This window comes from Humulus lupulus, chromosome 2, assembly GCF_963169125.1.
Source record: "Humulus lupulus chromosome 2, drHumLupu1.1, whole genome shotgun sequence".
In the NCBI taxonomy this organism is placed as follows: Eukaryota; Viridiplantae; Streptophyta; class Magnoliopsida; order Rosales; family Cannabaceae; genus Humulus; species Humulus lupulus.
In genome coordinates this window covers 273640971-273713059 of record NC_084794.1, presented here as the reverse complement: position 1 = coordinate 273713059, position 72089 = coordinate 273640971, and the positions used below count along the sequence as shown (strand labels likewise).

Genomic DNA, 72089 nt, shown 5'->3' with positions numbered 1-72089 from the left:
TATGATTTTCAGTGAATGGAATTATTTTCAAAGTTTATGACCCTGTTTATGGTTTAATTACATGTTTGTCTTCAAACCTCGATTAGCGAGTTAAATGAACGTTTTTAAATTCACCTAGTAATGGCTATAAGGAGGTAGGGTGTTACAAATTGGTATCAGAGCGAGCCAAGGTTTATGGTTTCTAGAGATTGACCGAACATGTACGCTTGGTGTCAGTGACAAGCTCGACTCAGGGTTGGTTGGTATGATTGACTAATATGCTTGAATATGTGCTTGAATGCTCTGTTTGCCTGGTTATTTCATATAGAGCATAATGAATGAGTTAACATATGCATGATGCCAGGGCATGGCCCGTTGTGTGATATATGCTATTTTTATGTTATGTGGATTATTTTTTATGGGTTGGCTGACGTGAATTGGGAGGTGGTTTTGGATGTTGTTATCATGCTTGATGAGCAGCGTCGTTGATTGCAGGCATATTTGTTGAGATGCCTCGACAATCATCTAGACTCCGCGACAGTAGGGCCGAGGATGATAACCAGGGTCAGGACCCTCCACCTGCCCCACAGAATTAGCAAGAGATGTTTGCCGAAATGGAAGCAAGACTGCAATGAACAGAGGAGGAACTTCGACAGTTGAGGCAGCAGGCCCCTCCACAGGTCACTGGGTTGCCAGTTCAGCACGTTGTGGCGCCAGTGCCGGTTCAACCTCTTATGAAGAACAGGTGGGAACCTTTATATGAGAGGTTCAGGAAACAACATCCTCCCACCTTTGAGGGTGGATCAGACCCACTGCGGGCAGAGAAGTGGATGAATATGATTTCTTCAATTCTGGATTTTATGAGGGTTGAGGGGAATGAGAGGGTAGCTTGTGCTAGCTACATGTTCAGAGAGGATGCCCGCATCTGGTGGGATGTGGTAGTTCAGCGAAGGAATATGTCTGTTATGACTTGGGAAGAGTTCAGAAATATTTTCAACGAGAAATACTACAGTGTAGCAGTCTGAGCTACGAAGGTTGACGAGTTCATCAACCTGACTCAAAACCGGTTGATAGTTACTGAGTATGCTCTGAGATTTGATCGATTGGCGAAGTTTGCACCAAATTTTGTGCCGACAGATGCGGCAAGAAGAGACAGATTTATACGGGGATTGAACGTTATGATCGCCCGTGATGTACATATCACTTTGGATCTAGAGAATACTACATATGCTCGGGTTCTGGACAAGGCCCTTACGGCTGAGGGGGCCGAAGATCAGATTTGGAAGGAAAGCGTTGTTAGGCACGATGCTAGGAGGACAATGTCTCCTTTTATTGGATCCAGTCGGGGTAGTGGCTCCAGTGAGCAGAAGAGGAAGGCCCCAAATTCCTTTGTTCCTCCCAATTCAGATAGGAGGGCACGGGGTGGTTCTAGTGGTCGTTAGGAAGGAAGTGAAAACTGGAGGAGTTTTCCAGTGTGTCCTTGGTGCAGACGACGACACCAGGGTGAGTGCAGGATTGGGGCCTGCTTTTTTTGTGGGAGTGCCAACCATCTGAAGAGGGACTGCCCACAAGTCAGGAAAGAGGAGCCGAAGCAGAGCGATAGTCTCGCTCCTGCCAGAGTATTTGCTTTGACTTAGACTGAGGCAGAGGCTAGCCCCTCAGTTGTGATAGGTCAGATTTCTAGTGCTGGTTCTTCTTATACTGCATTGTTTGATTTAGGAGCTACTTATTCCTTTGTGTCTGCTAGAGTGATAGATCAGCTGTGTAGACCTAGTGTTTTGTATGCTAGGGGTTTTCAGACTTTGTTGCCGACTGGGGAACTAGTAGTCTCTCGGAGGTGGATTAGAGCTTTACCAGTAGAGGTAGATGGTAGGGAATTGTTTGTTGATCTGATTGAGCTTGCAATGGATGACTTCGATATGATCCTAGGGCTGGACTGGTTATCGAAGTATGGGGCGACGATTGATTGCAAGTGCAGGATGGTGACTTTTGAACCAGAAGGGGAGGTAGCCTTTGTATTTGTGGGAACAGTTAGTGGATCGCGGGTACCTATGATTTCAGCACTGAAGGCTAGAGACCTGATGCAGGAAGGTTGCATGGGATTCCTAGCGAATGTTGTGGATACCTCTAGGGTTGTGTCAGTGGGACCGGGTGAGACTAGATTGGTGTGTGAGTATATTTATTTCCAACAGATCTGCTAGGGTTGCCGCCACAGCGGGAGATTGATTTTGTTATAGAGTTGGCACCAGGGGCAGAGCCAGTATCTAGGACACCCTATAGAATGGCTCTAGCAGAATTAAAAGAGTTGAAGATTCAGTTGCATGAGTTACTTGATTTGGGTTCATCAGATCGAGTTTCTCGCCATGGGGTGCTCCTGTGTTATTCGTCAAGAAGAAGGATGGATCTCTTAGGATGTGTATTGGCTACAGGGAGCTGAATAAGTTAACCATTAAGAACAAGTATCCACTACCTAGGATTGACGATTTATTTGATCAGTTATAGGGAAGAACAGTGTTTTCCAAGATAGACCTCTGATCAGGTTACCATCAGTTAAGGATCAAAGAGGAGGACATACCAAAGACCGCTTTCTGCACGAGGTATGGACACTACGAATTCCTGGTTATGTCATTTGGATTAACCAATGCCCCAGTAGATTTTATGGACATGATGAACAGGGTCTTCAAGGATAATTTATAGAAGTTCATAATTGTGTTCATCAATGACATTCTGGTGTACTCTCAGTCGGAGATAGAGCATGAGCAGCATCTACGTTTAGTATTGCAGTGGTTAAGAGAGCATAAGTTATATGCAAAGTTCAGCAAGTGCGAGTTCTGGTTACCACAAGTTACATTTCGGGGCCATATCGTCAGTAAGGAGGGGATTCTAGTTGACCCAAGTAAGATAGAGGCAGTGAGAGATTGGCCTAGACTGAGCAATGTTCTGAAGTGAGGAGTTTTCTGGGTTTGGCAGGGTATTATCGGCAGTTTGTTGAGGAGTTCTCCAGGATAGCTACGTCGTTGACAGAATTGACAAAGAAGAAGACAAGGTATGTTTAGATAGACAGATGTGAGAACAGTTTTAAAGAGTTGAAGTGGAGACTGATCACCGCGCCAGTATTGAGTTTGTCGACAGAGAATGAGAAGTTTGTTATTTATTGTGATGTTTCCAGACAGGGTATGGGGTGTGTGTTGATGCAAGCTGGTAAAGTGATAGCCTATGCATCAAGACAGTTAAAGGAGTATGAGCAGAGATATCCCACGCATGATCTGGAGTTGGCAGCGGTGGTACGCATTTAAGATTTGGAGACATTATCTTTATGGTGAGAAGTGCGAGATATACATTGAACATAAGAGCTTGAAGTACTTCTTTACTCAGAAGGGTCTGAATATGCACTAGAGACGGTGGCTGGAGTTGGTTTAGGATTACGATTGTGATATCCTATACCATCCTGGGAAGGCTAATATAGTGGCTGCTGCATTAAGTCGGGAAAACCCAGGATAGTTGTTTAGTTCAAGACATATATCTGATAAGCTAGCTGAGGAGATGACTAGAGCGGGTATAGAGTTGGTGGTTGGCTGGTTAGCCAACATCACTCTTCAGTATACACTCCTTGAAAGGATCAAGGAGGCGCAGGGGAAATGTTCCCAGTTGAGAGGTCACAGAGAACGTCTTAGTCGGAGCGGCTAAGGACTTTTCTATTTCAAAGATGGGGTTACTAAAGTACAATGGTCGGATCTGCATTCTGATGGATTCTGATATCTAGCAGGAGATCTTAGATGAATCACATACCACTCCCTATTCCTTGCATCCGGGTACGACGAAGATGTACTAGGATTTGAGAGTTTTGTATTGGTGGTCGGGCATGAAGAGGGATGTGGTGGATTATGTGGTCAAGTGCTTAACTTGTCAGCAGGTCAAGGCTGAACATCAGAGGCCAGCAGGGTTGCTGCAGCCTTTGGGGATTCCAGAATGGAAGTGGGAAGATATCACCATGGACTTCGTGATTAGTTTGTCGATGACTGTGGGACAGCATGACTTGGTGTGGGTGATTGTGGATAGGTATACCAAGTCCGCCCACTTTTTACCTGTCAGGACGACTTATACCGTGGAGCAGTATGCTAAGTTATATGTGAAGGAAATTGTTCGACTTCATGGGGCTCCGAGGTCGATAGTATCCGACAGGGACCCCACCTTCACTTCCAAGTTTTGGGAGAGTCTGCAGAAGACGATTCAGACAGATGGACAGTCTGAGAGGACGATTCAGATATTGGAGGATATGTTGCGAGCCTGTTTGCTGGATTTTGGGGGATCTTGGAGTAAGTATCTCCCTTTGATTGAGTTCTCGTACAACAACAGTTATCAGGCGACTATCGGAGTGGCTCCGTATGAGATGCTTTATGGAAGGAAGTGTAGATCACCTATCCATTGGGACGAGATGGGTGAGAGAAGTTATTTGGGTCCTGAGATGGTTCAGAGGACCAATGAGGCGATTGAGAAGATTAGAGCGCGAATGCTCGCCTCCTAGAGTCGCCAGAAGAGTTATTCAGACCTGAAACGCAGGAGCGTGGAATTTCAGGTTGGTGACCATGTGTTTCTTAGAGTTTCACCTTTGAGGGGAGTGAAACGGTTTGGTGTTCAGGGCAAGCTGAGCCCTAGGTTTGTTGGCCCCTTCGATATTTTGGAACGAGTTGGAGAGGTAGCTTACAGACTGGCGATGCCTCCAGCTTTGTTAGGAGTTCATGATGTCTTTCATGTGTCCATGCTCCGGAAGTATGTATCAGATTCGACGCACGTTTTGAGTTATGAGAATTTGGAGCTGGACCAGGATTTTTCTTATGAGGAGAAGTTGGTTCAGATTCTTGACTTAAAGGATAAAGTCTTGCGGAGCAAGACCATCGCCTTGGTGAAAGTGCTATGGAGGAACAACAAGATTGAGGAGGCGACGTGGGAAATTGAATCAGAGGTGCGGGAGCAGTATCCCGAGTTGTTCAGGTAATTTCGAGGATGAAATTTCTGTAAGGAGGGGATAGTTGTAATGACCCAAATTTGCTAATAAGGCTTAGGGCCTTGATTAGCGTGCCTGGAGGGCAATAAGTGAATTATTGTTAAAATATGTGAATTTATGTGAATATGTGATTATTGATGCATGTTTAGTTGAATTAAATATGCATGTGGGCCCCGTTTGGATATTAGGGGCATGTTTGTAATTTTAGCTCGTTGAGGGCATAAATGTGATAAGTGAGATAAATGCGATATACTTGTGATATATCTGTGTAGCATGATCGGAGACAGTCCTTGGGAGCTGTTAGCCAGAAAGTCACAACGGGGTTGAGAATCCGACTCGGGGCGAGTCGAAGGGTATTTCGGGTATTAGATGTTTTATGGGGTTATCTGGTTATGGAAATAAATATTTGGAGATATATTTGAGGTTAGAATGTTTAGGAGGGAATATTGGGGAAATTTACTATTTTTCCCTCGGGGACGTTTTTGGCACCCCGAGCCTTGACGTAATCTTAAAGACCTAAGTTAAATAAAACAGAAATTAGGAAACACTTAGAAACTTGGAGAAACTGACCCAAACCTCTTCCTTCTCTCTTTCTTTCTCTAAACCATATTAAGGGGAACTTTGAGGAGATTAAGCTAGGAAAACTCAAAATTCAAGGCTGGAGCTTTGGGGAATTGAAGCTTGGAACTTAGAGGATTAGCTCAGGATTTAATTAAGCAAAGGTAAGACTTTATCTTGATGAACTATATTGATTTTCTGCTGATATTTCCAGAGTTTTCATGTGAGTAAAATGGTGAATTTCTCTTGATTGTTTGGGTAAGTTTTGTGGTTAGTTTTGTTGGGTGTTGCTGCTAGGATTGCTCTGGAAATGTTGTGATGATTGAGTGGGATTGTTGGGTTGATTTTGGGATAAATTGGCTGGGTTTTCGTGGCATTAATGGAGGATTTTTCTGGGTTAGAAGGGTCGGGCCGCGGCATTGTTCCTGCTGAGCCTCAGCCCTCTAAAGCATGTTGGTGGCCTGGAAGAGGGGCGGACTGCGGCGCGCCTGGCTTGATTTGGGGTTGCTCTCTGTTTTGGGGGCGGGCCGCGGCATGGCCTTATGGGGCTGCGGCTCTTAGTGCAATTTTGAGCTTTAAAGTGTGTTTAGAATTGGGAACTCAAAGGTTAAGGCTCGGGATGGATTTAATCACCCGAATTGATAGAAATCAAGGTCCCGAAGATTAGAATTATGGCTCGAAGTTATTAAAGGGAATCGAACTTGATGGATGAATATTGTTAATGTGTTGTGACTAGGGTTTCGGTGAGGCTTGGATTAGGGGACTGTGCTTGGGACATCAATGCTTGAAAAGCTTAGGACACAGGTAAGAAAATTGTTGTTCCCATAGAGCTTGTATGTAGGGCAGGGTCCTATATGATGGTGTTGTAGGGCGTAGCCCTTTGATTGAGTTTATTCATCTTTATTATTTGCTTTATTATGCTATGTATGCATATGTGTAAATGTTCGGCAAGAGTCGGGAACGGCGCAGGCCGAGATCGGCAAGGCCGGGAACGGGAAGGGGTCGGGAATGGCATTAAGCACGTGGAGTGCAAGGCCGAGTGCGGCAAGGGGCTGAGAGTAGCGTTTAGCACACAGAGTGTGAGTTGCGAGAGCGAGACCCTAAATGATACCTGGGATATCCATACGGTGTGGACCGCGAACCCAGGGCCTGGTAAAGCGCCTGAGACGGCATGGCCGTATGTGTATAGCCTATTGATGGCATGTGTTATATGTTAAGTCTTTGATATGCATATGTTATCTACTGGTGAGAGTTTTCTTGCTGGGCTTCGGCTCATGGGTGCTCAGTGGTGCAGGTAAGGGCAAGGGAAAAGTCGACCAACCATGAGTACGGAGAGTGTGAAGCGGCGCATACATGTTTGGCCTTCTTGGCTGCCACGACCAAGGGTATTTTGGGAGATGATTGTATTAAACTTAGATTTCATCATCTAGTCGACTCTGCTTGTATTTATGTGTTGTAAACATTTCTAAACAGTGTTTTGGGATCCCAAATGTTAAACACTTTATGATTTTCAGTGAATGGTATTATTTTCAAAGTTTATGACCTTGTTTATGGTTTAATTACATGTTTGTCTTAAAACCTTGATTAGCGAGTTAAATGCACGTTTTTAAACTCACTTAGTAATGGCTCTAAGGAGGTAGGGTGTTGCATTCGCCGTTCTCGGCCATCGCCGTTCATTCACTTATATGAACACATAATATAACTAGACATATACTTAAACACATATAAACTCAATCTAAGGGCCACGCCCTGCAACACAGTCATATAGGGCCAAGCCCTGCAATTCAAGCTCTATGGGAATAGTAGTTTTCTTACCTATGTCCCAAGCTTTCCAAGCCCCGATGTCCCGAGCACATTCCCCTAGTCTGAGCCTTGCCAAAACCCTAGTCACAACGCATTAACAAATTCCACCCATCAAGTTCTAATCCATTAAATAGCTTTGGGTCATAATTCTAGTTTCTGGGACCTTGGATTTTATCAATCCGGGTTATAAAATCCATCGCGAGCCCTAAAAATTAGGTCCCCAAGTCAAATCCCACTAGACACCCTGCATTTTGAACTAGGGCTGCGGCCCAACCCCTTAAGGGCCACGACTTGCCTCAAAACAGAGGCTAAACACCTCCTTGGAAACACACTTGGGCCGCAGCATGCTTGCCCAAGCGCCGTGGCGCGCCCCATGGTCAGTGGCCTCCCCAGGCCTTGCGTGTACACGGGCCGCGGCATGCCCCTCCTAGGGTCGCGGCCCTCACCTCCAAACCCAGAAAACCTCCATTTTCCTTGCATTTCCTTTAAGCCAATCCTTCCAAAATCATCCCAACTCAATTCCCAAACCCAAAATTATGCTTGAGCCTCCCTACCACATCATCTAAGCTCCACAAAAAATCCAACACAGTCTTATAAACTCAACCCACGACAAAACTTAACTTATGATTCTAGTTCACATGCAACTTACAACTCTAGCTATAATTCAACTGAAACTCAGGGGATTTTAGAGTTAGACTCCTTACCTCAGCTGATTAATCCAAGCTTTCACTAGCTCTTCAACCTCCAAAGCTCACCTCTTCCAAGTTCCAAGCCTCAAGCTCCCGAAATCCCAGCCCCAATTCCTTAGTTTTTGACTAGTTTCCTCCAAGATGTCACCAAGTCTCCAAGTGTAGAAGAGAAACCGAGTGAGGGAGATAGAATGGGCCGGTTTAGAGAGTTCCAAATGATTCTATGTTTTGTCTTATTTAACTTAAGTCTATAAGATTACCTCAAGGCTCGGGGTACCAAAAAAACGTCCCCGAGGGCAATATGGTAAATTTCCCCAATATTCCCCCCTAGGCATACTATCCTCAAATATATCTCCAAATATTTATTTCCATAACCCGATAACCCCATAAGATGTCTAATATCTGAAATGCCCATCGACTCGTCCCGCGTCAGATTTTCGACCCCATTGTGACTTTCCAGCTAACTGCTTCCTAAGACTGTCTCGGATCGTGCAACATAGTTATTTCACAAATATATCACAATTATTCACATTTATGCTCTCTGCGAGCTAAAATTACAATCATGCCCCTAATAACCAGATGGGGTCCACATGCATATTTAATTCACCTAAACATGCATCTCTAATCACATATTCACACAAATTCACATATTATAACAATAAATCACTTATTGCCCTCCAGGCACGATAATCAATGCCCTAAGTCCTATTAGCAAATTTTGGTCATTACAGTTTACGTTAGTGGGCCACTGACGCTGTTAACAAGACCGTTTGCGTCAGTGGCCCACTCACAGTAACGGCCTGTTTGCGTTAGTCGGGCACTGACGCAAATGCTAAAGTAAAATGTGCGTTTTACTTTGGCATTTGCACTGACGCAAACGGGCCGTTACCGTCAGTGGGCCACTGACGCAAATGGCTTGTTAAGTGAATTAAGCCCCCTTTCGTCTCCGAGACAGTCATTACAAACCTAAGTTTCAAAAAAAAAAAAGACTGAAGAAAACCAGCGGCGCCCCTTGGCGTTTTCCCTCATTTTGGTAAGTTTATATCTTTTTTTTTTCTTTTCAATTTTAATGTAAAAATGACGATATGTATATATATGTTTATGAATCTTATATGTATATATATCTATTAAGATTATTATTTGAAAACCCATCAACTTTCTTAGTTTTGGGGGGTTTTCTACTTCAAGAACCCTTATTGCTCAATTACCACAAGTAAGTGCAATTTTATTAATTTTTATGATTTAAATTTAATTTTGTGATTCTTTTTTATAAATTGACTATATTTCGGATTTTTTAATTTTTGGATAGTTTTATATTAATGATTATGTAATTGTTTTAGGTTTAAACTTTGCATTTTATTATTTTATTTTTTTAGAATTTTTTTATTATAATTTCTTTATTTTTTGTTAGCTTTTTCAATTTTTTTAAAATTTAATTTAATTTTGGATTTATTTATGTATATGAGTATATATATTAATGTATAGATTTTGTATAAGTTCCAATTTAGTAATTATTTAGTTTGTATATTTTGAGTAAATTTTTGTTTATATTTTGTAACTTTTTAAATTTTAGGTTTAATTGTTTAAATATGTATATATTAAATTGTTTGTTTTCTTTAAGTTATATTTTATTAATGATTTAGTTATAATATTTATAGTCGATTTTTCTTTATGTGATTTGTTAACTTTTTTGAAAAAAATATATTTTATTTCGGATCTATTTAGATGAGTACATATAACAAATTATTTGTTTTCTTTAATCACTTTGTTGTTTATTTAGTTACAATATAGCTTTAATATATTTTTCTTTATATTTTGTCAACTTTTTTATTATTTTTTTGTTTATTGTTATATTTGAGTAGGTATTTTGTTGACAACTTTGTTGGTGAGATCAAGCTTTGGAGGATTTTATATTAGAGGTAATATTTTAAACCTTAATGTATAATTAAGATATTGAACTTAGTGGAATGTATGAATTATAAAATAGTGGAGATAGGTTCCGGGACTGTGTGTTGCGGTGATATAAGGATGTAATTATGAATGTTTGATTGATTAATTGGTTTGTTGTGTGTATGTGATGAATATATGTTTATTTAAATTTTGGGAAATATGATAGAAATAGGGGAAATGCTGCCCAATTTTTTTAAAGATTTAGTAATATGAGAATTATGCATGTTTGATTGATTTGTTGAATATTTTTGTGTACATCATGTGTTGTATACATGCACGTTTTAAATTTGAGAAATGTGATAGAAATAGGGGAAATGCTGCCCAATTTTTTTGGACATAGTGTTTCCTTTATTTACTTGTCAATTAGGTGATCCACGAACCAAATTGTTAATGTTTGTTGCTTTGTTTGTTTTTTTTTTCTTGTGTGAAGTTTGACAATGGATAGAGATTGGATATCAATAGATAGATTATTTGTGAAATATAGGAATAGAGTTGAGTTTTTCTTGCAATTTTGTGCAAGAAATACTCAATCTCCTAATAGTATTCCTTGTCATTGTGTTCAGTGTGGTAACGTTGTCAGGATGCCAATTTTTTAAATAAAAGATCACTTATTTAGGAATGCAATAGACAAAAGTTATAAAGTATGGTTTTTGCACGGAGAAAGAATGAAAGTCACTGATGAGGGACCATCTAAGAATAATAAGTATTTTGATGTGGATTATGAAGTTGATGATCTTGCAGAAATGATTGATGATGCACAATATGAATCACATGTGGATCCAATTAAATTTCAGTCAATCTTAGAAGATGTTGAGAAACCTATTTTCCCTAATTATACAAGGTTCACTAAATTATCAGCACTACTTAGGTTGTATAACTTGAAAGCCAAACATGGGTGAAGTGATAAGGGAATGATAGAGTTGTTAACATTTTTAGGAGAATTATTACCCCAAGGTAATGAAATGTCGTCTTCATTTTACCGAAAAATAAACTAGTTTATCAAAAAAACTAACCGATTAATTGTAATGTAACAGATTAATTGTAAGTTGTGTCTTGGTTCGACACAAAATATAGTTATTGAGGGGAAACTTTTAAGTACCTGTTGCACAGAAATACATAGCGTTCAACTGCCTCCTGGAAATTATCGTGTGAGAGTTAAGGTGACCATTCAAGAGAACGCTAGTTTACCATATCCACTTACAATGGAAGGTTATACATTGGTTGGACAAGCAGTCGGGTATGATATTGGATGGCCACAACATTGGGTCCTTACTAATCAACAAATGAAAGAGCCACTTGCGCCCTCTACTCAACAACCAAGACAATCAAAGAAAAGAATAGAGGCATTGACACAGGAGCCTACAGAAGTGCCTATGACAAGAATGTTGAAGTGTTTAGTGAAGTTTATTGATAAATGGAAAGCTGACCGCGTGGTAGAAATTCCAATTTTTGAAAGGGTATTTGGATTCCAAACTATCACTATGTTAGGGAAAGATAATATCCTCCACTTTTGCAACTATGAGATGATTGGACAGACTGAGCTAACATTATATATGAGGTACAATGGTGTTTATAATCTTTTAGTTTATTTATTTTAGCTTGAAATTTAATAGTTTATTGAATTTTTTAATTATATGTAGATTTCTTGATGATTTAGTGCAAACGAAGGGGTTGAACCACATATACACTTTCATGCATCCTGCTTTAGTGTCCACTAATGCAGGAACCAATGAAATATGTGCTAAAAATCTCTTTGATCGGTTTCTACAGGTGGAGCTAGAGACACAATTTCTAATTTGTCCTTGGAACAACAAGTAAGTCATTGGATGTTAGTATTAATTCAGCCACAAAGTCATTCGGTAGCTTTTTTGGATCCTGTAAACTCACATTTTTGTCTGAAAATCAAGGAGATAATTATCATGTAAGTTATACATAATAATTAATTAATTTATGATTTCATTTAAAACTCATATATGGGTAAATATTAATATTGTGTGCAGGACATTGGATTAATATGATACACACCGAAGACAAAAAGAGTCAATCAATCTAAAAGATTGTGTTCCTAAGGTAAGTAAATTATATTATTATCGTATTAAAGTTTTTGACATATTTTTATTATAATAACTTGTTAAATATAATACTTAAATTTGGATAACTATGTTGTAATAGTGTCGAAACCAAACTGGGCCAACCGAGTGTGGCTTTTACGTTATGAAGTTTGCTACAGAGTTGATTTCACAGCCTAGACCAAGACCTACTTGAAAAATGAGGTATTGTTTTACCTTTTAATTTTGATTTAAACTATTGTTCATGATTTTATTTAGATGAATTCTAACTTATTATTTTAAGTATTTTCTAATTAGTTTACGAATACAACACCATATTCGGCTCATGAAATCAACGAGATACGGGATGAGTGGACTGAATCAATTATGGTGTATCTCAGTTAGCAAATGAGCAAGTTGGTGATGAAATTTTACTTTAAGTAGGTTTAATACTTAGAAATTTAGAACACAAGAGTACTTATATACATAGATTAACTGTGAAATCTGAATTACTTTTGTAGTTTTGATCACAAATGTTAACTTTAGATATAAATGTTTAAATAATTTATACTGTTGTTTTTCTGTTTATACTGTTGTTTTTCTGTTTCTGATGTTGTTTTTCTGTTTCTGCTGCTTTTTATTTTTTTTTATCAAAATAGGCCAGGGAAATTGGCATAAACATTTGCAATTTCCCTGGTTAATACTTTATGTGACAGTTCCCAACTGACGCGAAAAAAACTCGTTTTTAACATTTGTGGCAGTGCTTCATTGACGCAAACCAGGCTGTCATTTGCATTAGTGGGGCATTGTCACAAATGCAAGATTTATGACAGTGCCTCACTGACGCAAATGCCAGCCTGGTTTGTGTCATGAGATTCCATGTCACGTATAAAACTAACGCAAAAATTCAATTGTAGCAGTTATAAACTGACGCAAATGACCTTTATTGTTGTAGTGGTAGAAAGTTCATTTCCACTTCGTTTATTTGATAAAAACTAAAGTAGAAATTTGACTATTAACTTCGGTTATTTGGTAAAAACCTAAATTGAAAGTCTACTTTCCACTTCAATTTTTTAACATTTCTAATTTCACCTGGATAGACTACGTTTGTTATTTATGCATGAACTGAAGTCTATCTCTAAAGCCCCTCCTTCTAGTAGTGTGACTCACAATTGAATTTGATCATATATTTAAATATCTAGCGTGAATTTATTTATTTAAAAATTATTATGTGAATTGTTTAATTTAGTCACATTTACACAATGCATATTTTGATTATAGCTAAAAAAATTATTTGTATGTTTTATTTGGATAATCTAGTCATTTGAAGTGAAAAATAAGAAAAAGTAACGTTTTGGGAGAGTTTAAAATACTACATTTTTAAATAGGAAAAGAAGAAAAAAAATCTAACATTAATCACGTAGAACAATTGATGCATGTGTAACGTTTGCTCTCAATATCAATCAAAGTCTTCAATAATTATAATATTCTTTTGAAAACACGTGAAGAAAGGAAACCCAAAGAAAGACAACATTTTTTTTCTTCAATACCAATAATAGTGAAATATAAAATTTGAATTGTTTATGAATATACAAGCAAAATACACACAAATTCATAGTAATATTAAACGAGTTTCATTAGAAGAAAATATAAACTATTTTCGTGTCTTTAAATCATCATCCATTGAATAATTAATTTTATATTAACATATATATATATTAATTTATTAACTATGTTTTTGTAAGGATTGATAGTTGATGAGTCGATAACAGAATTTATTTAATATATATAGAAAAGAAAAATCACACATAATTTAGTAAAATCAACCAAGTATACTAAATCCACACAAATTCTAAAATCATAGGACAAAATATTTATTAGAAATAAATATAAATATTATTATTAACATATAGAATGAGATCATCCACTTTTGAATCTTCAAAATATATTTTTATTTAAGATGAACTATTCCATTTCAATTTAGTCCCTTGAAATTCATTTTGACCATAAATAATATTGAATTAATTTTGTTTAATTACCAAAATATTAGTCTAATTTCGTCCAATCAAGTTTCCTCCACGTCCTCAACAAGTCTTACGTCTTAGACCTAAAAGTGTACAATTTTGTTTTAAGGGATTTTCTAACTATTCTATTTTGATTTAGTCCCTTTGAATTTATTTTGATGAGACAGTTAATATAATTTTTTTAATGCTATATTATTTTATATAATATAATGTTGGAAAATTCATGAGAATACCTAAGATTTAAAAAAAAATTACTAAAACTACCAAATCTAGAAAAAATTACAAAAATATTGAGTGACATAATCGTAAATACAAATTTTTTTTAAAAAGACAAAGTTTACAAATTTGTAACATTACTGTTTTTTAACCAAAATTTATAAATTTGTAACTAAAATTTACAAGTTTATAACCATATGTTATAATTTTGTAAACAATATTTACAGACACAATAGAAAGTTGTAACAGGCAGTTACAAAACTTTTACAAACTATTATCCGTATTTTTATAATATTTGTAAAATTCCGCATTTTTCAATTTTTTTTTAAATTTATAGTGCTATGTGTAATTTTTCCTATAATGTTTTAGATTAAATAATGTAACAAAGTTTTTGTCACATATTGTAACATAATAATACTTTAGAGTTACAAATTGGATAGTGTATATATCTAAGTGTAACATATTTTGGAGTTACAAAATTAGCTACAAATTTGTAACTTCCAAATATCACTCAATAATGTGAAGAATGAGAGTTACACATTTTATTTGAATTTCACAAAGCTATAATGTGATACGATTGATGAAGATGTGATTTTAACTGTCATAATGTGTATGGATGTTACAAAATCAAGTGGGGAAGAATTTGAGACGTTTTGGAAAAAACTAAAAAATTGGGAGGCTGAAACAGGCCACTGGCCGCAGCCACTAGCATCTCGGGTCGCGGCCTTGGAGTCAAGGACCAGCAGTCGTGAATGTCCCTGGTCGCGGCCTTGAGTGCTAACTACCAAATCTCATTTTTCCAATTTCAAATTTGAACGGTTTTAACATCCTAAGTAACTCTTAAATCTTCATTTTAATTCCATCAACATCCAATTAAACATTGGTAACAGCCAAGGGGTTTGGTGAAATTTGAAATTCAAAATGTGTTCAAAACTCTATAAATAGGAGTTCAATGCTCACTTGCAAGACACACCATTTCTATCCACTAGAGCATTTGGCTAGAAATTCACCAAAGGCTTGATTATTCCAGAGAGCTATTTCTTGGTAGATCCCTTAGTGCTTGAGAATAGGGGAAATAAGCATTTGGGCAAAGGTCTTGAACCTTGTTCAAGTTGGTAATCCCCACTACTCTTCACTTTGGTTATATGAGTGAGAGAGTCTTTCTATTTTTCTTTTGTTCTTTATCTTGTTCCTCTACTTCTTTTGTTTCTTCTTATTATTTCTCCTTTATATATTTATTTGTATCATTTTCTATGGAGTTGTATTTTTTATCTACTTATTTTATCCTATATCCCTTAAATTTATTTGTATATTTTGCTATAGAGTTGTATTTTCTACTTCATCTTACATCTTTCTAGTTTATTTGTATCTATTGCAATAGAGTTGTAACTTTTATTTAATAAATCATCTTGTCAATTGTATTTTTGCATAGAGTTGTAAACTTGTTTTTCATCTTTTCCATTGAGACAATATTATATTATCTAAGAGTCAAAATCTTACCCTTTGTGTGTTTCAATGGAAGGAGGGACCATCAAGATCGTGAAGTAAGACCTAGTGAGGTTGGATAGGTTTAATGGTCCAATTTCACTAGGTGGCAAGACTAGGTGAAATTCCTCTTGACCACACTCAAGATTTCCTACATCCTTGAGTCTACCCTAGAACCTCTCTTGGCGCCAACCGACAAGGACACACCCGATATGAAATACTAGAACCAAGAGGGAGGAGGACAATCTCCTATGTAGGGTTCATATCTTCAATTCCCTATCTGATAGGCTCTATGACCTCTATACCAAAACCAAGTCGACAAATGAGATATGGGATGCCCTTATGACCAAGTTCAAGGAGAAAGAGGAAAGTACCACAAAGTTTTTGATTTCTCAATACATTGATTTCAAAAATTTTCATGATAAACCAATTCTTCCTCAAATTCATGAGCTTCAAATAATTGTTAACAAATTGAAAGTGCTAAAGATTGAGCTTCCTGGGGCCTTTCAAGTTTATGAAATAGTGGCAAAATTACCTCCAACTTGGAGGAGATAGGAAAAGAATATTTCATAAAAATGAGGATTATTCTTTGGAGGATATCCAAAAGCATTTTCGAATCGAAGAGGAATCGATATGTAGAGACAAACTTATGGAGGGGTCTAATGGAGAGACTTCCAAAGCAAATGCGGTGTCCCAACTAATACATCCCAAAAAGAAAGGGAAAGGTAAAAAGGGCGTGGAGAATCATTTTGGTCCAAAAACCAAGCCAAACAAGTTCAAGGGCGAGAAAAGTCATTGCTTTGTGTGTGGGAAAAAAAGTCGCTCTGCTAGAGAGTGTATGTAACGTCCTACTAATCCAGGATTGTTACACCATGTGTTTGAAATAGTGTTTGTCTTGATAAGCAAGTCATTTTGGACTCAAAAGTTTAATTAAAACTAAACGATGGTTTAGGTAATACAAATTTTGGTTAATAAAATTAAACTTTTCATTAAAAGTTTATAAAAAAAGATAGTTATATCAAACATTACAAAAATAGCCAACCTAAGCGGCAAAACGTTCTAAGTTCCTCAAAATAACTTGACTGTGATGGTCAAGCAGGCTGAATATGTACGTGTCGCTCCAAAGCCCTCCAACTCATGGCTTGTCCAGTTGTAGCTTGCTCTTACCTACACCGTAGAGCACCGTGAGCCAAGGCCAAGCAAGAAAATCCCACATGGCATAATAATAAAACTATTTATAAGCAATAAACACATGCTTCACAGATACAAACTACATTTATTCCAATCGTATAAATCATTTAAACGGCCCAAGAAACAGCCTTGTCGAACAACCTAACCGAGCGAGGTGCGTACTCGAGTGCCAAGCCTACGGTCCATGCCGGACAAGTGGGGATTGTACCCTCAAATTGAACTCTCCTTCACGACCCATGTTACACACAATGGCCAACCGGCCCACGTTACACATGATGGCCAAATATCAAGTGCATCAATTCACAGATAATTACATACATATATGAACCACAAATACAATACAATCAGACATAGCCCAAAGATGTTCACATTTAAGCAGATATACAAAGCATGGTTATAACCACGTTCGATAACCGGGGCCAATGCCCTAATCTTGGTGCAAGTGCTGGTTCTCTTACCTCGAGTCTTGAGCAAATAGTGATACGACCCCTAGTACGATCCCTGTCTCGAGCCTTGCAAAAACCTTAGTCACAACCTAAATGAAGCACTCATTAAGGATTAAACTCAAATCCCGAGTACCAAGCTAAACTCTACCCTTGGAACCACTAACACTAGTTAACGGGGTCCTAAAAACGTCCCTTGAGCCCCTAAGTGGGCCCCCCAAGACAAACCCAAGGAACCCCGAGCCTTATTCCCAAAACTCAGAAACTCCCTGTCTCGAGGCACCTGGCGCGGTCTCAACCACATATATTTTAGGGTTTCTAAGGCACTGGAGCAATCACACCCTACCCCAGCGGGGTCACACCACTAACTCTGAAACCTAAAATTGAATTAAAATTTCCTAGTTTTCGAGACACTAGCACGGTTGCACTAGGTCACCAAAAACCCAAAACGAGCCCAGAATTTTGGTGTTCTTCCCCAAATTAAATGCTACAACTTTCCCCTGCATCCCAGACCCAAAAACTCGAATCAAACAAGGTTTCCCAATAATTTTCAACCACAGATTTCCTCTAATAGCTTAGGAAATCAACCATCAACAACAAAATACCTTGTTAACACACTAAACACATTATAATCACACTTGGCCATAGTTGAGTTTCAAACTCGACTTTTATCTCTCAATTTCGAAAATCACCTTACAAAATTTGAATCCCAGCAGGAACAAAATATCAAAACAAGCCTAAGCCTAATTCTATACCCATTAGTCCCACTTAACCAACCAAAAACATGTAAAGCTCAAAATTCAAACCAAAACTTCAAAGAAATTCAAGAACACTCTCAATAACATGAAACTACAGAAAGTGAGAATTAGCTTACTGAATTTTGAAATCTTAAGAGTAGTTTTGAAGTCCTCAATAGCTTCTAATCCTCCTAGAATTCTCTAATCTCCTTCAAACTCGTTAAAAATCAAGGCTTGATCTTTCCCTTGAACTTGTTTTCTTTTAGAATGCTCTTTCAAAGTGGTCAAGTGAAAGATAAAGGGTGTCTTGAACGTGTAAGGGGCATAGCCATAAGCACTTAGCCATTTCATATACTTTATGGTCAAAAGACCATTATACCCTTCCCCTATAACCTTCTCCTTAAAGCCCCATAAGGGAAAAATGGTCATTTAATACCAATTCCCACTAATCCTCAATTACAATTAAAATTCCCAACTAAAATGACTAATATTCCAAATACTAGTATTTTCACCAATTCTATCTCACATTCCATTATTTTCCAAAATACGCAAAATTATTGTTGGACCGAAAATTGGTAAGTTTTAAAATATTTACTCGCAAGTGCATGAAATGTGTATATAGTATAGTGTTTGTGTAAGCAAGGATGTCGAACCCAAGGGAATTTACTAAAATAAAAAAGACACTATTTTAAATAAAAATTAAATAAACTCTAACCTAGCTCCAAATATTGATAAGATTTAATGTCAATAAAATAAAATAAAATGAAAGAAAAAAAATAAAGATATTTAAGATAAGAAAAATAAACAAATTATTATTTTGTTGACACCATTTTTCGTCAACTTAATTGTGTAGAGCAACAAACAATTAATTAGGAAGAAAAGAAAAGACAATTTTTTAACGTGGTTCAATAGTTTATAATCTGCCTACAACCACGAGTCACTGTTATTATGAACTCTGTACGAAAGCTTCAAGCAATTTGGCAGAGTCTTTCACAGTACAAAATTGTCCATCGTTACAAATTACCAGATCCAGGCTAGTTAGAGACCTGGTTACAAGAATATCTTTCAATAATTTAGGGAAATTACAACATATATTCAAATTCAAACCAATATTTTAATCCTCATAACAATACGACTTAAATGCATCATTTAAATAAAGATCCCATAAAATTAGAGATTTTACACACGGTCTTAACTAATCTTAAAGAAATAAGGATATCCTAACAACTTTTCCGTATGGTAAACGCGTCATCAAGCTTGAACATTGCCTCAACACGTTTTCGAGATCACTCATAGCCTCGAGCTCATCATTCCATTTGTTGCTTCCTCCTCCCTCGCTATGTCTGTTGAGCTCATCCCTTGGAGAAGGTTAATGCCTTCGAGCCTGCAACTCATGCTCGAACGCTGATGCCAGATCTAGGACCAGGTGGCTATGACATTACATGATAATTTACACAAGTGTAATGTGGAAATTCATTATTTAAAGCCTATGATTTTACGAGACTACATTTCAAGGTTGTTTACTTAATCTCGAAATTTGGATGTAACATTTTGCCCCCTCAAAAGTGTTGGTTCGAGTCCAACAAGAAAAAAACTTTTCATCTTCACTTTCGGGAAACGTGCCCACCTTCCACACTCGAGTATGGACACGTGTCATCTTGGGATTGCCTGTCAAGAATACTCAACTGCTCATGACTTTTCACATTCTTCTTTTTGATGCCATTTTTCGAAAGCAAATATGGCCTGTTGGAACATACCTGTTTCAAAGGCTCAAATTAACTTCCCAACGCAACCTTTTTGCCTATTTAAACTTCCATTCGCCTCTTCATTCTAAGTTACACACCTTTAATTTTCAGAAAAGAAAACTTTGAACCAAAGCCCAAATTCTTGCATGCTATCTGAGAAAAAATGAAATGAATTTTCAAAAATCTCCCAATTCCCTACTCATTCTCCTTTTGAAAATGAGTTTCCGAGGTTCTCCTTGCACCGATACTACCAGTCAGCCCTCCGATTTCCTCATCAGCTTCCTACATGTAAGTTCTCTTATCTTTTCTTCGTGTTTTTTATAAAATCTTTAACTAGTTCTTGGTTAGGTTCTTGAAAATTTATAGGAAAATAAGGTGTTTTGATCCATTAATTTAACATAAAAATGGTAAAAATAGTTTTTTAGGTAAACTTTTAGGAAAAATGGTACATCTTTTTTGGGTTTTGAAAGGGTTACGTGAAGGTTTCATATAGGGTAAGGAACAAGGATTATGTAACGCCCTACTACCCTAGAGTTGTTACCATGTGATTTGAAAATGTTCCAATAGCTCGCTAATCGAGGTTTTCGAATAAAAAGTGTGATTAAATTGGAATAAAAGCTCATTTAATGAAAATTAAGTATAAAAGGTTTGGACATTCATTAAATTTCTAAAAGATATACATTGGGATCCAAAATACTGTTTCAAAATGTATTTACAATCCAGAAGTTAAGGTATAGTCGACCTAAGTGACAGAATGAAATGTCTACAACATGTCCCTAAAAAAAACCATGGTCATGGTGGCCACATAGGTCGAACATGTATGCGCCGCCCCATGCCCTCCAATTCATGCTTGGTCGGCCTTTCCTTTGCCCTTACTAGCACCACAGAGCATCCGTGAGCCAAGGCCTAACTAGAAAACTCCACACATAGCCTATGACAATTCAATCCAGTAAATGCACAACTTTAAACGGATAACAGATTATTTGCATAATGGCCTCTGCCGACCCAGGTGGTTTACCAGGAACTGGGTTCACGAACTTCACTGAATGGGTGAGCACAACACCCTAGATGGCCATGCCATGGCGGCCTGCATTCAACTTGCTTATCGTCATTCCTGCCCTACTCCAACCATGGACTTCGTCGATCAATCATAATCATGCAAACATATCATAACAACTACAAATATTCACACACAACATTAAACACAAATAATCGGGCCATGCCCTGCTCTACGGGCACAAACAGTTTTCTTACCTGTGTCCCGAGCTGATTGACTAGTGCGATCCCGGGCACGATCCCCTAAACTCGAGCCTTGGCGGTAAAAACACAATAATAATAAACATCCATCAAGCCCTAAACAAATTAAGAACTTCATAATAATATTCTAGCTTCTGGGATCTCGAATCCTACTAAACCTAGAACCCTTCCCGAGCTTTTAAATTTGGGTTCCCAAGCTTAAAACCCTAGATTGGCCATTTCCCTTAATTTGAGTCGTGGCCCACCCTCTAGGGCCACAACCCGCTATAAGTCAGAGAGCCTTGGGGCTCTATTCTAGAGGACATGGAAAGCGGTGCGCCCTGCCTGCACCACACCACCTGGGCAACATCAAAGGCTCCCAAGCCTACTTTCACACACGGGCTGTTGCGCCTGAAGAATAGGGTCGCAACTCAAGCCAAAAACCCAGAAATTGTCATGCATATTTACGAGCCAAATTCACTAAAATATACCCAAATCAAATCTTAAATCCCAAAGTCAGTCTAGAGTTCATATTAAAGAAACATAACCATTATAGATAATCCAAAACTATCTCATAATTCAACTGAAATCCACAAACCAGCTCAAGGGTTAAACCTGAAAAAAACCTCTAGATCATAACAGAACAACCCAACAATTCAGTATAAAATCCTTACCTTAACTAGGGAATTGGATCCTGAGCTAAACCCACTCACTCCAAGCTTTAAGATTCCTCAATTCTGAGCTAATTTCTCCAAAGATTTCATCAAAGTTCAAAGCCCAACGAAAGAGAATGAGCATAGAGAGAGATAGAGAGAGAGAGAGAGAGAAATGCTGAGAGAGATTTTTTTTTTCTGATTAGTTCTAGAATCCTAACCAAAGTCTAAGTCTATCCTCAGTTGTAAAATGTCCAAAATGCCCCTAGGTTAACCCTTAGCCACTTAATGCTTCCAAGGGCAATCCCGTCATTTTCCACCTCCTGCTAATTCCTCGAGTATTCCTATAAATTCCCAATTAACCCCAACATACTTAAATAAACGTTAAATAGCTACCCGTTTCCCGGTAAATCCCGAACACATACTATGTTCCCAAAATACCCCTAGGCTCACCCGAGCCGGGTATTCGACCCCATTGTGACTATTACCCTAATCCATTTCCTAGGACCATCTCGAACCACACATTTGAATTATATCTCCACAATACTGTGGTCTCAAGCACAACACACACACATAATCATATTTATGCCCTCAACGAGCCAAAATTACAAATATACCCTTATTAACGAAATGGGCCCACATGCATATTTAATTCACCTAACGCATGCATTTCTAATCATATAATCATTTAATCCATGTAATCACATACTTAAACCAATTATTTCCCTCCCGGAATGCTAATCAAGGCACTAAGCCTTATTAGAAAATTTAGGACATTACAGTTTAGAAATAGGGTATAGGTGCACTTTTTCAAATGACAGTCCCTATGTGGGTAACTGCTCACCTTCCCTTGAAAATCAGGATGAGTCTTATTAGAATTAACCTCCCACTCCACACATTGGACTACTCTTGATGCCCTGAACTTGTACAAGCTCGGTTTTTCCATTTGGGTTCCCTCGCTCATTTCGAGTCTTCAATCTCAAATTTTCAAGCTTTGGTAATTTTCATATATCTTATTTAATCTTTTTGTCTCGAATTTTTGAGCTCGATTTTTCATCCTTATCCTTTCCAAGTAATGGGTCCTCTCCTTTTTCTTTCTTGTTAGATGTCACAATCTTTAGTGAATTGGTGGGGATCCGAGCTTGCAATCCCGTACCACCCACCTTCTCCTCGAGTTGAATCTCCATTCACTCGAAACCAACACTTAATATGGGACCAAGAGGAATGTCTCAATCAGGAAGACATTCAAGCACAATTTGAAAGAGAGGAAACAAAGGATATTGCGATTTGCCGCATACCCATATCTGGACCCCGAGATCCATCTAATCCCTTTAGACCTACACCAAAAAGTTACCATAACCTATACTACATATCAACTTTCTGTTGAGTTCATGGCTAGCTAATCGAGCCAACATCATTGAAATGTCCCTTCTCTCTCTTCTACCCCCACTCTTCAAGGTGAGTTCTTCGAGGCAAATTTGTATAAGAGTACCGTTCGTAAAGCTGATGAAAGAAGTTGAAATATCAGACATACTACCTTGTCACAACTTAAAACTGTCTAGGGAGCTCATCTGTCGAGCTCCTAAAGTTGATGAAAGAAGTTGCTACGCTTTGAGTGAGGATGACCCCAAGAGAAAGGTTAAGCTTGTGGCCTGGAGTCGCGAGCATATGCAAGCTGGGGCACTCCTGCCCCTGAATGCATATTTTAGGAAGTTTACCTACTATGTCGGTATAGCCCCCTTCCAACTCAAAACTAACTCCTACATAGTTTTGGTGACACTGAATTTACTCTACCACGAGATGAAATAGGAAGATCCCTCTCCATACGAGATCCTACACCTCTTCTTCCTGAAGAGTAACCCTACATGAGCAATAGGGGGAGATGGATTCTACTATCTCTCCAGCTGGCCTCGGGAAAAGAGGTTTTTCGAAGAATACCCCAACCATCCTCCTAACTTCAAAAGGCTATTATTCTAGGCAAGCGGCCTCGAAAAATCCAAATTTCTCTCATTCCATCGACCTTGTAAGTTTTCTGTCCTCGTATAATTTTTACTTCTTTTACTTTTAAAAGTCGCGCTCACACATTTTTGTCCTTTTCAGCTAACAACGACTGCCCAAAACCCACTCAGGACATGGGCGACTGAAGGGAAAGGATGATGAAGCTCCCTTATGCCCAGTGATCCCTCATCTATCTCTTGCATAAGGATAAGTTGTGACTCTACAAGCTCATTGGTGAGAACGAGTCCACCGATGATTTCTCCATCCGCAAGTATGCTCGATGGGAGGACATCCCTCTATGTTTCCCTCCTCATCCATTGAAGAAAAATAGGGATTCGAGCTTGAAGCTAGCAGTGCCTTCAAGGTCAGGTTGCGAAGCCCAAGATGAAGCGTCTCAAAGTTCATCTGGGGGTAAAGTTGTGTTGGATAATAGGGTCTATATGCACTACTAACTTCCGGCTCTTTTCTTCAGGATCTTGGTCAGTATTCTTGGAACTGTCTATAGCGACCAGGCAAGTGTTGGTAATTTTGGGGCTGACCAATCCTATTCGGCGCTGGTGCTTGGAGGTTGCAATCCCATCCTATACCACCAGGATTTCTGTCACAGCCATTGCCCTGAGATCTCGGCCAAAAGTTTTATGCTTGATCCTTGTAACGACCCAAATTCCCTAATGTGGCTTAATTCTTGGATTAGGGGGTCGGGAGGGTCATAATTGATTTATTATGCAATTATGTGGTTATACGCACGATTATGTGAGTTATATTATTATATGATGATAATTGCATGCATATGGGCCCATTTCTTATTAGAAGGGCATTTTTGTAATTTGGCCCTATTGAGGGAAAATCTGTACATTTATATGCATGTTTGTGATTTATAGGAAAGACCACATTGTTATGTGGATATGCTCGAGCCATTTGGCATGAGACGATCTTATAACGCAAGTTAGCGGTTTGGTCATAACGGGATTAATTTCTAGGCTTGGGGTAAGTCTGGGGGTAATTTGATGTTTAATACATTACCGGGAATGAACGGTAAAAGTGTGACGAAACTGAGATAAAACCCGATAAAGTCATTAAATATAAAACATTTAGTTATTCATTGAAATGTCAGAAAGTTTATAGTTGGGATCCCAAATGTTTGTTTAGAAAATATATTATAGATCAAAATGTACACGTGGTTGACTTAGGTGACAAAACAACTATTACAGTACATTTCATTTTCCCAAAATAACCCTAGCTGTGGCGTCCAGGCAGGCCATACATGTACCCATCGCTCCACGCTCTCCGTACTCATGATTGGTCGACCTTTCCTTTGCCCTTACCAGCACCATAGAGCACTCGTGAGACGAAGCTCAGCAAGAAAACTCAACACAAAACAAATAACATATGCATATTTATCAACCAATAGGCTAAATATATAGCGGCCATGCTATCTCAGGCGCTTTACCAGGCCCTGGGTTCGCGGTCTTCAACGAGAGGATGATTCCAGTATCCTAGGAGGGCCTCGCCCTAACGACTTTCACTTCGCATGCTCAATGCCATTCCCAAACCCTTGCCGTACTCGACTCAGCACTACGCGTGCTCAATGTCATTCCCGGCCCCTTGCTGTACTCGGCTTCCTGCCATTCTCGGCCTTCATCGTTCTCGACCTTTGTCGTTCATTCACAAATATGCATTACATAGGATAATATCAACAAATATTTAAACATATACTAAACATAAACTATAGGGCTACGCCCTGCAATCCAATCAATAAGGCCATTCCCTATAATACAAACAATAGGGCCATGCCCTGCTCTACGGGTACAACAAATTTCTTACATGTGTCCCAAGCTTCCTGAGCACTGCAATCCCAAGCACAGTCCTCTAACCCGAGCCTCACTGAAAACCTAGTCACAATGCATTCATAATATCCATCCATCAAGTTCTATTTCATTAAATAACTTCGAAACATAATTCTAGCCTCCGGGACCTTGGATTATACCAATCCAGGTGGTAAAATCCTTCCCGAGCCTTAACATTGGGGTTCCTGAGCTAAAAGCCTTCAAACAGCCAATATTTTGAATTTGAGCCGCGACCCAACCCCTTAAGGGCTGCAGCGCGCTCAAGTCAGAGGAAAAATGCCTCTCTATTGAGGGACACGAGCCGCAACGCTCCAATCCTTAAGTCGCGGAGCGCCTGGGAAGACAGAGGCTTCCAGCCTCTTCGACACACACGGGCCGCAGCGCCTGAAGAATAGGGCCGCAGCTTGAGCCTCCAAACCCAGAAAATCATGATTCTTCCTGCATTTTCTTCGAGCCTAAACCCCAATTCTCATAATTCATACATCAATTAAACTCATACTTGAACCTGGATTCCTCATTTACATATCCTAGTTAACACAATAAGGCCAAAAAAAACCCCATATACTCAGCAACCACCCAAGATCACACTTAAAACCCATTTTCATGAATGCCTATATTTCCAAGAGAATTCAACAGCAAAACCAAGTTTAAGAGCTTACCTCTGAATTATACTCGACCTTGAGCTAATTTCGTAAGTCCTTAAGTTTCCAATCCACCAGCTCTTCACCCAAATCCTCATGGTTCTCCAAAATTCTCCAATCGCTCCAAGTCTTCGAACACTAATGGAAGAGATAGAGAGAACCGAATAAGAGAGAGAGAGAGAGAGAGAGAGAGAGAGAGTGTTGATGTTTATCCTACACTTAAGTTAATGTTTTCTCAAATCATCTGAATGTATATTCATCCTTAGCAAAAGTCTAAAATACCTCTTAAGTTATCTAAGTCCTCAAATATCATCAAAGGCAATTTCGTCAATTGCCAAGTCCCGCTAATTCCTCGAATGTTCCTATAAATCCCGTTTAATCCCGACATATCCAAATCATTGCTAAATTTCTACCTGTTACTCAATAATTCTCGAGCATATATTACGTTCCCAAAAATACCCCTAGGCTCCTCCCGAGCTGGGTATTCGACCTCGTTGTGACTTTTTAGCTAAACTGCTCCCTAGGACCATCTCGGATCGTGCATCACAAATATATCCCCACTCACGCATGGTATCAATCACAATATACACAAATATTGTATTTACGCCCTCAACGGGCTAAAATTACAAATATGCCTCCAACAGCCAAATGGGGCCCACATGCATATTTAATTCACCTAAACATGCATTTCTAATCATATAATCATCAAATTCATTTATTAACATAATTAAATCAATTATTGCCCACCAGGCATGCTAATCAAGGCCCTAAGCCTTATTAGCAAATTTGGGACGCTACGACTATCCCCTCCTTACAGAAATTTCATCCTCAAAATTACCTAAATAACTTGGGATACCGATCCCGCATATCTTTCTCAAGTTCCCAAGTTGCCTCTTCCGCTTTGTTGTTCCTCCATAGCACTTTCACTAAGGTGATACTCTTGCTCCGCAAGACTTTATCCTTTCGGTCAAGAATCTGAACCGACTTCTCCTCATATGATAAATTCGGATCTAGTTCCAAGTTCTCATAACTCAACACATGCGTGGAATCTGATACATACTTCTGGAGCATGGATACATGAAACACACTACGAACCCCTGATAGAGCCGAAGGCATCACCAATCTGTAAGCTACCTCTCCAACCCGTTCTAGAATCTCAAAGGGGCCAACAAACCTAGGGCTCAGCTTGCCCCATAAACCAAACCGTTTCACTCTTATCAAGGGAGAAACTCTGAGAAATATATGGTCACCGACTTGAAACTCTACGCTCATGCGTCTCAAGTCTGAGTAACTCTTTTGGTGACTCTAGGAGGCGAGCATTCGTTCTCTAATATTCTCAATTGCCTCATTAGTCCTCTAAACAACCTCAGGACCAAGATACCTTCTCTCACCCATCTCATCCCAATGAATAGGTGATCTGCACTACCTCCCATACAACATCTCATACGGAGCCACTCCGATAGGCGCCTGATAACTGTTATTATACAAAAACTCAATCAAAGGGAGATACTTACTCCAAGTTCCCCCAAAATCTAGCACATAGGCTAGTAACATATCCTCCAATATCTAAATCATCCTCTCAGACTGTCCATCCGTCTGGGAATGATAAGCAGTACTAAATTGCAACTTCATGCCCATAGCCTTCTGCAGGCTCTCCCAGAACTTGGAGGTGAAAGTGGGGTCCTTGTCGGATACTATCAACCTCGGATCCCCATGAAGTCGTACAATTTCCTTCACATACAACTGGGCATACTGCTCTAGTATAAGTTGTCCTAACAGGCAAAAAGTGGGTGGACTTGGTATACCTATCCACAATCACCCACACAGAATCATGTTGTCCCATGGTCTTCGGCAATCCAACCACGAAGTCCATGATGATATCCTCCCATTTCCATTCCGGAATCCCTAGAGGCTGCAACAACCCTACTGGCCTCTGATGTTCAGCCTTTACCTACTGACAAGTCAAACATTTGGCCACATAATCTACCACATCCTTCTTCATCCCCGCCCACCAATACAGAGTTCTCAAATCTTGGTACATCTTCGTTGTACCCGGATGTAAAGAATAGGGAGTGGTATGAGACTCATCCAGAATCTCTCGCCGGATACCAGAATTCATCGGAACGCAAATTCGACCCTTGAACTTCAGTAATCCCATCTCCGAAACAGAAAAGTCCTTAGCTGCTCTGGCTAAGACATTCTCTTTGTCCTCTCTCAACTGGGGATCCTCCTCCTGTGCCTCCTTGATCCTCTCAATGAGAGTGGATGGAAGTGTGATGTTGGCTAACTGACCAACCGCAAACTCTATACCTGCTCTAGTCATCTCTTCAGCTAACTTGTATGATATCTTCCTCGAACTAAACAACTGTCCTGGACCCTTCCGACTCATCGTGTCGACCACCACATTGGCCTTCCTAGGATGATATAGAATATCACAATCGTAATCCTTTACCAATTCCAACCAGCATCTCTGGCGCATATTCAGATCCTTCTGAGTAAAGAAGTACTGTAAACTCTTATGGTCAGTGTATATTTCACACTTCTCGCCATATAAATAATGTCTCCAAACCTTAAGTGCAAATACCACCGCTGCTAGTTCTAGATCATGTGTGGGATATCTTTGCTCATACTCCTTCAGTTGTCTTGATGCATAAGCTATCACCTTTCTGGCTTGCATCAGAACAGATCCCAAACCCTGTTTGGAAGCATCACAATAAACCACAAACTTCTCGTTTTCTGACGGCAGACTCTACACTGGAGCGGTAATCAGTCGCCGCTTCAATTCCTTAAAACTGCTCTCACACATGTCTATCCATACATACTTAGTCTTCTTACACGTCAATTCGGTCAATGGTGTGGCTGTCCTAGAGAATCCCTCAACAAACCGCTGATAGTACCCTGCTAATCCCAAAAAGCTCCTAACCTCCGGTACACTGCTCGACCTAGGCCAATCTCTCACTGCCTCAATCTTTCTTGGGTCAACTAGAATCCCCTCGTTACTAACGATGTGACCCAGAAATGTTACTTAGGGTAGCCAAAACTCACACGTGCTGAACTTAGCATATAACATATGCTCCCTCAACCGCTGTAATACCAAGCGCAGATGCTGCTCATGCTCAGTCTCTGACTGAGAGTACACCAATATGTCATCAATGAATACGGTCACAAACTTGTCCAAATATTCCTTGAAGACCCTATTCATCAAATCCATAAAGGTTGCTGGGGCGTTGGTTAATCCAAATGTCATAACCTGGAATTCATAATGTCCATAGCTCGTGCAGAAAGTGATCTTTGGTATGCCCTCCTCTTTAATCCTTAACTGGTGGTAGCCTGACCGAAGGTCAATCTTAGAGAACACTATCTTCCCCTATAGCTAGTCAAATAAGTCGTCGATCTTAGGTAGTGGTTACTTGTTCTTAATGGTCAACTTGTTCACCTCTCTGTAATCAATACTCATCCTTAAGGATCCATGCTTCTTCTTGACGAAAAATACTGGAGCACCCCATGGAAAAAAACTCAGTCTAATGAATCCCAAATCCAGTAACTCTTGCAAATTAATCTTCAGTTCCTTCAACTCTGCCGGAGCCATTCTATAAGGTGTCCTAGATACTGGCTCCACCCCCAGTGCCAACTTTATAACAATCTCGATCTCTCGGCGTGGCAACAATCCTGGCAAATCTATGGGGAACAAATCTGGAAACTCACATATTAATCTGGTCTCACTCAGTCCAACCGATACAATCCTAGAGGCATCCACAATGTTTGCAAGGAATCCTATGCAACCTTCTTGCATCAGGTCTCTAGCCTTCAGTGCTGAAATCCTAGGTACTCGTGGTCCACTCACTTTCCCCACGAATACAAATGGTACCTCCCTTTCCAGTTGAAAGGTCACCATCCTGCGCTTGCAGTCAATCGGCGCCCCATACTTTGATAACCAATCCATCCCCAGGATCATATCGAAGTCATCCATCGTTATCTCAATCAGATCAACAGACAAATCTCTACTATCTATCTCTACTAGCAAAGCTCTAACCTATCTCCTAGAGACTACCAGTTCCCTAGTCGGCAGCAAAGTCTGAAATCGCCTAACATACAAATCACTAGGTCTACACAGCTGATCTATCACTCTAGCAAAAACAAATGAATGAGTAGCCCGCGAATCAATCAATGTAGTAAAAGATGAACTAGCACTAGAAATCTGACCTGTCATGACTGAGGGCTAGCCTTAGCCTCAGTCTGGGTCAAGGTGAATACTCTAGCAGGAGCAAGACTGTCGCTGTGCTTCGACTCTTCCTTCTTGGCTTGTGGGCAATCTTTCCTCAAATGGATGATACTCCCACAAGTAAAGTAGGCCCTAATCCTGCACTCTCCCTGATGTCATCGTCTACACCGAGAACACACCGGGAAACTCTTCCAGTTGTCTCCCCCGCCCTGACGGCCATTGAAAGCGCCCCTTACCCTCCTATCCAAGGTAGGAGGAACAAAAGAGTCTTGGGCCTTTCTCTTCTGCTCGTTGGGGCCACTACCCTGACTAGATCCAGTGAAATGAGGCATCATCCTCCGAGCATCATGCCTAGCAGCGCCCTCTCTCTATATCTGATCCTCGGCCCCCTCAGCTGTAAGGGCCTTGTCCATTACCTGAGCATAAGTGGTAGTCCCCGGATCCAAAGTTATCCTGACGTCATGATCGATCATTACATTCAATCCCCGCACAAACCGATCTCTTCGTGACATGTTAGTCGACACCAGATCCGGCGTGAACTTTGCTAATCGGTCAAACTTCAGAGCATACTCAGTAACTGTCATCCGATTCAGAGTCAGGTCGGTAAACTCATCAACCTTCGCAGATCGAACTGCAACACTATAATACTTCTCATTAAAAATGTTTATGAACTCTTCCTAGGTCATAACTGCAACATTCCTTCTCTGCGACACAACATCCCACCAGATGCGGGCGTCTTCTCTCAACATGTAGCTGGCACAAGCTACTCTCTCATTCCCTTCCACCCACATGAAATCCAGGATGGAAGAAATCATGTTCATCCACTGCGCTGCTTGCAATGGGTTTGGTCCACCTTCAAAGGTAGGAGGATGCTGCTTCCTGAACCTCTCATACAAAGGTTCCCATCTATTTTCCACAGCAGGCTGGGCTGGCACTAGTGCCACAGCCTGTCGAACCTGCAATCCAGTGCCCTGAGGAGGGGCTTGTTGCCTCAACAGTCAAAGCTCTTCTTCTGTTTGGTGAGGTCTAACTTCCATCTCAGCAAATAACTGTTTCCAATTCAGTGGGGCAGGTGGAGGGTCCTAACCCTGGTTGTCATCCTCTGCCCTATTTTCACGGAGTTTGATTGATCGCAGAGGCATTATCACAATATGCATGCAATCAATGACGTCGATTATCAGGCATGATAACAACATCCAAAACCATCTCCCAATTCACATCAACTAACCACAATCAGCAAATCCACATAACACAGATAACATACAACAATCAAGGGGCCATGCCCTAGCATCATGCATATATCAACTCATTCATCATGCTCTATTAAAATACTTAGGCAAAGAGGGCACTTTACCTAGCATTTTAACATATAATTCAATAATTACCAACCAACCCTAAGTCGAGCTTGTCATTGGCAGCGAGCGTACATGTTTGGTCGATCTCTAGGAACCATAAACCTTGGCTCACTCTGATACCAAGTTGTAACACCCTACTTATTTAGAGTTGTTACTAAGTGCGTTTAAAACGTGCCATTAACTTGCTAATCGAGGTTTTAGGTTAAAAGTGTGACTAAATTGAGATAAAACCCGTTAAAAGTCATTAAATATAAAACATTTGGTTATTCATTGAAATCTCAGAAAGTTTTACAGTTGGGATCCCAAAATTCTGTTTAGAAAATATATTATAGATCAAAATGTACACGTGGTCGACTTAGGCGACAAAACTACTATTACAGTACATTTCATTTTTCCAAAATAACCCTAGCTATGGCGGCCAAGCAGGCCGAATATGTACCCATCCCTCCACGCTCTCTGTACTCATGGTTGGTCGACCTTTCCTTTGCCCTTAGCAGCACCATAGAGCACCTGTGAACCAAAGCCTGACAAGAAAACTCAACACAAAAGAAATAACATATCCATATTTATCAACAACATATAATAAAGCAGCCAACAGGCTAAACATATAGCACCCATGCCGTCCCAGGCGCTTCACCAGACCCTGGGTTCGCGGTCTTCACCGAGAGGATGACTCCAGCATCCTAGGAAGGTCTCGCATTAACGGCTTGCACTCCGCATGCTCAACACCGTTCCTGACCCTTACAGTACGCGGCTCTACACTCCGCATGCTCAATGTCATTCCTGGCCCTTTGCCGTACTCGACTTTCTGCCATTCTCGACCTTCACTGTTCCCAGCCTTTGTCGTTCATTCACAAATATGCACTACATAGCATAATATCAACAAATATTTAAACATATACTAAACATAAAAATTAGAGCTACGCCCTGCAATCCAATCAATAGGGCCATGCCCTGCAATACAAATAATGGGGCCATGCCCTGCTCTATAGGTACAACAGTTTTCTTACCTGTGTCCCAAGCTTCTCGAGCACCGTAATCCTGAGCATAGTCCTCTAACCCGAGCCTCGCTAAAAACCTAGTCACAACGCATTCATAATAGCCATCCATAAATTTATAATTCATTAAATAACTTTGGAACATAATTGTAGACTTTGGGACCTTGGATTATACCAATCCGGGTGGTAAAATCCTTCCCGAGCCTTAAGATGTGGCTTCCCAAGCTAAAAACCATCAAACAACAAATATTTTGAATTTGAGCCGCGACCCAGCCCCTTAAGGGCTGCGGCGCACTCAATTCAGAGGCAAAATGCCTCTCTATTAAGGGACACGGGCAGCGGTGTTCCAATCCTTGGGCCACGTTGCGTCTGGGCAAACAGAGGCTTCCAGCCTCTTCGTCACACACAGGCCATGGCGCCTGAAGTACAGGGTCTTGGCTTGAGCCTCCAAACCCAGAAAATCACCAATCTTCCTGCGTTTTCTTCGAGCCTAAACCCTAATTCACGTAATTCAAACATCAATTAAACTCATAAATTAACTTGGATTCCTCGTTTACATATCCTAGTTAACACAATAAGCCCGTAAACAACCCCATAAACTCAGCAACCATCCAAGATCACACTTAGAACCCTTTTTCGTGCAAGCCTATATTTCCAAGAGAATTCAACAACAAAACCAAGTTTAAGAGCTTACCTCTTAATTGTAATCGACCTTGAGGTGATTTCCTAAGTCCTTAAGTTTCCAATCCACCAGTTCTTCACCCAAATCCTCAAGGTTCTCCAAAATTCTCCAATTGCTTCAAGTCTTAAAACACTTAGGGAAGAGACAGAGAGAACCGAAGGAGAGAGAGAGAGAGAGAGATAGAGAGTGTTGATGTTTATCCTTCACTTAAGTCCAGTAATTTCTCAAATCATCTGAATGTATATTCAACCTTAGGAAAAGTCTAAAATACCCCTTAAGTTATCAAAGTCCTTAAATATCATCAAGGGAAATATCGTCAATTGCCAAGTCCCACTAATACCTCGAATGTTCCTATAAATCTTGTTTAATCCCGACATATCCAAATCATTGCTAAATTACTACTTGTTACTCAATAATTCCCGTGCACATATTACATTCACAAAATACCCCTAGGCTCCTCCCGAGCCGGGTATTCGACCCCGTTGTGACTTTTTAGCTAAATTTCTCCCTAGGACCGCCTCAGATTGTGCATCACAAATATATCACCACTCACGCGTGGTGTCAATTACAAATATTCCTCTAATAGAAAAATGGGGCCCACATGCATATTAAATTCACCTAAACATGCATTTCTAATCATATAATTATCAAATTCATTTATTAACATAATATAATCAATTATTGCCTTCCAAACACACTAATCAAGGCCCTAAGCCTTATTAGCAAATTTGGGACGCTGCAATTCTTGAGCTTGAGATTTTTCATCTTAGAAGTGGTTATTTGATGAGTTTTTAAGTGTTATTAAGTTTAGGTTTTGTTGGTTGAGTACTGGATATGTTGTGGTAATGTTTGGTTGATATTACGGGTTTGAATTAGTGAAGATTTTGGCTGGTTTGAATTGAGAAAATGGGAAAAGGAGCTGGGTTCACTGGGTCAAGTTGCGACGGAGTTCATGCAAGTCGCGACTTGGACCCAAGCTAGAGCCTCCTCTAGGCTCTGTTAGGCAGGCGCGTCGTGACCCACTAGGCCAAGTCGCCGCCCGCCCCTGGTACCCCAGACAAATGCTCTTTGTCTTGGGGGCGCACTGCGACTCACTAGGCCAGGTCGTGACCTGCCCCTTCCTTTTATGCCAGGGAGGAGTTTTTCAAGGGTTTAGGCTTGGAGTTTATTTTCTTAAGGCTCGGGATCGAATCTACTATCCGTTTTAGTACGATTCGAGGCCCCCGGGAGCAAGGGTTTAGATTATGAACCTTTTATTATTTATTTTTATTGATGGGATTTCATATTGGTTATGACTAGGTGACCGCTAAGGAACTTAATGATTGATCATTCTCAAAGGTCATTCTTTTATTATTTCATGCTCGAACCAGAGGTAAGAAAACTGCACCCAGTATGTGACATGTTGAGTGCTCTATACATATGGACATTGATTGTATAGTAAATTCATAACATCTTTGCTTATCTATGTATGGTACTGACTTATTAGTCAAAAAATGGCAAGGGTGTTTAGTATTGATCCTGAAGCTATGATTAATCAGTCAAGTTCAGCAGTGATATGAGCACTGGTCGTATGGTATAGGCTTAAGAGTCAAGAATGTCATTAAAGTGTTTAACACATGCCGAAATGATTAAATCTAATCACCATGAGCATGAAATGCATGATTGACCCCAAGTTCGATAAAAACTAAAAGCGCTTGTCCATCCTAAAGGCTAGTTACATAGAGTCGAGGCCAAAAGGTTCAGGTGACTAAACGTCACATGGCTTAGGGTGCAGAGCCCTAGAGATAGACTTATTAGTCATCTATTCAGAGATAGACTTATTAGTCATCCATCCAGAGATAGACTTAGTAGTTATCTATTTAGAGAATGACTTAATAGTCACTTATCTGATTAGGGTGTGGACTTAATACTCACTATCTGATTAGGGTTGCAAGCCCCAGAATGATTACCATAATCATTTAATGATATTACATACATGCAGTAATAAGTTTTTTTGCTGAGCCTTGGCTCACGGGTCCTATGTGGTGCAGGTAAAGGGAAAGAAAATCTCACCAAGCCTTTAGTGGAGAGCTTAGGTGGTGATGTGTACATATGCAGTCGCTTGACCACCACGGCCAAGGTGTTTCTCAGAGGAACTAGGGGTTAACCCTATTTTTCCCGCTTAGGTCGGTGGATTGAAAATTTTACACTGTAATGACCATTTTAGATTGTAAATAACTTTGTAAAATTTTTTTGGGCCCATGTACAATTTAATGTTTTAAATAAAATATATCCAATCCTTTTGATTGAGATTTTCACCCTGGGCTATTAATACCAACTAGATGCATGTTTATAACTAAATGACTCGTTTAGCAAGTTAAGCACTGTTTAAAGTCCACAGTAATGATCTTGGAGTAACTAGGGCGTTGCAGTTCTGTCCCAAGCCGCGTCTTGGAAGGACCGACTAATTTGGCGGTAGGGGTTGCCTATTATTGTTGGCTTGGGCACCACGACCAGATCTGTGACTCCTGGTCGGACCCTGATTCCCATTATAAGGTTGAGCCTCTAGTCCATGCTTGATACCCTCACTAAAACCAAAAATGGGAGGACGTTGTTGGTTTTGGGCAATAGCTTCAGGTGCAGTTCCCATACCTTGGGTTTGCTGCTGTTGCATATAATTGCGGATGGATTCAGCAGCATTCCTAGTGCGGCGCTCCATGTCTTCATGGCAGGCATGCACCTCCCATGCATGTCGATCCATCTATTCTTGGAAGTCTCTCCTTTGTTTTGTAAAAGCCTCATTAAGGCCCCCCTGAGCAGTAGCTCGCCCCTGATTCATGGTTGCAAGCTAATCATGCTTCTATCGCATGACTTCCTTTATGTGCTCCATTTTGGGGTCAACGCCTTTGATGTCTACATGGAGCTCATACCGTCCAGGACCTCTAGCTTTTGGCCATGGCTGGTCAGTTCCCCTTGCAGGAACTCCACTTGACGTTCATGCATGGGTTATTCCAGCAGAAGCAGCAGCTCTGCGTCCTAGTGTAGTGGGCCCAATGGTTCGTTCCTGACACCAGATGGGTTCCTAGGTGGCAAATCGCCTGCTACCCATTCAAATTGCTCATCGATGGGACTTGGTGAGAGACTTTAGCCTCAAGCTCTGTAGGCTCTTGGCTTAACCTTTGGGTTGAAACTTCCATGAATGTGATTGTCTTGGGCTTTCAATGAAAGCACCAAAATGTTGACTGGCTTTTTGGTTAACTAATGCTGAGTTAAATTAATTAATTAGAGAGCTTTCAATTAGACGATCAATGAACCATAAAGAAGCCAACAACCTAATGACTATAAGCAATAAATGACAAAAAACACAATAATTATAGAGGTTCGGCCCCAAGAAAGGGTAATGACCTACTTCCTCTTAGATTTGTATTGATCTTAAGGCTTTGCACAAGATAAGCAGTGAATACTGGTAGATTTCTAGGTGTAAAAGACAATACAAAATGGCAGAATCACTGCTAAGTAACAATTCAGGCTGCTCGGTATGTTTCTGGTGCTAGTCGGTAGGGCAATTTTTTGAACCCCTCCACTGTGATGGAGAGTTTGTATTTATACTATTCCTCTCGTCCGAGGGTTTCGCCTGAGCATAACTGATGGGGAAGTATCCCTACATTCGCAAGTGGTTGTTGTCCTATTGTTTAGGTGCCTTGACAAAGATTTTAGGGTTTTAGGCACTCTTTGCAGGTGGTTAGGCGATTCCTACGAACTGTTAACAGTGAGTGTAACTGCTTTCAGCCAACCAGGTTTATCTGTCTGTCATACCGACCAGCATGTTTTCTGATGGTCCTGTCAAGCAGTAACTTGTCGTATACTCTGCAGGTATACACCGATGAGCTTGTCGAGGGGTCTGCCCAGTCTACTCCACGTGTCCAAGCTTAATGCCACGTGCTCAAAATTAGTGCCACGTCATATATGTCAAGTTTTGGGATAACAAAAGACACTATAGCAAAACTTCTACTCACTTTCTTCTCATACTTTCTTCTTAAAATTTTGTGAGAATCATGAGCATAATGACCTAATCTTCCTAGGAAGGTTAAGGATGATTCCATGTGCTAGTGATGTTATTTTTCTACTTTGATTTACTATGTTCTAAATATAATGCATTTGAGTTGTTTATGTTCTTTCATCCTCATCTTTATTTTGTTATCTTTATTTACTTGTGCTAATAGTATATAGGATTAGTCATGCTTTTTCTATGTGCTTCTCATTAGTAAAAGTAATATTGATACATAATTTTATGTCTAATCTTCTATTGCATTATTGCCCTTGGATATTTTGTTAGTTTTAGATTTTGCATAAGATTAACATTATGCTTCTAAAGTAAAGAACTTCATAACTCAAATGGATTTTTGTTAGAAAAGAATATGGACTTTAATGTTAGATTTTTCAAGTAAATATTGGGATGTGAACTATTTACTTGTATAGTTTTGTAATTCAAGTAACTAAACAAGCTTATGGATGATTCTTGAAACTTTTCTACTTTTCTCTCTTGATTACATCTTATTTTTATTTCACTTCACTTATCTCATTTCATCATTTCACCAAAAACACAACAAAAAAACCCAAAATCTATTTTCATTTCCATTTCTATTTATTTCATGTTACTAACTTTTTGTGTTAGTTTTCTACTAATCTTTTGGTTTTAGGCTACCTCCTTGTGGATAGACCACCTGACCTTTACTACAACTACCGCTAAGTGGTTGTCACATTTTGGCGTTAAACAAATTTTGGCACCGTTGCCAGGGAGGTAGTTTTTTTTTTCAAAAGTTTTAGTGGATCTTTTACCAAGATGTTAGTAACTTTGCATTTTTGTTGGTATGAATATTTTGTTAGCAAAGAATTCTTCCACTTGTGTGTATTGTACGTTTTTTTTTTTTTTTTTCTATGTTTGAATTAATTTGAATATCTAAAAAAAAGAGTTCAGTTATATATTTGAAGAAAAAACAAAAAAAATTATATATATAAACATACATACTTATATATATAAGTACATATATTTTTTTTCAATTTTCTTTTTCTTTTCAGTTAAAAAAAATTATTTATATATAAAACTTATATATATACGTAACATAAAATATATATATTAAAAAAATTTTTAAAAATTAGTTAATTCTATTTCTTTTTTTTTTCTTTTCTTAGTTTAAGAAACATTTGTAAAAAAAATAATAAGATTTTTTTTTATCTTTACGTCCTAAAAAAAAAGTATACCTTCCTTGATTAATATTGTTTAGTAGGTTGCTTCCGCTCTTTACTTTATTTTTGTGTTGATTATTTTCTTGTTTTAGGTTCCTTAGTTTAGGCTTTTCTTTTTCTTTGCCTTAGTTTTCCTTAGAATTTAAGTTTTCCAAAAAAAACATAAAATTTACATATAATTTCAATCATAAAACGCTTAGTATTAAGAACAATTATGTAATATTACAAATGGTAAAAGCTAATATTGTTCTGTCTAGAAATATTGGTTGTTAAATAAAGTTTGTGATAGCTTTACCCCCCACACTTCCCTAGGAGCCTCAAGCGGTGCCTTGGCGACCTTCCCAATCGGCTTGGGAACATTTCAAGCATGTACCTTTGCACTATTACATATTTAAACTTATTACTATAAGAAAACCAAGCATGTTCTGTCATAATAAGCAATTTCACTCTACTTAAATATTGTTTTGGTCGAAAATGTTTAACTTGTTATCTACCATACTTACTCAGTAACATCAGAGAGTTCTAGTAAGGTGTTGGTGATCACCCCAAAACCTCCAAATCTACCTAGGAACAAGTTTAACAAAAATAAATCAAAAGAAAAAAACAAATAAATAAAAACATAAAATAAAATTAATTCTCATTTTCGATAGTGGATGAATCATCACGAAACTTCTACTGAAACTTCTTCCGATTCTCATTTCCGATAGTGGATGAATCTTCATGACAGATTTCCAAATTTTCCCAAAAGGACAATGAAACTTTCTATCAAGTTTGGGAAAGATTCAAGGATCTGTTGAATCCGTGCTCGCACCATGGCAATGAGAAATGGCGTTTGGTTAGTTACTTCTATGAAGGTCTCATGAGTAGTGATCATCAATTTGTAGAAATGCTTTGCAATGGTGAATTCTAGAAAAAGGGCCAGACGATGCTCTTGAATATCTCGAAGAAACCGCGAAAAAATCTCACACATGGAATAGTCCAAGTGCAACTGATAGCACTAGCCAACATAAACCATCTGGGATCTATCAACTTCGAGAAGAGGAGAGTGTTAAGGTCCAACTCAAAGCTTTGAAAAAATAGTTTGAGGGCTTAATGATGAAAAACGGCCAAAAATCGCACATGATTGCTCAAGCAGAGCCACAAGAACCTTGCTTTGTTTGTGGAGGGACGGAGCATTTAGCTAAGGACTGCTTAGATTTTAATGAAATAAGGGGGTTTTATGAGGAGTAATGCAATGCCTTAGGGGCGTATAACAAACCGTTCTCCCATACATACAACCCTGGTTGGAGAAACCACCAAAATTTCAGTTGGAGAGATTCTAACCAAGCTCAATCGTTTGGAGGCCAAAGGAGAAATGAGAAACAAGTTGAACCATCAAAGGTGTATTATGCACCTCAATACAATGCTCATCCACAACGAAATTCTCTTGAGAATAACCTTCATGCATTCATAGAGGAACAATCCAAACTAAATCTCCAAATGATGGAAGAAATCAAGGAAATGAAATGTCAATTCTCAAAATTGACTGAATCCTTGGTCATTTTGGAAAAAGGCAAGCTTCCTTCCCAACCGAAATTCAATCTGCAAGGCCAACACATGGCCCAGTCCTCAAATTCCAATGATCAAAATGTTAAGGAAGTAAATTCCATAAAAACTAGAAGTGGTAAAACTTTGCAAGGCCAATCCATAAAGGCCACATCTCCCAACATTCCAAAAGTTAATCTCGAGAATGCACCACTCAATGCTTCTCCAAAAGTACCATTTCCCCAGGCTTTGAAACCTGTTGGGAAACTTCCTGATAACCGAGCTGAAATCCTTGAGTACTTGACACAAGTGAAGATTAATCTTCGTTTGATTCACATCATAAAACAAGTGCCAACTTATGCCAAAATCATCAAGGATCTATGCACTGTAAAAAGAATGCACCATGTCAAGAAGAATGCATATTTGACTGATGTAATGCCCCACGTCACTATGCCTGTGTAACGCTCCAACTCCAAGGACCGTTACGGTGCACATTGCAAACAATGCTAAACTCGCTAATCAAGTCATTTGGCCATAAACGTGTAACTAAGTATGATTAGCAGTTTAGGGATTACAAATTTCGGTTAAGATAAAACGTTTCACTAGAACGTTTACTGTATACATTGGGATCCCAAAAATATAATTTAATGGTTTATTACAACAAAATATTTACAACCAGCCGATCTAAGCGACAAAACAGGGTTTAGCCCTAGTTCCTTTTCTTCAAACCTCGGCCGCGGCGGTCGAGCAGCTGCATATGTACACATCATCACCTAAGCTCTCCAACTCAAGGATGGTCCAACTTTCTTTTGCCTTTACCTGCACCACATAGCACCCGTGAGTTGAAGCCCAGCAAGAAAACTCATATGCTCATGAACATTCATATCATGACATTAAATCATATCCAGCATGCCTAGCAAACATAGCTTTATTCAAGCATGCAAATAAGTTCAAACAATGCTAGGGTATCCAGGATAAGAAATCCTGCCCTTCTGATTGGATGACTATCAAGTCAATCCTAATCAGATAAGTGTTTCAACCCTTGAGGTTCTGGTAAACCATACTGAGTGACCAACAAGCAAGTCACTATGGGGCTCAGCACCCAAAGCCATGCATATGATGATCAAAATGATCATACAGAGCTTATAGCTCTGAACAGATGAGTAAATATCACTTTGAGGTTCTGTTAACCATACTGAGTGACTGACAAGCAAGTCACTATGGGGCTCGGTGCCCATAGCCGTGTAATGAAACTGTTACCTGGGCTTTCCTGCAATGGCTCTAACCAGATGAGTGACTGATGGGTAGTGACTAGCTTAAACAGATGAGTGACTGATGGGTAAGTCACACAAGCGCTTTTAGTTTTCATCGAACTTGAGGTCGGCCCGGCATTAATGCTCTTCTGAGTCATTTAATGCAGATGTCTATTAGATCTAATATTTATTGGCTTGCGTTGAACACGCTAAGGCCGTCCTGAATTATGAGTCAGCACTGCGTGACCAGTGCCCAGTACCACTACCGAACCTGACTAATGAGTCACAGCTTCACAGTTGATACTGGCACCTTTGCCAATTCTGACTAATGAGTCAGTACCATGCACAAGTAAGCAATGCTACCAAACATATGTCATATGTCGAATATTCAAACGTAGGTCATTCAGGATGCTTACTTAACAATTCCTAGCATAATTATGATCATGCACAAACACAGAGACTCAAGCTCTGATCAATCTCATAGTCAATATTCATGGCATGCCCTAATCACATGTTTCTCGTGCATCACATGCATCGCACTTAATCATCCAACATGCCTCAATAATAACCATATGCAAATGATCAAGATTGCTAAGCATTCAATATGCTATCAATGTTTATATTTAAACATCCAACATGCATCAAGAATAACCATGCATGTCACATATGGGGTGCAGTTTTCTTACCTTTGGTCCAAGCACGAGTTACCAATAAACGAGCCACAAGCACGATCCCGATTCCAAGCCTCTAGTGATAACCTAGTCACAACCACAAATGGTGATCCAATGAGTTCAAGTTCTAAAACCAATCTCGGAACCAAAATCTAGCCTCCAAGACATCAAACCCCACCAATCCGGGTAGTAGGAATGATCCCGAGGCCTAAAACCAAGTTCCCGAGGTCAAAACACTCAAACGGGCTCAAAACCAACCAAGGGCTGCGGCCCTAGAACCTTGAGTCGTGGCCCCCAGCCACTCCAGGGGCAAGGGTCACGGCGCTCAGCAAGGCCAACAAGCCCCCACCAGCTTCTTCGAACCAGGGCCGCGGTGTCCAAGAACAGGGTCGCGGCCCAACTTCGGGCCAGCCATTTTTCTCCGTTTTCAACCTTTTAAAACCTCCCAAAAACATACCTAAACACCGCCAAATCCAAAAATCAAAGTTCCCAAATATCCCCATGATCCAAAACCCATAAAACCCAAGCTTCAAATCTAACAAAAACTCATCAAAACACAAAGTCCAATTCAAGCTTAAAAACTTTAATTACCTCCAATAGAGGTGTTTCCAACTAAATCTTCTGGCTAAAAATATTCTAATCTTCCCTAGAATCGCTATGCCTCGATCCTCGCTTGAATCAGAGTCCTAGAACTCAAGTTATCTTCGAAAACACGATTGGGAGACGAAAAGGAAACTTTGAGGGAGAGAGAACGTACAGAACGTTCTTTTATTCTTTTAAAAGGTTACTTCAAGCTTAAGTAGCCTCAACCAAATCCTAATGCTCGGGGTCCCGAAAACACCCCCGGGAACATTATAGTCAAAACCTCCAAAATTTCCCCCTGATCTTACTAACTCCCAATTTATCACCAAATATTAATTCCCATTACCCAATAACCCGGTAATGCTTTAAATACCCCTTGAATTACTCCAAGTCAAGCTTAAATCTCGTTGTGACTTCCCCACTAGCTTACCTTCAAGGATCGTCTTGTGCTGAGTAACCCTAGCATAACCAAGCAATAATAAAGCACCACACACATTTCACAAATATGCCAAATATGCCTGAAATGGCCAAAATATGAAAATCACCCAATTACTAAAAAATGAGTTCACATGCATATTTAATACACCTAAACATGCATATTATCATTTAATAACACAATAAATCAATTATGGCCCTCCCGGCCTCCTTATCAAGGTCCTAAACCTTATTAGGAAATTTGGGGCATTATAGCCTGCTTCCTGGAATAACGACTGGTCCTGCAAACCAACACGAGCCCTTCCAGCACGCTTTGTCCTCACTCGCACACTTCTTGAGAAAACTTCCCAGAATGTCACCCATCATGAGACTACTCCAAGCCAAGCATGCTTAACTTTGGAGTTCCCAAGTGATGGGCTACCGAAAAGAAGATGCATTTTGTTGGCATAGGTAGTACCCATCAATCCATTTAAGCCATCTTCAACTGTGTAGTCCCATACCTACACAGTCTTAGAATCATCACATATGACCTTCCCCAGGCGATGTGGGATTGCACAACTTTTTACCCGGTCTTTCCCCCTACGGATCAAATGATTCCGACTGTCACAACTGGGCAAGTGAGTGTAGTAATTGAACGAAAGACACTGCTGAAATACAAAGATCCTGGTTGTCCCACCATTTCTTGCCAAATTGGGACTCTTGAATTCAGCCAAGCTTTACTTGATCTTGGCGTGAGTGTAAATCTCTTGCCTTACTCTGTGTACTCGCAACTTGGTCTTGGAGAAATGAAGCCAACATCTGTTGTGCTACAACTTGCTGACCGCTACACCAAAAAGCCTAGGGGTATTGTTGAGGATGTTTTAGTTCAAATTAAAAAATTCTATTACCCCATAGACTTTCTTATTCTGGATATCCAATCTGTGGTAAACATGGAGTCTAAAATTCCTATTATCCTCGAAAGACCATTCCTTGCTACTGCAAATGCTTTAATCAATTGTCGGAATGGCCTAATGAAGATATCGTTTGGAAATATGACTCTTGAAGTCAATATCTTCCACATCGAGAAACAACCCCGAGAAGATGATGAATGTTATCAAACATTCATGATAATTTAATTCCCAAGGAGGTTCAATTGTGAAGCAACATCAATAATCTTGATGAACTCCTCCTTTTGTCTGGCAACGAAAGTCTCAGTTTTATTGAGTCTACTCTTGCAATATCAGATCACATAGACTCACACAATAGAAGGACTAAGTTTTTACAACCTCACTTTGAAGAGCTACCTCATGAGAGGGCACAACCAAAAACTTATCCTGAAAAAGTTCCAACTGTTCAATTGACCCAACTACCCGAGGGTTTGAAACATGTCTTCTTGGGAGACAGTGAAACCTTTCCAGTTATAATCTCATCCAACAATCAAAATTCTCAAGAATTATAGTTACTCGAGATACTGCGAACACATAAATCTGCGAAAGGTTTGACGCTTGGCAATATAAAAGGTATTAGCCCTATAATTTACTCCCATCGAATCAATCCGAAGGACGAGGCTTTCCCTCGAAGAGACCCTCAAAGGCGAGTAAACCCCACAATGAAAAAAGTCATGAAAAATGAAGTTTTGAAATTGCTAGATGCTAGTATCATCTATCTAGTGGCAGACAGCAAATGGGTTAGTCCTACTCAGGTATCACCCAAAAAATTGTGTGTCACCATTGTTCAAAACATAAAAGGGGTCCTTGTCCCGCAAAGATCATTTTCTGCTCCCATTCATCTATCAAAATCCTTGAGCGTGTAGCTGGTCATCATTTCTATTACTTTCTTGATGGCTAATCAAGCTATTATCAAATCGAGATTGCGTTAGAGGATCAAGATAAGACCACTTTCACTTGTCCCTTTGGCACTTTTGTGTTTCGGCGTATGCCATTTGGCTTGTGTAATGCACCAGCTACATTCCAAAGATGCATGATAAGCATCTTTAGTGACATGATTGATAAATCAATGGATGTATTCATGGATGACCTAACCATTTTTAGAAATTCCTTTTACACATGTCTTCTTCATCTTGAAGCTATTTTAAAATGGTGTATTGAGAAAAGACTTGTGCTAAATTGGGAGAAATGCCACTTCATGGTATCTTCTGGCATAGTCTTACGCCACATTGTTTCTAAAAGAGGAATTGAGGTTGATTAATTAAAAGTCGACCTTATCTCCAACCTGCCTACTCCTAAGACTATCAAAGACGTTAAGTCATTCCTTGGTCATGCTAGTTTTTATAGGAGGTTCATACAAAAAATTTCAATGATTGCTCATCCAGTAAGAAACCTCCTAGCCAAAGATGTTACTTTTTAGTTGACACATAAGTGTGAGAAATCATTTCAAAGGCTTGTAAATTGACTCACTTCCGCTCCCATCATTCAGTCACATGATTAGAGTCTTCCTTTCGAGATCATGTGTGACGCCAACAACATTGTTGTGGGAGATGTGCTAGGAAAACGAAGGGAGGGGAAACATTTTGTTGTCTACTATGCAAGTCGAACTATCAATAATGCTCAAATGAACTATTCCACTACTGAAAAAGAGGTTCTTGTCATCGTCTTTGCCTTTGAAAATTTTTGATCTTTTTTTATTGGATCACCTATTAGGATCTTCAAAGATCACTTCGCCCTTAAGTATCTCTTTTCCAAAAAGGATGCTAAGGCACGATTAATACGGTGGATCATTCTCTTGCAAGAATTTGATATAATGATCAAAGACAAGAAAGGTGTTGAAAATGTCGTCGCAGACCACTTGTCCCAATTTGAATTCAGCGATCTTGCTGATGGTCCACCTATTCATGAGGATTTCCCTGATGAACAATTGCATTATGTTACTAAGTTATCGTGGTATACTCACATTGTGAACTACTTAGTAATAGGTGAACTCCCATCTGAATGGAGTTCACAAGACAAACGTAAATTTCTGGTCGAGGGGCGTAATTTCTTCTGGAATGACCCATTCTTATTCAATTACTACCCTGACCAAATCATGCAAAGATGCATCCACGATGATGAGGTGTCTAGTGTGCTGAATTTAAGCCACAATGATGCTTGTGGTGGTCACTTTTCTGTGAAGAAAACCACTGCAAAAATCTTACAATGCAGTCTTACCAATGACTTCTATCGTTTTTGTATAAGGTGCCAGAATTTAGGTTCTTTGCCCCATAGGCACATGATGCCCTCGAACCCAATTCTTGTTATCTAAATATTTGATTGTTGAGGGATAGACTTTATGGGACCATTTCCACCTTCGTTTGGCTACCTTTACATTCTTCTCTATGTGGATTATGTTTCAGAATGGGTCGAGGTTACAGTTGTCAAATTCTTGAAAGAAAATGTGTTATCAATGTTCGGTACTCCTTGCACTATCATCAGTGATCAAGCACTCATTTTTACCACAGATCTTTTGAAGCTCTTATGTGCAAGTACGGTGTAGTTCATAAAGTTGTAAATGCCTATCATCCACAGACTAATGGCCAAGTTGAGGTAGCCAATAGGGAGATAAAACACATTATGGAAAAGACGGTAAATCCTAACAGCAAAGATTGGTCTACACGTCTTTTAGACGCTTATTGGGCATATTGCACTTCTTTCAAATCCCCTCTTGGGAAGTCTCCCTATCGTCTTGTCTTAGTAAAATCCTGTCATTTACCTGTCGAGCTCGAGCATAAAGCTTATTGGCCTATCAAAGCCCTCAACTTTGATCTGAATGTCGCTTGTATCAATCGCAAACTCCAACTGTCCAAAATTGAGGAGTTGAGAAACGATGCATATGACAATTCCAGGATTTATAAAGCAAAATTTAAAATCGCTCACGATAAACAAATCCTACGAAAACACTTTGAACCAAATCAGAAAGTGCATTCGTATGATTCTCGCTTGCACTTGCACCCTGGTAAACTGAGATCGCAATTGACTGGTCCATTTATAGTGAAGCAAATATTTCCCAATGGTTCTGTTGAGTTCGAGGACCCAACCGATGGGAGAATATTTTGAGTCAATGGCCAAAGACTGAAGCATTACATTGAGAGTATGAGTCATGTTGAAGAGATCCTTCTTAAGACCCAATTTATACACTTTGAATTCGGAATGATTTGTTTGTTTTTTCTTTATTTTTATTTGGTTTTATTTTATTTTTATTATTTTTCTATTTCTTTTTGTGTGTTTTTCGTTTTTGTCTTTTGTTTATTATAGGGCATTGTAATCAGGTTCTTTCCACTCTCGCCTCACGGGCATGGTCATCATCCAGGTGTTCTCTTTCCCTATCTTTTTCATTGAGTATTCATTTTGACATTGAGGACATTATCTAGTTTTTGGTTGGGGGAGGTGAGCATTCATTTAGAGAATCTTATTGTCTTGTTAAAATTTTAAGTCAAATTTTCTAAAAATTATCAAAGCATGAGTACAACTTGTTGGTTTGAGTAAGTTTTTATTATGTTTAGCTATTAAGAAGTAATTTTCAGAGTTCTTTTGTGCACTTTCCAAACATGTGATAAATTGGTTGTTAACACAAATAGTTGAGAGAAATTTCAAGTTTAAAGTTTTTCATTTCTTGGTGAGTTTTGAGAGTCGAGACAACAACTTTTTGAAATTTTATTGATTATTTGAGTTGGTAAAGTCACATCTTTGGAATTTAAAACATGACATTTACTAGATGGATGTTTTTCATATAAGAACGAGTTTTTGTAATAAATTTTAAATTTGTGTTCTATTTATTTTATTTTATTTGTAATTTCCTTTTATTTTTGTGTTGCTCCTGGTAAAAAAAAAAGAACAAAAAGAACAAAAAATGATAATAAATAAAAGAAAAAGAAAAACATAGTAAAAAAATGATGGAAAAAATGAAAAAAAAAAAGAACAAGAGCAACACTTCCCTTTATTATTTTGTAGTTGTTGAAAAAAAAATCTTTCTATTAGTATTTTTTGTTTTGTGTAATTGTATTAAAAAAATTAATAAAAATATTATTGATAGATTCCTTTTCTTATTTATCATTTCTAGTTAGTTGTCATTTTACTCTTTGAGTTATCTCATGTAAATCCCAAAGGTTTTTTGTCATTTGAATTCCAATAAGTTGATATGCATATTTTGTGATCAATACTTGTTCAAATTGTTTGTCCTAAAAAGTTTATCTTTTCTCATATGAGCATAAACTGTTACATTTCCAACTCCAAGAGTGTTATCCTTCCCATAAAATACTTTCAATACCCATAAGGAATTTGGAGTTAAGACCTTTATACTTTGAGATTTTTCGATACTATTTGTGTTATAACTTGTGAAAAAAATGAATGTGGTTTGGTGCACACATACACAACTCTGAAATTGCAACTGAAGTAGCTTCAATAGTAATCTCTAACTTCTTGCTGATACTTTGAAAATGCTTAGATGACTTTGCTTGGTTTGTCTTGATTATTCAACATGATAATTTTCTTTTTCGCTTGAATAGCTAGAGACTAGCAATAAGCTAGTTAGAGGTTGTGATTAGTGCACAAAAATACACATTTATTGATTTAATAGTCAAAATAAATTAAGTTTCAATTAATGGTTACAAAATCAAGTGCGGAAAATAATACATAGAAATCATAATTTAAAGACTTAAATACTTCATCCTCTAATCGAACGCTCAGTCCATCGATTCCATTATAACACCCTACTACCTTAGAGCCGTTACATAGTGAGTTTAAAACAGAAATCGGGCTTTTGACTGACTCCTACGTGGTTTCTAAAACCAAAAGTGTGAATAAACCAGAATTTAAGGCTGTACTCTTTGAAAATGTTTAGTTTCATTGAAAACATTAAGTATCAAACATCTGGGATCCCAAAATAAGGTTTACAAAATATTTACAACTCAAAAATAGATTTACATCAGGTTAACTATCAAAAGAATGAGTTAATACAGCCATATACAAAATGCCCCCAACCAAAGCAGTCGGGCAGGTCGAACATGTACGCGCCGCCCCCACGCTCTCCATACTCATGGCCGGTTGACTGACTCCTTGCTTTTACCTGCCACATAGAGCACCCGCGAGCCGAAGCCTAGCAAGAAAACCCAAATAGTACATAACATATGCATAGTATATAGCTGACATAATCCACTGATAAATAGGAAAACCATCAGACTAAACAAGCACGGCCATACCGTCCCAGAGGCCTTACCAATGCCTGAGGTCTCGGTCCTCACCGTCAGGATAACTCTTGTATCCCTTGGGTCCCACCCTGGCTATAAGCACCCCATGTGCTGAGCGTTACTTCCGGCCCCAAAGCCGTACCCGGCCTTTGCCGTTCTCGGCCTTAGCCGTTCATTTCATTATAATCGCACGCATAATACATTTCGAAATAATCATTCAAGCATATAATAATTCATCCAAGGTCATACATTTGCAAGTAAAACAATCTAGGGCCATGCCCTGCAATAACACTGTGGGCCCATGCCCTAATCCCCGGGTGTTACGGTTTTCTTACCTTTAAATTCGATGGCCTTGATCACCTGACTCCTTGAGCACGATCCTACTCGAGCCCTAGCGCTTACCTAAGAAAAATCCATAAGTCAAAGTCATTACCAAATCTCAAGTCCAAAACCTAGCCTCGGGACCAATCCCGAGCCCCCGGGAAGTCCTAGATCCCCAAAACAAAGTGGCGGAATCGAGCCCCGAACCCTAGGTCAAAATCCCTTCACAAAAGCCCAAAAATCCCCTCTGTGAACAGTGCAGTGCTACAGCGCTCTAAAGAGGGCGCTGTAGCGCTACAAGCAGAACCACCCACCAGAAATAGGGGCTAGCGCTACAGCGCCCCCTGTCTAGCGCTGTAGCGCTAGTTGCAGCCAGACCAAACCCGAAAATCGCATCTTGCGATTTCCTTCTACCATTTCAACCCCAAATTTGCCCAAACCTTTTCCAAACCCAAAAACAAACATATCCACACCTCACACTCATCCCAAGCATCCCAAGAACTCAAACCCCAAGCTCAAGCAACCCAAAATTCAAGATCTACCATAATGAACCCAAAAACCAGAAATTCACTCAAACAACAAAGATAAGGTCTTAGAAATCATACCGTGGATGGAAATTCAACCTTAAGTTGAACCCTGAACCCTAGACCTCCTTAGCTTGCACCTTCACAACCTTGACCTGATTTCCCCAAAAATCCCATCCATTTAGCTCAAAAACACAGTTCAAACCAGTCAAGCCCTAAAACTGAAATCCCCAAGAACTTACCTCAAATTTCTGATGTGATCTTGCTAATCCCTTGCCAATCCTCAAGTCTAGCTTAGGATCCTTGATGCTCAGCCTACCTTAGCTCTCCACTGAGCTTAACTCCAAGAAAAATGAAGGAAATTGGTTGGGAGAGCCACAAACCGTTCTTTGGAACAAACACCCTTCAGCTTTTCTCTCTTTTCCTTTCTCTTCCTTCTTTCTTTCTTTTTCAGCCTTAACTCTTTTTCTACAAAATCCACTAAGTATAAAGCCCCCTTTTACTTATCTCTAACAAACCTAAAGACCAAAATGCCCTCCCTTAATAATTCTAAACCTTTATGTCCATGAAGGGGCATTTTAGTCATATTACCCAAATTCCCACTAATTCCTCAAGTGTTCCTAATAATTCCCGCTCGCTACCCAATACCCGATTAATCATCAAATATACATTCCTCATCATCAAGATTAACCTCAATATATTTCCAAATTCTCATTTAAACTCCCCAGGCTTAACCCAAGCCGGGTATAGATTCCCGCTTTGACTTTTCCGCTAACCTGCTCATTCTAGGATCGTCTCGAGTCATAGATCACAGATATCAACACAGTCATGCCCAAAATGGCCAAATTACAATTTTGCTCTTTCAAAGATAATCAGGTCTACATGCATACTAATTCACATAGTCATATAACGTGCATTAAATCATAATTATGCATTAAACTCAATAAAGTCACACAAAAATCCCGTTATGCCCTCCAGGCACACTACTCAAGGCCCTTAAGCTTTAATAGTGAATTTGGGTCGTTACATCCATCCTGCCTCAATACACATCCCTAAGCTGCCAAGAACCTTTCTCGCCGCCATAGCTATTTTCCAGCACATACAAACATAAAGGAATGAGCCTAATTTCCAACAAGGAAAAACTAACAACATAAATCATATACATAAAATTTATATGATATGCTAAAAACATATCATAAACATATACTATAAGTGTATCATAAACATAATCATATACTACTACAATGGCCATTATACTACTTGGGGCTTGTTAACTTATCAAGTCATATACCCATTGGATTTGTGGGGCTTGCTAGCTAAGCAAGTCATATGCCCATAAATTTATTGGGGCTTGTTAGCCATACAAGTCATATGCCCAAGTCTATCAACATACACAATATAACATTTCATAACACAACATAACATAAGATAACATATATCATATCATATAACATATAAAATCCTATCCTATTTTCCTTACCAATATACCGGGATATGAGAACAGTATTGGGACTTTGGAACACTCCTAAAAAACCATAATAGAAAGGTGAGTATACTAAAGAAAAATGGATGAAAAGAATGGACGAGCTATACCATCGAAAAGATACTTACCAAAAATCTTACGTTCAAGATCTTAGATGCCTAACCAAGAATAGAGAATACGAGTTAGGATTTTGAGTAGAAAAACTATAAGAATAACACAGAAAGGAACTAGAAGAAGGAATACCTCGAATGCTTCTATAACCGAACTACACCTCGAACCGAAATATACTATGAACCTTACTTCCTGAGTGTTTATTAAGCTTATAAGGATAAAGCTTATAACCCCAACCCAAATGTTTATTACTCTAAAATAACCTAGCAGCTTGCAGAATCTGAACTTAGCTTGATGAATGAATAAATGGCTGGGTACTAGGTCCTATTTATAGAGTTCAAGAATGAAAAGATCTTTATTTAACTTGAATAAAATAATGGCTTTTTAATTGAATAATCGTTCAGCAGAGGCTGAAGACTCGGTCAAAAAGATTCTGGACTTATCAAGAGGTTAAGGAATAAAATAAGCTCGGTTTCAAAAACATTCAAAAATCTGGTTCTACAGCCGATATATCGCCCCTAGTAGGCGATATATCGCCTGGGCTAATATGCCCGAGGCTCGTCGAGGTGGCCGTGAAAAGTTACGTGTTTTTCGTATCCCCGTATGGCGATATATCGCCCCCTAGTGCTGCGATATATCGGCATATGCAGAAATATTATACACGTAATTGCACTTTTACAGCCTAATTTGAATTGAGTAAACAGCCTTGACTAAGTCCTCAAACGATTTCAAAGCTTCTGGCAGACCCTAGGATATTCAAATATTACTCTTATTAAATTTATTCCTCGAAATACTTAATTATTCATTAAACATACACATGACAAGTGTCATTTCCTTATTGGGTTTATCTAAACCTTATATTATAATAAATATCACCTTCATAATCAGTTATATTAATTAAACCTTAGGTTATAATTAATATTCTTAAACTATAGGTTAAACTTATAAAATTTATAAGTGTTACTACGAGTGTCCAACTAAATCCCGGCCTGAACCAAAATCCACAGTCATAAAAATACTACAACTATTACTATTGCTACTACTATCTAACTAGCTAAGTAAAGTTCTTGGACTCTACAAGAACGAAGGTCGATCTTTGAGAATACCTTCTTACCTTGCAATTGATCGAACAAATCATCTATCCTTGGCAAAGGATACTTGTTCTTAATTGTCAACTTATTCAGTTCTCTGTAATTAATACACATCCTCAGAGAACCATCCTTCTTTTTCACAAATAGAACTGACGCACCCCAAGGTGAGAAACTAGGTCTGATAAAACCCAAATCTAACAGCTCTTGCAACTATACTTTTAACTCTTTCAACTTAGCTGCGGCCATTCTGTAAGGTGCTCTAGACACTGGCTCCGTCCCTGGCGCCAGTTCTATTACGAACTCAATTTCTCTGTGTGGTGGCAACCTTGGCAAATCTTCTGGAAACACATCCAGGAATTCACAAACAAGTCTAGTCTCTTCTGGTCTCACTGGCACGATCTGAGTGGTATTAACCACACTGGCTAAGAATCCAATACAACCTCCTTGCAAAAGATCCCTAGCCCTCAATACAAAAATCATAGGTATGCGAGGTCCATGCACAGTACCAAAAAACACAAAAGGATCCTCACCTTCAGGCTCAAAGGTGACCATATTCCTTCTACAATCAATGGTTTCCCCATACTTTGCCAACCAATCCATACCCAATATCATATCGAAGTCAGTCATAACTAATTCTATCAAATCCACTGACAACTCTCTGCTCTCCACTGTCACTGGCAAAGATCTCACCCATCTCCTGGATACCACTAACTCTCCAATGGGTAACAAAGTTCCAAACCCCACAGCAAAAAAATCACATGGTCTACACAATCTATCAATAATATTACTAGCAATAAAAGAATGTGTAGCACCAGAATCAATCAATACATTATAAGGGGTTCCAACACTAAGAAGCTGACCTGTAACAACTGAGGGAGAAGCCTCAGCTTCTGCTTGTGTCAATGCGAACACTCGAGCTGGGCCGAGTTGTCCGCTTTTCTGGGTTCTTCTTTTCTTGCCTTAGGGAAATCCTTTTTAAGATGACCCACTGCTCCACATGAGAAGCAGACCCTTGCCCTGCACTCTCCCAAATGACGCCTCTTGCATCTAGGGCATTCAAGAAAAGAGTTCTAGGCTTCATTACCACCTGGACGACCCATTGAAATACCACGGGGCCGCCTATCAGGACCTGGAACTGGGAAGGTTTTAGGAACCTTCCTCTTCTGCTCACTGGGGCCTATACCCTACCAGAACCCACAAATGGAGGACCTGTCCTCCTGAAATCCTTTCTGGCTACACTATCTCGCCAGATCATGTTCTCTTCACTCTCAGCTGTGAGTGCCTTCTCAACCACCTATGCATATGTAGTAACCCCAGCCACAGTGGTAATACGTACATCACTTGCTAATCTGGGTTGTAGGCCCTGCAAAAATCTCTCTCTTCTGGTCCCATCAGTGGGCACCAGCTCCATGGAAAATTTTGCCAAACGATCAAACTTTAAGGCATACTCAGTGACTGACAAATTTCCCTGACGTAGCCTAATGAATTCCCCAGCTTTTGCTGCCCTGGTGGCATCATTGTAATATTTCTCGTTGAACAGAGTCTGAAACTCTTCCCAACTCAGGGCATTAACATTCTTGGTCTGGGTACTAACCTCCCGCCAAATTCGGGCATCCTCCCGAAACATATAAGTGGCACAGGCCACCCTCTCATTACCAGACACCCTCATGAAATCAAGGATAGTGGTAATCATTCTCATCCATTACTCCGCCTTGGCAGGATCTGCACTGCCCTCAAATACAGGAGGTTGCTGCTTCCTAAACCTTTCATAAAGAGGCTCCCATTTATTTCCAACCTCAGGCAGATGCTCTGCTGCTGGCACCGACACAAGAGGTGCTTCTGATACACTGGCCACTGCAAGCACTTGATGTTGTTTCAGAAGACGAAGCTCTTCTTCCTATCTTAACACTGTTGCCTGCAAATCACTAATTATCTGCTGCCAGTTTACTGGAGCTGGCTGTGGAATCTGTGATTGGTCATTCTCCTGACCTTGAATATTATTATTCTGGCCTTGATCACTCTGGCCAGCTGACGTATCTGTCTGCCATGGATTCATTCTTATCACTGATACCTTTATGAAATAATGATCAATACGACCAGTCAAGTAGTAATAACTAAACCTCTTGCCGCCTAACGGTCCAACAACAAGCAGACAATTATCATATTCCACAGTCATACAATTATACAAGCAAATACATGTTTATAGCATTTAGCACTCAACATGTATCACAATGTACTTCACAATCAACAATATTGATAAGTATGTTCCAGCAATCTCTGTACTATTTAGCAAACATTTGCTGAGGATATAATATTTTAGGGCACAGGTTTAACATGGTATCTCATGCATACAGGTAAAGCATATATACTATATTTAGGCAGTTATACCTATAACTACATAAATAGTTACCAAACCATGAGTCGAGCTTGACTTCTGTAATGTGTGTACATGCCCAGCCAGTCTACAGGAACCCTAACCTTGGCACACTCTGATACCAAGTTGTAACGCCCTAGTTACCCCAAAACAGTTACAGTGAACCAGAAATTTGACTCGCTACCCGAGTCCTTTGGTTAAAAACGTGCATCTAAGTGTTATTAAGAGGCTAAGGTGGAAAACCAATAAAAAGGAAAGGATATATTTTATTTAATACATAAAACTGTTCATGGGCCCATCAAAAACATTTACAAGTTATTTACAACTTAGAATGGTCATTAATGTTTCAAATTTACAAGCCCGCCGACCTAAGCGGCGAAAATAGGGTAAACCCCCTAGTTCCTCTGAGAACTCCTTGGTCGTGGTGGTCAAGCGGCCGCATATGTACACATCACCACCTAAGCTCTCCACTCAAGGTTGGGTGAGCTTTTCTTTCCCTTTACATGCACCACATAGCAACCATGAGCCAAGGCACAGCAAGAAAACACAATATAGTATGATATAATATCAACAATGATCATAATAATCATTCAAGACTATCAGTCCAAAATAGAGGAGTGACAATTGAAAAGTCACTAAGGTGGGTACAACTCCCTTTATCCATGTGATGATAGGGTCACCAAGGCTTAGCAGATAAGTGAACCTTTCACTAGCTTAAACAGGTTAGGTGCATGATGACTAGTCACCAACATAACCTACCTCATGACCATAGAGTCATAACCATGGAACTCTTTTCCGTAGCCATGTGACAAGCGGTCACCTAGGCCTTAGGCCTTGGCTCTGAGTAACTAGCTTAGACTAGTCAAGCGCTTATGAGTTTCATCGACCTGAGGGTTGGTCCAGCATTAATACCTTAGAGTCATTCAACGCTGATGTCGATTAGATCTAATCTTCATCCATCCCTGCGTTCAGGACGCTTATGCCTTTTCTGACTCTTAGGTCAATGATACGCGACCAGTGTCGTCCCAGACTAATTAATGCCATACACAAATAAACAACATTCGCTAGCATTTAATATGCAATCAAAGTCCACATTTATCAACCAACATAGTAGCACTACAACACTGCTCCTTAGTGCCCCAGCGCTATACTCAGAACCCCCAACCGCCCAAAAAACATCCTGTGTAGCGCTATAGCGCCCTATGATGGGCGCTGTAGCGCTACCCCCAAACCAACTTTCCCCTGAAACTTCCTTCTTCGACTCCTTCAGTTCTAACTCGATTCCAAAGCTTCCAAATCCCATTTTTGATGGAAAATGAACCCAAAAACCATCCTCACATACCCCAATCATAACAACCATAAGAACCCTAGCCAAAACTCCCAACAAAACAAAGTATCGAACCTAGAAATCCCAACTGAAATCCAGAGTGAAAACAGGGCAAAGCAGGGATTTTAATGGCTAGAAACTTACCTCAAGCTCAGCTTATGATGCTCTTCAATGGTGGAGCACACTCCCAAACTCTCAAGGCTTACTTCCTAAGCTTGAATCCTCAAGAATGACTCAAAAATCACAAAGAAAGCTGAAGGAGAAAAGGTACGGAAAAAGCTTCAAATTATACTCTATTTTCTCTTCTTTCACAGCCTAAAATGGCTTATATCTATCCTAGGGGTGAAAAGACCAAAATACCCCTAGGTCAATTAAGGGTTTCTACAGGCTCCCAAAGGAAAATTTGACATTTCCCACTTATCTCGCTAATCATAATTAACGCTCTCCAATTCTCGCTATACTCGCTAATATCAAACACCAATAATTCATATCTTGTTACCCTTTAATTCCCGGAAATGCTCTAACCATTAATATCACATCGAGACTCGTCCCGAGCCCCGAACTTAAACTTGTTATGATGAGACCGCTAATTAATAATCCAAGATCATCTCATGTCGAATAGCTCGAACAAACCCACATTATAATGTGGTCTCAACAATATATCACCGACATGCATACAAATATACAATTACGCCCTCAATGGGCCAAATTACCAAAACACCCCTGTAATTAAATGTGGTCCCACATGCATGCATTTAACATCATATTATAATATAATTCTCATAAACATGCACATATTCAGTTAATGGCATAATTAAACAGTTATGACCCTCCCGGCCTACTAATCAAGCCATTAAACCGCATTAGGGATTCCGGGCATTACATGGAAGATCCAGGATGACGTTGTTTTTAAGTCTTTTGATTTATGTTTATATGTATTTCCGCACTTAGTTTTTTTAGCAATTTATTAAAGTTATGTTTTTATGTTTTATGTACTAAACAATGGGTACCCATGCCGTATTTTGTATTTCTTACAATATTTTGGGTTTTAAATAAAGTTATGTCATTTCTTATATATGTATTCAAAATAGTAGCTATGTTTAGTAGTTTTTAATGGTCCGAGGTCTTAGAAATAGTCATGACATTATAGTATGATATGTTTTAGTAGATTTTCCTTGCTGGGCATTAGGTTCATTCTTTTTTATTTTAGATGGTGCGGGAAAATAAGCTTGGAGGGCGGGATGGATTCATGGCAGCTTCGGCATGTGTATTAAGAGAGAAATGAATGGATGGACTGCTGGAAAAGATATAGGATGAAGTTTATATTTTGAGTTTTTCAAATTTATGTAATTATTTTTCCGCATCTAGTATTTGAACAATTAAATAAAGTTTTTTTTTGTCTTCTTTATGATTTTATGTAATAACGATGGGATCCCATATTTTTTATTTTTAATAATAGAGTTCTATTATTTTATGCATGTATTCAAAAATAGTAGTTATGCTTAGTAGTTTTAATAGTCTGAGGTCTTAGAATTAGTCGGGCATTACATAAAACAAGCCATTTCCTCCATTTTTGAGCATCCACGTGGCCTACTCTTTTTGGTTGCGGCTGGGTCAACACCACCAGCGGCCACCAACCCACTTTGTGTGCATTTTGGGCCTTGAACCTTCCATTTTGAGCTTTAAAGCTCACATGTTGTGTTGTTATAGAAAATTAGGCATGTTGACCATTCACTAAAATAGCTAGGATAATATTAATAATAAGATTTGATTTTTCAAAATCATATTTTATAATTAATGTTTCAGATTTATTTTGTAAACCCCATTTGTAGTTTAATTTCTTTTTAGTCATTTTCTTCTTCTATAAATAGGAACTCTTCTTTCACATTTGGTATGTAATTTTTAGAGTAAAGATGTTGACTGGCTTTTTGGTCAACTAATGTGGAGTTAAATTAATTAATTAGAGAACTTTCAATTAGACAATCAATGAACCATAAAGAAGCCAAAAACCTAATAACTATGAGCAATAAATGACAAACAACACCAGAATTATAGAGGTTCGGCCCCAAGAAATTGTAATGACCTACTTTCTCTTAGATTTGTATTGATCTTAAGAGTTTACACAAGATAACCAGTGAATACAAGAAGATTTCTAGGTGTAAAAGACAATACAAAATGGTAGAATTACTGCTAAGTACCAAGCCAAGCTGCTCGGTATGTTTCTGGTGCTTGCTAGTCGGTAGGCCAATTTTTTGAACCCCCTCCAATGTGGTGGAGAGTTTGTATTTATACAGTCCCTCTCATCTAATGGTTGCGCCTGAGAATAACTGATGGGGAAATATCCCTACATTTCCAGGTGTTTGTTGTCCTATTCTTCAGGAGCCTTGACCAAGTTTTTAGGCTGTTATGCACTCTTAGCAGGTGGTAGGGCGATTCCTGCGGTCTGTTACCAGTGAGTGTAACTGCATTCAGCGGACAAGGTTTATTTGTCTGTCATACCAACCAGCATGTTTTCTGGTGGTCCTACCGAGTACTAACTTGTCGTATACTCTGCAGGTTTACACCAATCAGCCTACCGAGGGGTCTGCCCATTCTACTCCATGTGTCCAAGCTTAATGCCACGTGCTCAAAATTAGTGCCACGTCAGATATGCCATGTTTTGGGATAACATTTGTCCCCAAGTTTGCAATGATGCTAAGTAGCATAGAAACTTTCTTCTAAGGACCATACCGTGTCAGAGGTATATGCTACTTGCTATGTGGCATAGCATCTGTTGTAGTTAATAGCCTTTTTATTTCTTCAAGTTTCCAAGAAATGACTTTTCACCCTTTCCCGCCTCTTTTTAAAACCATAAAGTATCATAATGGCTTTCTTCAATAGTTGTCCCAACAGTTGTGCAGTTACCGAAGGGTGGGCTGACATGGGAGGCGACTGAGCAGATGTGATTGGAAGGACATGCGTACATGTATGCTGACATGTCTGGGGACACATGCTTGCAGCCACCGAAGGGACTGCTAAATGGATGGTTCCATTAATGTTTGGATGGAGAGAGGATACACTTCTTTGCCTATAAGCAAAAGTTTACATTCATTTTTTCACTTTACCCTCTTCATCCTTCAAACATATCAGACGTTCCGAGTTGAACCAAGCTCCAAAGCTTCTTACTCTCGCATGTGCCTAGAAACTTATTGACGACACTCCGAGCACGTCCAGCAAGCTGGCAGCAAGTAAGCTTCTCAACTTTTACTTTTCAGTATTGGCCCTGTACGAAAAATGATTCCTTTTTCACTGCATTTTTTTTTTTGTTTTGGCCGTGGGTGATATTTTTGATAAATCCCTAGGTTTCTTGAATGTAGGATGCTTGAATCTATAAATAGATGACTATTTTGAGTAACTTCTTGACATGGGTAACCTGTTTTAACCTATGATTTCGTAAAATGTTGAGTTTCAATGTCCCATTTTTGTTGATTTACGTTCGTTGTTCTTGAAGAACACCAAGAACAGTTCTTGCAAAAAAAAATTCAAAAACCTTTCGTTGCCTCAGTTTTTCTTGACATTTGATTCGATCTATTTGCTTGTCAGTACACAGTATCGTTTATTATCTTGGTTTGGTCAGCACAACCCAAGGTGTCTATACCGACCAGCACTGTTCGGTGCTCTCACCTCATCTTTCCTTTTTTCCTTATACGCGGAGACTATCGGGGAAGGTGATCACCAAACCGGTTTGTAAACTCAACACTTGGGTAGGACAACAATGGTTTGTATTAAAAAAACTACCTGTGGTGCGGATGAGGAAGACCCCCATGAGGCACACCAGTGTCGGGGATGTCTAGGAGGCCTTGACCCCTAAGGAAGAGTCAAGCATCTCAGGGCAAGAAGGGGGGACCTAAACAGAATATGCCTTGGAGATTTACACCGAGGCCATTCTCAGCCCCTCACCATAGATGGATGAGGCCCCCCTATATGTAGCTTCGACTAGCACCATCTCTAACAAATAGCTGCAAAATGTCAAATGCATTTCAAGCTCGAAGATGTTTCAATCCTCAAACCTACTGCCTCATAGACTGTCGAGCACCCTGGGGCCCAATTCTACACTTGGAGCAGGTTTCACATTACTGGTGGTGCCACCCTTCCACTTCTGTCACACTTCCAAAGTGTGGCAAATTATTTTGGGCTTTGCCCCACCTAAATCAGTCCTAAGGGAATCAAGTTTCTCTCATCCCTCTATGTTTTATACATGTTTTAAATTGGTCGGTGCCGTCTGTGCACGAAGTAAATTACCTTTTTGACCTCAAATCCCTGACTAGATCGTTCGAGGTATTTTTATTTTATCCATAGAGACTCTAACATTTATTTAGATAATACCGAAGGTTTCTCCAAGGTTGGGGAGTATGCCAGCCAATACTTCGTTGCAGTGGACATTGCCGCCAATCGCTCATTATTTCGACGTAACGAACCCTTCAGTTTTCCGGCCCCCATCAGGGAGATGGAGAAACGAGCCAGAGACCTATTTACCACAGACCCTAGCTGCAAAGACTTGGTGGCCATGACCACTGTAGAAAAACTTGCAACTATCGAGCTTTACCCAAATCCTAAGGCAAAGGTTAAGGTTTCCACCCCTACAAGGCAGTCACCTAAGAAGCCCTACCCATCACTAGGTTGCCCAGTTCACCACCACCCAGTAAAAAGCAAACGAGAATGTTTATCCCCCCGTCTAGACCCTGTGTAGCCCACCGAACAAGGAGTTCAGATCGAGTTGTTATTAGGGAGCCATTCAAGTACAGCGCTCCCAAAACTGTCGCTGCCCCTAATCTGGAAAGGGAAAACAAGCTGAAGTAGAGCACATAGATTTAGACTAATCAGACAATGATGGAGATCTTTCGCTCAGGGAAATTGACTGCTCAGGGGGAGCCGAAGAGGGTGATTTAACTCTCTTTTCATAACTTATTTTTACTTTTGCCTAATTATGATTTCTTGCTTGTTCTGACCCTTCTCGGCACCTTTACTAATCCTTTGCTTTATTTTGCAAATATGTCAGCCGTCTTTTTTAAGAAATTTGCCCATATGCACACTAGCATTCCAAGCAGCAAGGCTCCCTCAACCATGCGCCAGAAGAATGACTCACCTGCCGAAGCTATCGAGCAGTTTGAGAAGACTCCTGAGAATATTCCTTCTTGGAAAAAGGCGAAGACTCCTTAGAACAAATCTGTCAAAAGCAAAGGACTCCATGCCGAGGAGGTTATCCATACAACCACTGCACAAGAACCTACCACCCCGAGAAGAGCCCAAGAAGGCATTGTTGAGGACCCTACCGAGGAGGTCCACGGACCCTTGAAAAATCCCATGGCCATCCATCAAGGACATATCAAAAGGGTGTCCCCCTTCCAAGATGAATTTATGGATACCTTTAGTACCAAATCCCTGGAGTACATTACTAGTACCGGTCTCTAGTATGTTGCGAGGGTAAGTAATTGACCTGCTCGGCGTTCAACTAATCTTTCTTCTCTGTTACTTGTTCTAAATTCTTTCATTTTGTATTTCTAGGGCATGCTGGCTCTCAACTATGCTCATCACCATGCTAAGGGGGTGAGCAAGCAGATGGTTGGTGTGACGCCCCACGTCACTATGGCTGCTTTCTGGAATGACGACTGGCCCTACAAACCAACATGAGTCTTTCCAGCGTGCTTTGTCCTCACTCGCACGCTTCCTGGGAAAACTTCCCAAGAGGTCACCCATCCCTAGATTACCCCAGGTCAAGCACGCTTAACTGTGGAGTTCTCAAGTGATGGGCTACCGAAAAGAAGATGCATCTTGTTGATATAGGTAGTACCCATCAATCCATTTAAGCCCTCTTCAACTGTGTAGTCCCATACCTACACAGTCTTAGAATCATCACACTTGACCTTCCCTAGGCGGTGTGGGATTGCACAACTTACCCGATCTTTCTCCTTACTGATCACGGGATTTTGACTGTCACAATCACCCCCCCTTAGGAGTCCGACGTCCTCGTCGGCCACACTTCCGGCTGGGTCAAGGCTCTGATACCATTTGTGACGCCCCACATCACTATGGCTGCTTTCTGGAATGACGACTGGCCCTACAAATCAACACAAGTCTTTCTAGCGTGCTTTGTCCTCACTCGCACACTTCCTGGGAAAACTTCCCAAGAGGTCACCCATCCCTAGATTACCCCAGGTCAAGCACGCTTAACTTTGGAGTTCTCAAGTGATGGGCTACCGAAAAGAAGATGCATCTTGTTGATATAGGTAGTACCCATCAATCCATTTAAGCCATCTTCAACTGTATAGTCCCATACCTACACAGTCTTAGAATCATCACACTTGACCTTCCCCAGGCGGTGTGGGATTGCACAGCTTACCCGGTCTTTCCTATTATGGATCACGGGATTCTGACTGTCAAAGTTGGCCTGGTAAAAGAGTCTAAGGACAAAGCCTCCCAATTTGCTCAGCTGATCGAGCAAGTCCAAAAACATCAACAGACCTCCGAGAAGATTACCAAAGAAAACGACGCGCTCAAGATTGCTGCCGAGCAGAGGAACCTTGAAATTAACCGGTTTGAGAGGAGGATTGAGGAGATAAAGGAGAAAAATGTTGCTGATGAGGGGGTTGGCCATGAGGAGAAGGATAAGCTGGCAAAGGCTCTTGAGAAAGAGAAAATTGATAGGCCCGCGGATGCTAAAGCTTTGGAGGACTTCAGTATGAGCACTTTCTATGATTTCTGGGTTACAACATGGCAGCAGACTTTAGCTTTTTGGGAGAGGCCTATGATGAGCTTATGCACTACTGTGCAGAGCGAGAGAAGAACAAGGCCCTAGCTGTCCTTACTGAGCAGCCTCCAGCCTCCGACCCAGAGTCTGTCGTGCCACCCACCGAGCCGATTTTCACAAAACTTAAAGAGCATGCCCTGCCCTCTGGTCTGAGTGCTTCAACTGAAGCTCCAACCCTTGCCGACCAGCCTCAAGACCCACCTCTCGTCTAGCCCCAAGGCCAACCAACTGACCAGCCACAAGAACATTGAAGAACTTAACATTTCTAGCTTTTCTTTTATTTTTGCAGAGACAACTAAAAGGCTAAAGGCGAGCAGCTTTTATTCTCGAGCAATCTTTTATTTTTGTTGAGACAGTGTGGATGAGCCGAGCAACCTTTAATCTCAAGTACTTAACATTTCATCTATAAAATGCTTCTCGATTTGACTGCATATCTGCTCGCATCTTACTTTTTCTTACCACTTGGCGTATACTGCATTTTAGAGCTATGTGGCTCTGTTAATCGGAGCTATTCAATTTTTTCGAACGAGTTCTAAGCAAAAACTGTTCAACCTTATATATTGAAATTGTTTTATGACCCTTTTTGTTGCCTGGTATATACAGAGCAACGTGCAGGCACTTTAACATTAATAAAGATTAAAATTTTTAAGTCTCTTAATTATGCACTTTTTCCTTTGCTTGTCCATATATGACTATGGTGCCCCCCAAGTGACCGAGTAGGATTCATAATTCTTGGGTTATCCTCTTGGTCACTTGCTAATTGACCAGAGTTGTTCATAATAACTTGTTCGGGGTTACTTTGGTTTGGCAAAACCTATAAAAGTTTCATACACTGCCGACAATCCATGAAAGTCAATCACTAGTTAGCAAGATAATCATTTTAAAGTAATGCTTGTAAAAATGGACAAAATCGTGTCTTATTGATTAAAAAATAACTATACAAGTTGCATCGCTACATTGTAGCTTACATTCATAAATATTAATTATTACAATAAATGGGCAAATCATGCATGTGCATAATTAATAAAGCTAACTTTGGCTGGTCAGTGGTAGGGGCAATCCGTGTCTGTATCAGTCAGTCAACGATCACTTAAAAGTAATCTTTATTGGTATTACTTCCATAGGTGTTCCCCATTCCAGTAATGGGGGACAGGTATTAACTGAAGATTTTGGTTATACCGTTCTTGCTTGTACGTGTCGGGCTGTACTATCTCCATCACTTGGTAAGGGCCTTCCCAGCTTGGCCCTAGTACTTCTACTAATACATCTCGAGTTTCTGGGAATATTCTTCAAAGGACTAGATCTCCGACATCAAACTTTCATTTCTTAACTCTAGAACTGAAGTACCAGGTAACTTTTTGTTGATGGGCAGCTAAGTGTATGTTAGACTTTTCGTATCTTTATTCAATCTGGTCCAAGGATTTGGCTAGCAATTGGTGATTGTGACCTTGGTTGTATGCCGCATGCCGGTGATATGTGAGTGCAAATGGGGTATCACCAGTAGTTGTTCACTCGGTAGTCCTATATGACCAGAGTACCTCATGCGGCTTCTCTGGCCAATTTCGCTTAGCCTCTTCTAGACGATTCTTCAGAGTGCCTTTGAGAGTCTTGTTAACTACTTCTACCTACCCGATTTCTTATGGGTGCGAGACTGTTGAAAAGCTTTTAGTGATGTCGTGTGTAGCACAGAAATCAGTAAATAAATAGCTATCAAACTATGTGCCATTGTCAGACACTATTTTCTGGGGTAGACCAAACCTACAAATTTTATTTTTCACCACGAAGTCTAGTACTTTTTGGAAGTAATGGTTGCCAATGGCTCGGCCTCTGTCCACTTGGTGAAATAATCCATTGTTGCTACTGCATACTGTACTCCCCCCCTTTCCTTTTGGCAATTGACCAATAAGGTCAATTCCCCAAATGGCAAAGGGTCATGGACTTTGCATCTGAGTAAGTTCTTTTGGGGCTGCCCGAGGGATTTTGGCAAACCTCTAACACTTGTTGCATTTTTTAACATATGCCATGGAATCCTCATTCATAGTTGGACAGAAGTCGCCTTGCCTCAAAATTTTCTTAGATAAAATTATCCCCACAACATGGTTCCCACAGAAACCCTCATGCACTCCTCCAGCAGCTGTCCTAACTCTGTTTGGTGGACACACCTGAACAATGGCATGGAAATCCCCCTTCTATACATAACCCCAACCAGGATTAGGTACCGAACAACTTTCCTCATCAGCTTCCTGGATTCATTGCAACTGTTGGGCAGGATTATGTGTTCTAAATAAGTTGCAATTGAGGTCATTTAGGATGGAGTGTCATCTAACAGAAGGACTGGTTCTGGCAGGTTGTTACTAGGTTTGGCTAGGTATTCAATAAGAACCAAGTTGGCCTTGTCCATCACAATACTGCTTGCTAGTCTGGCCAGTGCATCTGTTGTGGTGTTTTGTTCTCTTAGTATCTGTTTGATGGTGTATTTCTTGAGGTGAGTGAGTAGGTCTTTGATCTAACTAAGATAGGCCATCATTTTTTCTCCCACAGCAGCATACTCACCGAGGACCTGATTGACAACAAGTTGTGAATCATTATATATGTCCAAGAATTCAGCCTTCACTTCTTTTGCTAACTCTAGCCCTGCGATTAATGCTTCGTACTCCGCTTCGTTATTAGATGCATTAAACCCAAAATTAAGTGCACAATGGACGCGTTGCCCTTCTGGTGTGATGAGGGAAAGACTAGGCCTAGACAGCTGGTCGGTAGATGAGCCATCGACGTGTAGTTTCGAGACTTTGGGTTCTTTTTCAGAGTGAACTGGCTGGATTCTGGATGCTCTGTGTTCTGTTCAGCACCTATATCAAGTGGCGGTCTGGACTTTCATGGCTGCTCGACCATTTCATCATCTATCCCTGGTTACCCGGTACATTTAGCTACAAAATCTGTGAGAGCCTAGCCTTTAATTGTTGTTCGGGGCTGGTATGTGATTTCATATTTCCCGAGCACTATAGACCATTTGAGTAATCGACCAGAGGTATCCAAATTTTGCAGGACTTGGTGTAATGGTTGGTCGGTAAGAACCTTTATGGGATGAGCTTGAAAGAGTGGGGGAATTTTTCTGGAAGATAAGATAAGAGTAGGCAGTAAGTTAATTTTTTAGTTAGAGGATACATGCTCTTGACTTCGACCAATATTTTACTAACATAGTAAACTTGATGTTGAATCTTGTTTACTTCTCTAACCAGGACTGCACTGACAGCGTGTTGAGTTACTGCTAGGTATTTGCACAGTTCTTCGCCTTCTAACGGTTTTGATAGGACGGGGGGTTGTGCCAAGTGCTGCTTTAGAGCTTGGAAGGCATGTTCGCACTCCTCAGTCCATTCAAATTTCTTTGTACCTCTGACGATATTAAAAAAAAAAATACACCTATCAGTGGATTTGGTTACGAATCTTCTTAGTGCCGCTATGCATCCTATTAGGCTCTGCATGTTCTTGATCCTGGCTGATAAGGGCATGTCCAACAACGTCATTATCTTCTCGGGCTTATCTTCAATTCCCCTAGAGTTCACTATAAACCCCAAGAATTTTTCTGACCCCACACCAAAGGATCATTTTAGGGGGTTTAATTTCATTCTATACTGCCTCAAGATGTTGAAGCATTCCTCCAAGTCCTCAATGTGCCCCCCCAACCTTTTTTGATTTTACCAACATATCTTCCACATAAACCTCCATGTTACTTCCTATCTGGTCTTTGAACATACAGTTTACCGCATCTGTGCAGAAACTCGTGTGCTCCTGGTCGGGTGGATGCATGCTTATCTGGTTGTACCTCAAGTAGGCATCCATAAAGGTTAAGATTTTGTGGCTGGCTGTAGCGTCCACTAGCTGGTCAATTCTCAGAAGTGGGAAGCAGTCCTTTAGGTATGCTTTATTTAAATTTGTGAAATCTATGCACACCATCCACTTGTTATTAGGCTTTGGACACCCATACTGGGTAGAAGGCCTCCCTAATGAAATTTTTATTTCGAAGCGTCTCCATCTCCTCCTTCAATGCCTTTACTTTCGTTGGATCTAGTAACCTCCTTTTCTGTTGCACAGTATCGATGTTGAGGCATGGCTTATAATGGTTGGGCGAGACCAGGCGAATATATCTTAGTTGTCCCATAGGAACTGGATCAAGGCAGATCTTATATTCCTGAACAACCTTTTCTTTACCTCGACAACCCTGGTCGGGTGCTTTGGTCAAATGAGACTTCTTCTAATTCTTCAATTGGACCTAGCCCTGTATCAATATCCCCAAAATGAGGGTCTATGTCCTCCCCCCATTTTGGCCTACATCCTATTTCTGGTGTCTGGGCACTGCAGGTTGTGCGGTACAGACTGCCTTCCCTACCTTTTTTACTGATGAATTATAACATTCTCTAGCCACCAGTTGGTTCCCTTTGAGACATCCTATACTTGCCCGGGTTAGGAATTTGACGAGCAGATGGAAGACCACAGTGACTGCTCAAAGGTCATACAGGGTTGGTCGGCCTATCATGGAATTGTACGTAGAGGGGATGTCGATTACTACGAACAAAGACATTACACTATTGTTGTTAGGTGTCGCCCCCACTGTCAAAGGAAGCCTTATGCTTCCTACAAGGGCCATGCCATTCCCTATAAACCCATACAGTAGTTGCTCGCATGGTTCCAAACGACCCATGGTCAATCATCGTTCTGACCACGATCATATTGGCGATCTGAACGTCTACCACCAAAGGATCATTATGCGAATGATGTATGTGACTTGTGTCTTCCTCATTGAAGGTGATGGGCACACATTCGTAGTGAGGTTGTTTGGGAGTACGCTCCTCGACAACTAGTACATTTTCCTCATCCTCATGCCTAAGGGAGCGAGTGTATCTTTCTCGAGTTTTGCTGGAGTTACCGGCCAATGCGATCTGCCACATATCATATCTAGCCAACCAGCCACTAGTTGTCGTAGGAGAGGCTAATTGCTTTGATACTGTTGAGACTGTTGCTGAGGAGGCTGTTGAGGATGCTGATTACAGCCGGCCATACATACCTCTTTAGATGAGCATTGTTTTGTCGAATGAGGAATCCTATGTCCTCTTTCAGGTGGTTACATTCATTGGTTTCATGACCATGGTCATTGTGAAACCGGCAGAACTTAGTCATATCCCGTCTGTTAACATCCTTCCTCATTGGTGGAGGTCTTTTGTACGATACAACTGCCTGTGTAGCGTTGAAAACATCGGCACGAGGCTTCAACAGGATGGATTATGTAGTAAACTTAGGAACATATTCTTGTTGTTTGGGCTACTCAATAGTCTTAGGCTTCTTATTGTCATTCTGGTTACCGTAACTTTCAACCCTATTACTGTGTTTGTCATTCTTAGCCCAATTCTTACCTCCCTCTGCAGGGTTAGTGGTATTCACAACATATGTTTTCCCCTGCTCGGCAGCTGTCTGAGTTGGATTATCCACCTTCTACTTGTCTTCCTCAAGCTTCATGAATTCCTTTTCCAGATCAAGGAACTCTTGGGTGGTACGTGCAGACTTCCTTTTCAAACTGCTCCAGAACAGACTTTTTACTTTGACTCCTGAATTGATGGCTATCAACTTACCATCATCACTGAGGGATTTTACTCTGGTGGCTACCCGCATAAAACGTTGAATCTAGTCCTTCAAAGGTTCATTATCTCTTTGTTTTATGTCCACCAGGTCATTCGGCTCGCCCGGAAGGGGCATTGCCAAAGAGAATTTAGAATAGAATATGCATACAAATCCATCCCATGTTGTAATTGACCCTGGTTGTAGCTTAGAGAACCATTGGTGGGCGAAATCTGACAGGGTGGCTAGGAAGATCCTCACCTGGGATCATTTGGAACCCCCCAGAGATTAGTCTGCAGTTCAAAGTTGTGAACATAGGATACTGGGTCTTCAAGTCCAGTATAAATCTTCCATGTTGACATTTTGAATTTGACAGGGATGGGCAGCTGATTAATACGTTCAGAAAATGGAGAACCCCTCTGCCTCTCCATTTCAATATATGTTAACTTGGGGGTTGTCAAGTCCCTTACTAGTCGGGTTAACAGATCCAGTTGGGCCTGGATGTTAAGGTCTGCAGCTGCCTAGGGTTGTGCTCCATTGCTGACCTCATCCATTCTCGGGTCCTAAACAGGCTTAGGCGAAGCTATGTTGCTCAAATCCTGATTTTCTCTACTACGATTAAGAGTATCTCAAAGGTCTTCACCTCCCATGGGACCCATTCAGTTGAAAACAGCATTTGGCCGAGGCCTGCCCCCAGCATTCTGGTTGCCTGCTCGGCCTGGTACTAGAGGTACTCCCTAAAACCCTCCACCTCGGGGTGGTTTGTTGTTTGGGATATCATCCCCTTGTGGGACAATGGTCCTTCGGGTTGATTACCTCTCTAACCCTGGTTATTTTGTTGGTCTTGATCATATTGCTGGCAAACTTGGCTCGCTGCCTCATCATGGTCATGCATATTAGCGCAATGGGGTCTATATGCACTACTAATTTTCGGCTCCTCTCTTCGGGATCTTGGTCAGTATTCTTGGTACTGTCTATACCGACCAGGCTGTTGCTGGTGATTTTTTAATTGACCACTCCTATTCGTCGCTGGTGCTCAACGATTGCCATCCCGTCCTGCAGCACCATGATTTCTTTCATGGCCAACGCCCTGAGATCTCAGCCGAAAGTTTCCTTCTAAGTCCTGTCCCATGTCGCGCCTTGGAACGACCTGCTCATCAGGCGGTAGGGGTTGTCTATTATTGTTGGCTTGGGCCCCCTGACCAGATCTGTGACACCTGGTCGAACCCTGATTCCCATTATGAGGTTGAGCCTCTAGTCCTTTCGTGACACCCTCACCGAAACACAAAATAGGAGGACGTTGTTGGTTTTGGGCAATCGTTCCAGCTACAGTTCCCATACCTTTGGTTTGCTACTGTTGCATAAAATTGTGGATGGATTCAACAGCCTCCCTAGTCTGGCGCTCCATGTCTTCCTGAGGGGCATGGACCTCCCACGCATGTCAATCCATCCATTCTTGGAAGTCTCTCCTTTGTTTTTTGAAGGCCTCATTAATGTCCTCTTGAGCAGTAGCTCACCCCTAATTCATGGTGGCAAGCTGATTTTGCATATGTCCCATGACTTCCCTTATCCGCTCCATTTTGGTCCTTCTATGTCTACGTGGGGCTCATACGTCCAGGACCTCAAGCTCTTGGCCCTGGCTGGTCGGTGCCCCTTAAAGCAACTCAACCTAATGTTCCTGCTGGGTGATTCCAGCAGAGGCAGCAGCTCCGCATCCTAGTGCAGTGCGCCCAACGGTTTGCCCCCGACACCATATGGGTTCCTAGGCGACAAATCACCTTGCGGCCCATTCAAATTTCTCATCGATGGGAATTAGTTTGAAAATTCAACCTCTGGTTGTGGAGGCTCTTGGCTTGACATTCTAGTTGACACTACCATCCTTGCAACAATGGAATCTGAATGTGATTGTCTTGGGCTCTCAATGAAAGTACCAAAATGTTGACTAAATTTTTGGTCAACTAATGCTGAGTTAAATTAATTAATTAGAGAGCTTTCAATTAGACAATCAATGAACCATAAAGAAGCCAAAAACCTAATAACTATGAGGAGTAAATGACAAATAACACCATAATTATAGAGGTTCGGCCCCAAGAAATGGTAATGACGTACTTCCTCTTATATTTTTATTGATCTTAAGAGTTTACACAAGATAACCAGTGAATACAGGTATATTTCAAGGTGTAAAAGACAATACAGAATGGCAGAATCACTGCTTATTACCAAGCCAGGCTGCTCGGTATGCTTATTACCAATCTTTCTGGTGGAGAGTTTGTATTTATACTGTCCCTCTCATCTGAGGGTTGCGCCTGAGCATAACTGATGGGGAAATAAATATCCCTACATTTGCAAGTGGTTGTTGTTCTATTCTTCAGGAGCCTTGACCAAGTTTTAGGGCTGTTGGGCACTCTTTGCGGGTGGTAGGGTGATTCCACGGAATGTTGACAGTGAGTGTAACTGCTTTTAGCCGACTAGGTTTATATGTTTGTCATGTCGACCAGCAGGTTTTCTGGAGGTCCAGCCAAGCAGTAACTTGTCGTATACCCTGCAGGTATACACTGATCAGCCTGCCAGAGGGTCTGCCCAGTCTACTCCACGTGTCCAAGCTTAATGCCACGTGCTCAAAATTAGTGTCACGTCATGTATGCCAAGTTTTGGGATAACAAAAGAGACTATAGCAAAATTTCTACTCACTTTCTTCTCATACTTTCCTCTTAGAATTTTGTGAGAATCATGAGCATAATGGCCTAATCTTCCTAGGAAACTTAGGGATGATTTCATATGCTAGTGATGTTATTTTGCTACTTTAATTTGCTATGTTCCTAATATAATGCATTTGAGTTGTTTATGTTCTTTCATCCTCATCTTTATTTTGTTATCTTTATTTACATGTGCTAATAGTATATAGGATTAGTCATGCTCTTTCTATGTGCTTCTAACTAGTAAAAGTAATATTGATACATAAGTTTATATTTAATCTTCTATTACATTATTTCCCTCGGGTATTTTGTCATTTTTAGATTTTTCATAAGAACAACATTGTGCTCCTAAAGTATAGAACTTTATAACTCAAATGGACTTCTGTTAGAAAAGAATATGGACTTTAATGTT

The 72089-nt window shown here is 40.0% G+C and overlaps 1 non-coding gene across 1 annotated transcript; it reads right to left on the bottom strand.

Moving 5' to 3' along the window:
* Nucleotides 1–39442: 39442 nt before the first annotated feature.
* Nucleotides 39443–39550, bottom strand: LOC133820200 (small nucleolar RNA R71). Its single transcript, XR_009886626.1, has one exon. It is a non-coding gene; the product is annotated as a small nucleolar RNA R71 (small nucleolar RNA).
* Between the last annotated feature and the right edge of the window lie 32539 nt (nucleotides 39551–72089).